The sequence below is a fragment of the Astatotilapia calliptera genome, chromosome 7, assembly GCF_900246225.1.
Source record: "Astatotilapia calliptera chromosome 7, fAstCal1.2, whole genome shotgun sequence".
Classification (NCBI taxonomy): domain Eukaryota; kingdom Metazoa; phylum Chordata; class Actinopteri; order Cichliformes; family Cichlidae; genus Astatotilapia; species Astatotilapia calliptera.
Window position 1 is genome coordinate 7,853,190 of NC_039308.1, and position 63,365 is coordinate 7,916,554.

Here is a 63,365-nt window from a genome sequence, read left to right on the forward strand (position 1 = left end):
TAGACTGAATTGAATTAAATTGAATTATTTTCTATTACCCATGGTATTTCTTGAAGAAAACAAACCATAAAAAAGGACCTAAAAGTAACTTAAAATGTTTTGGTGACTTGCATTTATGCAATGCAGCCAGGGGGCTAAAAATTAAAAATTAAACTGTCTTCTGTAACCCAGCAGTATAAATCCAGCTCAAGATGACACAGACAGAAGGTACAGAGCATGAACTAATCGAAGATTAAATGGAGGAGTTTATCAAAAACAGACCTGTGTGGTAGCCGTTATCTGAAGTGTAGAAGATGTAGGTGTTGTTTAGCTCCTTTATACTGTCAAGTTTCTTCACTAGCTTCTCCACCATGTCATCCACAGATAACAGGGTCTGCCACCTGCCAGAGACATCAGAAGTTTTTGGATGTACATGCTAGGTGGAGAAATATTTGGATGTTGATATGATTTTCATAATTTTGGATCTATACACAAACAAAATGGATTTTAAAGAAATCAATAAAGATGCAGTTAAAGTGCAGACATAGGCTTTAATATGTCAGACTGAACACAAATACTGATTTTACCACTGAGGAACTGCAGATAACTGCAATTACTCCTATGATTCAGGGATTTTGTTTTCTAAATTGTTTAGACTGGTTTAATATCTCCAGTTGTTTGCAAGTGTGGAATTTTGCTTTCCTGAACCCATTGGAACAAATTTTATTCATAACTTTTAGTCATTTGCAATTTTTTTTCAAGCAATTAAAATTAATTGTTTATTTGTTATGTAATTTCAGACCAAAAAGGACCAAACAATGAGTACCCATTCTAATTTCTTCTATTTTACTTCAGTTTCAAGAAAGGCTTTGTCCTTCCTAAGTCAATTTCTAATATTTCTTATCTATGGGGAAAAAAAAAAAAAAAAAAAAAAAGCTCTGGTGTTGACCTCAACAACCCCAATGAAGACAAATAGGGAGGATGATCACAGGATCCTTTCCATATTTTTAAAAATACAATATCATAAAATTCAAAAGCATCATGCAGAAAACTCTGAGGTAGTTGAATAAATAATTGATTAAAAAAAACAAAAAAAAAAAAAAAAAAACTTTGTAAATCAGAGGATGCAGCAAAGAGTGATTTCCAGAATTCTAACAGCTAAAATATATTAATGCTTTATCCCTGCTGGCTCATGAGGTTAAAACTACAATTCGATTCAATTCTGTGTCAAATTACAACAACGCTTGCCTCAAGGTGCTTTATATTGTAAGGTACAGACTCTACAATAATGCAAAGGAAACAGAGAGAAAACCCTAACAATCAGATGATCCTCTATGAACAAGCACTTTGGCAACAGTGGAAAGGAAAAACTCCCTTTTAACAGGAAGAAACCTCTGGCAGAACAAGGCTGCGGTGAGGGGAGGAGGAAGACAGAAGAAAATAAACAAAAACAAAACTAGTTTTACCATTTTTTTTTTACATTTTCTTGTTTGACAGTGGTGACACTATTCTGACTTTGTCTTCTACGAACTATGCGCTTTCATGCAAAAAGAGACGTACGCTTAACAATTGTACCTTTTCCTGTATGCATTATCCAGGAAAGTGATTGAGCTGTTTGGCATCGGATTAGGAGGTTGGCGCAGCAGCCAGTGTTTATCCTAAAGCATTCACAAAAATAAAAGATTCATTAGAAACAAAATTAAAAACCACCATCATCATCAACTTTATTTATAAAGCACTTTAAAACAACCACAGCTGACACAAAGTGCTGTACATTGGAACTGTAAAATAAAATTACATGATATAAATAAAACACAAATAAAAGAAGAGTGAAATCATTAATTAAATAACTACTTCAATTAAAAGAGAAACTAAGTCTCACTGAGTTTAAAAGCCAAGGAATAAAAGTGGGTTTTAAGACGTGATTTAAAAGTGGACAGTGAAGGGGCCTCTCTAACATGCATGGGCAAATTATTCCATAATTTTGGAGCCACAATAGAGAAGGCCCCGTCCCCTCTGAGCTTCCTCCTGGATCTCGGTACCTCCAGGAGCAGCTGGTCAGCTGACCTGAGAGACCGACAGGGTATGTGGGGATGAAGAAGCTCAGAGAGGTAAGGCGGGGCAAGACTGTGAAAGCATTTAAAAACAAACATAAGAATTTTAAAATTAACTCTAAAAGACACAGGCAGCCAGTGCAGAGAGGCCAGCACGGGGGTTATATGCTCTCTTTTTCGAGTTCCTGTTAGGAGTCGTGCAGCCGCATTTTGAACCAGCTGCAGACGTGAGAGCAACGACTGACTGACCCCCACATAAAGTGAGTTACAGTAGTCCAGGCGGGAAGAAATAAAAGCATGGATCACTGTTTCAAGGTGCTGCCTCGAAAAAAAAGATTTTACTCTTGCCAGTCGCCTTAAATGATTAAAACTGGACTTCACCAGACACATAGCATAACATTCTTGAAAAGGCATACCTTCCCTGGCTTGTTAAAGCTGCCATCTCGAGGGGCCTGGACATCCTTGAACTCTTTCTGGTACTGAGGCGCTGCAGTCCAGGGGGAGTGACAAGCTGGAGGGGACAGCATCAGGAAGAACGGATGTTGAGGGCTCCTGTCATCCAGGAAGTGAAGAGACCGGTTCAGCTGGATTGACAAACAGGCACAGACTTATTACATGACTGCTGCAAAACTTACATTTCTTTAAAAGCTTAGCTTAGGCAAAAACAAGCAGACTTGTAAAGAAATGAACACCAACTGTATAAATGTATGATGTAAGCTACAAAAGTGCCATCTGAAAGTCATTATCACCCAGGGATGTAAAAATACAGTTGGTCAAAAGCCACAGTGGACCGTTCTAGGCTGTTACTCTCTTTTTCCCCAATTTGAAATGTAATTTTGATTTTAGTTTTTGGTTTTTGCCATCTAAGTTTAAGATTTATAGATCAGTTAGTATGAGAGCCCATATATACACATAAACTACTGCTTTCTTTGGCCAGTGGGACAGCAGCTGCACAACAGAACCAACTTCGAGTCAAAATGAAAGTGAAATATTAACCAGCAAGGGTTTGCAAAAATTCAAATGACTCTAAGGGTGCAAATTACTTATTTTGTTAACCATATAAAATATGGACAAACTGTAAAATTCAAGGATAACAGTCAATTTCAATGACATCTTTTCCTGTTAATTAAGTTTCATTTACGTTTTCCCTTTTGTGCCATAAAAGAAAACTGTTTTCAAGACTTCCATCTCATCATCTTTAAACAGAAGCACAAAACTGATGTAACACATCAACAAAAGCTGAATGTCAAATATCACTCACATGTCAGCTTACTAGCCAGTGGGGCAGCGGTGGTTAGCAAGGCTAAAAAAAAAATGCTCCCTCCCTGTTTTACAGAATAGAATTTTATAAAGAAAAAAAAGACACCAAGCCTATCTATGTGGGAGTATTTTTATAATAAGAGCTATTTATGTTCGGTCACAGACATGAAACTTGATTGGAAAACAGAAGTTCTCATGCTGAATCTCAGCTTTTCCCTGTTGTGTGGATGAATGTGTCAGCAAATCACTGACATTTCGAACCTGCCTTGATGGCTTACAGACATTAAAACTAGGACTACTATCATCTTTCTTCATGAAATGAAGCCACACCTTGGACCAATTCTTTCTCTCCACCGTTATTCTTTGTTGCAAGCAATCATGACAACAGCACATGTGACAAAGATCATTCAGCTCTCATAAACTAAATCTAGAGTAAGATAAACAAATTCTTTGAGTCACCTGATAAGCAGCAAGTGCGTGAAATTTAAACCTTAAATATAAACACAAAGAAACCAAACATTTTCACCAAAACTTGAATGTAATGTAATGCGTCCCACAGAAACTAAATAGCCCTTTCTAATATTAGCTTCTTTCTTGCAACCCTTTTATCGCCAGCTACTGCATTAGCTGATGATTAACCTGTCACAATGCTGACTGGCAGAAAAACACCACATTTTATGTTTCTATGCCAGCAGCTGACTGACTGCAGAGGTGAACAACCATACCCTCTTTTGTAAATTCACCCTCAAATGTCCCAAAACACACAATATTTCCCACATACTGTTACTGCCACATTTCCACAGTGTGGCAGTAATAAATAGAAAGCATATCCATGTGCATGCACAAGCATGTGTGTTCACCATATAATAAATAAAATAAAAAAAAAAAACCCCACACAGGCACCAGCCACCAATGACTTCAACAAACCGCACAGAGGCATACCTGCTCATTTTTGCAAAGTATCAGTAATAAAATATTAGAATTTCAGCCACCAAAACGTCTTGGATAGTCTTTACCAGACAGCAGTTCATATTATTTTCAGATAATTTAATTAAAAATGAGGTCCAGTTTAGTGACATGAATCAGTATATGTGAAGCTGAGCTGATGGCTGGCAGCTATAGCCAACAAGTTGTTAAAGCAACCATGACCCTACTGCCAATACTTAGAAGTTCCACCAAAATTCACCACCATATAATTGTTGTAAAGTAGGGAGCTATCCACACTTCCTTAAACTATTCCATAAGTACATTATGACACTAATTAAAATGCAATCAGCTTCATGTTCAGCACAGCAAAGCCAGCTGAAGTATGAGGCAACAGATTCAATTCAATTCAATTTTATTTATATAGCGCCAAATCACAACAAAAGTCGCCTCAAGGCGAGATCAAGGCAGATCTCAGTCTGCTCCATGTCCTCCAGCTCAAAGATAATCTCTGGACAAAACAAGGTCTCCAATGACAAGAGACTCAAGACGGCTGAATGATATCAAGTAATATCACACATGATGTCAAGGACAGCACCTAGCTGGAAAGCATTGAATGCTCAAAATAAGAGTCAGGTAAATCAACCACCAAAGATAAATGAACCACATAAACCACGTAATGAACTCCCTCCACTTCAAATCTGAGGGTCTGATTACTACTCACTATGAGGTCTGTGAGGTAGTCGTCCTCATAACTGTCACCGTGCTTTTCTTCTTTCCCATTGGCTGACAGAGTGTAGTTGTAGTACTGAGAGTTTCCCACCTGTAAGTGCAGCAAAAGGTGTCATGACAGAAGTACTTAGGAGAAATTGTGCATGTACATGTTACTTGTGACTCACCAGTGCATGCCACTGGTCCCAGCCAGGTGGAATATGGCCAACACTTCCTGCTGCTTTGCTACCATACTGAAAGTAGAAGGTACAGTTAGCTCAGTCGGCTTCAAGAGAAATGATGTAACAAGCATCTTCAGGGCTTCATACTGACAGTCCTGCAGAATACTGTTTTGTAATGAGTCAGCGATCACTGCTGAGTCACCTTGTGGGATGTGTGTATCTCCATTAGCTGTATCTGCTGACTGTGATATGTCACAGTCTCTGCCAAATACGTGAGTGAATAAAATGAAAACACAACACAAACACTGTTGGGCTCCCAACAATATTTCAACATTTAGAACAGAAAAAATCAGTCATAAGCACGGTATATTCATTGTACTGCCTGTGTGTTTTGAAGTTTGGAAGCATTTGGACGTGTATAATGCTTATAAAAGTATATACATGTACAAACCTGGTTAAGATATTTCCCAGAAAAGAATGTCTGGTATTTCAGTTTGTTGAGGTAGGTGGGGAAGGCCTCTGCCTCGGGGCCTTTCTGCCACTGAAGGCTGGAGCAGTTCCCGTTGAGGGAGTTGTTTCTCACCTCGTGATTGTGAGGGTATCGACCTGTCAAAATACTGCTCCTGCTGGGGCAGCACAGTGGCGTGACTGTGAACTTCGCAGGAGGAAGAAGTGAGAACAGGGAGAAAGGGGGAGGGAGAGAAGCGTGACAGCAGAAAGGAGGATATGAGACTCATTTATTGTGTAATCACTGGTGCAAACAGTGCTTCAAGAACATTTGAGTTTTGCTTTCATACACACATCTTGTGCCATATCTTTGATTATTGTCTTGCAATGTATGTGGTTTTGCAGATTTGATGTATCTGATTCATTATTATCATAATATCTTCGTTACCATGGGCAACATATCAGAATATTATATATTGTATTTGTCTGTGATTCCCACCAATTGCTCTGACACTTCAAGAAAAGAATTTTTCTTTCTTAGTCAAACTGCTCACATCTGAAAAATGACAGGATTCCCCAAGTAGACACTTGTAAAAGGAAGTCATAATAAGTACGTTTTGGAACCAGTGGTTTAATTTTCACCAACATATATTGTTTCATAAACTTGTAATGTGATTTATTGTGTGACACTTCAATCTACAAGTAATTACAACTGTCGGAAAATATAACGTAATAAAATAAATGTCTCCCTGTGAAATGTAGTCTAGTAAAAGCATATGTACTGCATAAGATACTCACAGAATTCACAAATGTTGCTCCTTCGTCTCCTATATAGGCTTTTGCCTTCTTCATTGGTGTCTGTGCAATAGAAACAGACAAAGTGACTCACACCATAATGACAGTACTGGAGAAGTAATAGATGCTACAAGCACAAACTCAAAACATTATGACAGTATTAGCTATTGTCGAAACATCTACTAGAAAGGCACATAAAGTAATCTCTTTTAGCTAAACACTTGATCAGCTGACCATTTTTCTGTGAATGGATCTTTGTGGATTATTCAAATATCTGGTGGTTCCAAACATCTGGTAAAGAATTTCACAGGACCTAATAAGAACAGGTACCAGCTTTTGAAAATACATTAAGTGCATTCCAGATTTCTCCTTTTTTTTAAAAAAAAAAAATGCTTTCAATTCTGAGCAAAATATTGCAAACATAAATGTGCTTATACTGGAGAGCCCTTTAAGGTTGCACGTCACTTATAAGCAAAAATACACACAGGAACAGATGTAGGACTTGAAACAGGAATAGAGTTAACTGAGCAATTGTTTCAGAACCCATCTGCTTTCCAAGCATGTTAGAAGCTGAACTTAACATTTAGGTTAAAAACACTTGTCGTAACTTCCAGAGTTTCAAATAGATTAATTCCAAAACCAAGTAGGTCCTAACAAAATTTCATAAAAAAAATGCTATTATTTCATGTAGAAAACATCCGCATGTTGTGTAGAATAGATATCAACTGAAGGTCCTAGGCCCTCGGGCCTGGCTGTAGTTTCGTGTAATACAAACTTGTACCACAAGATACTGTAGCCATAATTTAACGCTGCAACTCATAAAAACACGTTGTTTTTTTCCAATGACGCCTGACAAATGAAAAAAAAAAAAAAAAGTATGAAGAGCGTGGGTGGCACACTCGTGCACTGTCGCCTCACACCAGCCCAGCAAGCACCTTTGATGAAACTTTTAGTTAACACATATGTACAAACTAATCACAAAAATGACCTTTAAGTTCAGTCTCAGATCAATACTGTGACCGCACATTTGTATCTTTAATAAATTCGCATATATTGCATTTTTAATTGTTAGTTTTATTTGCTCAATTTTATTATTTTTTATATATCCAGCCTGTCTTTCTCAAAAGTCATAAACTTCCCACAATTCTTGTAATTCTTTCATCATCTGACAGTTCAGCTATTCAACTAACTGATTAACAGGTTCAAAGCACCGAGGAGGTTAAATCTGAGAGCTAGCCCGCAAAACAGAAAGAAAATAGAGCGTGTGTTTGTCTAAACTCAGTATCAGGTGACCATAAACAGGACGTTTCAAACAGTATGAGCACTGCATGACCTCACTACAGAAACTGTCAAGTCTCTGAGGAACCGACACGAATGACAGGCTGTATATTTCTAGAGTGAATTCACTCACCATCCCACCTATCTGAACATCCTGGTCGTCGACAAGCACGAGGATAATGTTGCTCGGTTTGTCGCTTTCTGCACACCTGACGCCGCAGGTGAGCAGCGCAGACAGCAGCGTGACCAGGGACAAGGCAGCGGAGTGTCCGCCGCCTCTCTGTGGGCTTCTGGTCGCACCAGCTCTGATCCTCAGGTCTGCCATTGAGACACCACAGCGCCGGGCCTGGTGCTACACGAAGCCACCGCTGCCGTTCAGCAGCTTTGCTTTCCTGCACAGGGGAGGCTTGCTGGAAAATGAGCGTGATCCGGCTGGACCGGACACACTGGTAGTTTTAAAGTTTGAGGAAGTGGATTAAGAGTCTGCGATCATATGATCACACTGAGTGGGAGGAGAGAGGACTGAGAACACCGTGTACAGCACGGCTTCAGAGTGCGTTTATTACTTTAGTTTGCATTTATTTAAGTTTAATAGTGACATTAAGTCACCAAGCATAACAAAACCAATCCTGAAATATTACGAGATAAAATATCCTTTACTAATCCCGCATCTTGAAAATATTTTGATGCTAACATGTTTGCACCGTTAAGCTATTTAAGTATTAAGGATTTCTATTCAAAAATCTAAATTATTTTTATTATCTTTGCCATGGCAGGGACGCCATCTCCCTTAAACAAAACAGCAGAGTGATCCATGTTTAGCAGACATAACAACAGGATGAGGATCCAGGTGTGCAACTGGCCTCCCTCCTGAACTTTTTTAGGTGGATTATGAAACTAAAACATACAACAAAGACAGTCCAGAAATATGAATAAAATGAGTGCTATGCTTTCAGAACTAACAGCTAACAGTTGTAACAACTAACCTAAACCTAAACACTGGTATTCGTATCTATGTGCAAAATCACGCTGTCACATTAAAATCCCATAAAATGGTGACATGATCAAATAAACTCATATAGTAACTCAATCTACGTTCCTCTGTTTTTGTTTTTTGTTTTTTTACTTATGAAAAGAGATTTCTCTACTGATTGCTCTATGTATCTAATCAATCAAATCTTTGCGCTTCCTTTTGCTGTAGCCTGAGCTACAACTGATAAACGAAATGATTCAGCAGCTAATTGTCGTTTTTATTTCTTTTGGTTGGTTTTACTTTTTTGTTTTCACACTGGATTGAGCAAATACAACAATAGTATCACAAAATAATAAAAAAAATATCAGTAGATATAGTTTAATCCAAATAAAACACAATTCTGAAGTTTGTAGAAGGTACTAGAGGGAAGGGAGAAAATAATATTGATAAATTGATGCATATTTTTCATTTTCGAGACTTAGGCCACTCTATCTCAAATAATCAAATAAGTCTTTTAGAGCATTTTCAGTTAAACCTTCTCTAATTTCATACGAACTATATAAATGTACGTTATTTTGAAGTATTGTGAAATTTAAATGAACTGTGAAAATTCATTTAATAGAGAAATTCAACCCACTATTTTGTTACTGCAATTTTTTTTATTAGTGTGTGCTCAATTATGGGACAGGACTGCTTGATTTATTTATTTATTTATTTTCATATTCTGACTAGCCAGTATATGTCCAAAATTACAGATTCAGATTCATTCTGATAGTAATAAAGACCAGTGAAATTTTCAGACTTTTATTTTCAGACTTTTACCCTAGATTTCTTAGGACTATGGAGGCACAACAAAACAAAACAGTTTAGTTTATTTAGCAGTCATTAAAATGGATTCAGAAGTTGCAAATTGTTGAAGACTCACTTCATAAATCATATCAAACTGATGTCTCCTATATAAACAGCCTTTATGCGTTAAAAGCGCCGGTAAGTATCAACAATGCTGTACCTGTACTTACTTGATACTGGACTGATACCAAATTTTTTAGTATCGTACACCACTAAGGTTTATGGATGTAGTATCTGTTCTATATAGAACAGATAGGGTGAGATGGATACACACTGCGTAACCAAGTAATAATAATAATAATAATAATAATAATAATAATAATAATAATTGACGTGGAGGTCTTATAAATAAAATAAAACCTTCCGATCATTTCCAGTCGGAATTATTTTGGTAGTGCACAGGAGGAGTGACGAGACACCGGTGCAGCAGCTACACAGCTGCATCCGGTCGCAGTCATTCACGTTTGTTACTGAAATTGGGGATCTTTCCCCACAAACCTACCTCACAGCTTAAACCTCACCCAGTGAGTCAGGTTCATTCATGTAGGTTACAGTGTCGTATGTTTAGAAATTGTAATTTTATCAAAAATAGTTAAAGAAAAAGACAAGCTAGGAGAACAAACGTCATGAACTTGTGACTAAAGTGAACCGGACCTGGTGTCAAACTACCCAGTGAGTTCTATTAAATAGTTTTGTTGTGTACCATGGTGCCACTAAAACGAAGAAAAACTCTCCCCTCGGATGCTGGGAATACTGTGAGTGACAGCAGTGGACATAAGGTACCAAACAAGTTCTCTCAAGTTGTTTTGTTCCTGTTGGAAAGAAAAATGGGAGCCAGCCGAAGATTTTTCCTCTCTCAACTCGGACGAAATAAAGGCTTTCAGGTGGCGGACGTGTTCAGGTGAGAAGTGTCACAAATCCACTGATACAAATGTCACGGGAAAGCAAGTATAACTTGGAAAATGTAGGTTTCGCGGAAGCCTAAAATGAAATGTATTAAGGTAACTCTGTCTTCAAACCCTCCTTCACAGAATCCAAAGTGTATGAGTCATTCTACTTTTAATCTGCTGTTTCTCCACAGTGAAAGCGTCACACATGTTATTTCTGAGAATAACTGTGGCACTGAGGTCAGGACGTGGCTAGAGTCTCAGGGAAGGGGTCAGAGCCTTAGAGTTCACCTCCTGGACGTCAGCTGGTACACAGAGAGCATGCGTGCTGGTCATCCTGTGGAGATAACACATAGACATAAACTACAGGTACATTTTCATTTTACACATCCATGATATCAAAACCGAAAATCTGAGGCTTTGTTTTGTAGTAATAGGTGTTTTCACTGAATGTAAATATGTACTAAATAAATACAAGCAGTTTATAGTAATAGTAACCTATAGAGCAACTCTCTGATGATAAAGTGACAAATCACATATCATGCGTAAAATGCTTTTACTTGCCATTAGGGAGTAATTGCACACTGACACCATCAGTCTTTATACAGCTTTATTTGTCTATTGACACTAAATTGCCAAAAATGACTTTTTGTTTCATTGATCTGTGATCAGTAACTATGAGGTCTATTAAGTTTTTCATCATTAGCTGAGTGAACTCCTAGAAGATGGTAAGTTATAATTAGAATTTAGAAAGGCTCACATCTATTTTTTATGTCAGGACAAAAAGCAGTGAGATGGTAAAATTACTTTCAGTGAAGGCCTTGCATAGTTCACATTCGACTGCTAAACAACATACTGCATCAGTTACAGCAGCATGGCTATGAACTGATCTGCCTGCAGTCAAGACCTTTCACCGGTTGAAAACATTTTCACATGAAACGAATCTAAAACCTGAGACTGTTGAGTCGGTAGAATCCTATGTCACACAACAATACAACAACACTCCTCTTACAAAAGTCCATCGGCTGGTCTTTTGCTGGAAGAGGTTAACACAGCCCTGTCCAAATTTTTTTTGACATATGTTGCTGCCATCAAATTCAAAATGAGCAGAAACTGGTACATCTAGTGACCACTCCTGACAAAGCTACTTTTAATAAACCGCATTCATTAAAAAGGCTTCCATCTGCATTGAAGTTTACTATTACACTTATTTGTTAAAAAATAACTGTAGCGAGTTTCCCGTCTCAGACTGACAGATGTGTTTTTTCTTGTCCTCCACTTATGCCTATCATCTGGCATTCTCTTTTACTCATTCACTAACTCGAGGCAACTACTGTTGTGATGCTAAATAAAACTGAATTGAATTGAAGGAAAATTGAATCAACTGTTTCTTGCTTTTCTTGCTTTCTTTGTCACTCCTGGGGACTTCCCTGGTTTCCTCCTCAGAAACTGTTGTAAGTTTCCTCAGTCAGAAATTGCAATGCTTTCTGGTTTAGCAGTGCAGGCAGGTAATTGCGTTTCCCAACAGAGTACAAGCCTCTTAACTTTGTATGTCTCTGATGCACTCACTCATTTTTGTTTCTTCCACGTATGATGGTAAGAAGAAATTGGGCAAGTGTGCATGTTTGAGAAACTCTGTAGGCCTCAGCCAGGGGAGGCTCAGGTCAAGGTGAGAATTTCCAAAGTTGTGAGTGTTCTGGGAGCGCAATGGGAACAATAGCTCGGAACCACAAAGAATTTTTACTCTCAGACCACAGTGAATAATGGAGCAAGAAAATGGTCTGTCAGAAAACCCTATACTTGGTTAAATGTCCCTCACCAATTTGGTTTGATAATTTGGTTTATTAGCCAATGAGTTTTTGGTATAATCCTAAAATGTATTTTTGGTAAGAGTTTGACATTTTAGGCTTGGTTTAAACATGAAGCTGGCTTTTCCTGACATGAAGCCTAGCACATACCACAGATTTGAGGTTCGGCTTTTGCAAAAGTTTAACATCACCCTGCTGTAATCATTCCTGCTCTATCCATTCCAAAGCTAGCTTTAAGTTAACCAACATGTATTTTAAACCAAATAGGCATTGGTTTCAGGTTATACTGAAGACTTTAAGTCCTTATGTTTGTCTTCCAGGAGCAGCAGATCAGTGAAGCAGAGGTTGCTTTGTTCTCAGTATCCAGCTATGCCTGTCAGAGACGAACCACTCTGGACAACCATAACAGCAACTTGACTGTAAGCCCTCTACCCCCCACCCCAAGCAAACACAGAAGTCTGATTTTAGGTGCCATGTTAGCTAACACATATGTCAGAACTGCATTTTCTGCCTCAGGATGCCTTGTCGCTTTTAGCTGAAAACGCTGAGCTCAATAATGAGGACGGACGAGGCGTTGCCTTTCGACGAGCTGCTGCCTTGATGAAGGCGCTCCCCACACAGGTGATAAGCATGTCACAGCTCAGGGGTCTGCCTTGTCTTGGAGAACACTCGCTTAGAGTTATAAAAGTAAGTGAAAATTTTTAGCATTCCATGTTCACCCCCTAACAAGATGTAGTTTAAATTCATTTAAATTCTCTGGTCTTGCAGGATGTTTTGGAGAATGGAGTGTCAAGTGAGGTTGAATCCACCAAGCAGTCAAAGCGGTACAAAGCACTAAAGGTATCTCAGGCATTTTAAAATCTGCTGCAGGTGTGTCCCCTTGTTCAAAAGCAGCTGTTAAAAATCTAAAGGGAATAGGTCCAACTTAGCTATCACTAGGAAATAAAATTATTCTTCTCCTTTCTAACTTAATACTTTTTAACTCAAGCTCCCAAATGGTTGTTTCTGTTCATTCGGACTCATCCAATTGACTCAAAAAGTCAACCTTACAAACAATACATTTGCACAGTACCTGAAACTAGCACCACTGGCAAACAATGGGCTCTCTTGATAATTATTATTCAAACTGTCATGACCATGACAGGTCATGACAGTTTGAATAACCCTTAGCCCCCCTCCTCGATTCAGAGATGGTTCTTCCCTTTTCACGTAAATGGCCTCCTTGACTCCCCGCTCAAACCAGCATTCCTCCCTGTCCAAGATGTGTACATCCTCATCATTGAAACAATGTCCACTGGTCTGTAGGTGTGAATAGACTGCAGAGTCCTGGCCTGACGAGTTAGCTCTTCTGTTTGTGTCATCTGCTTAGCCAGAAGTTGTTTGGTTTCTCAGAATCATGGCAAACCTTTCTGGCACTTAACAGTGTAGACTATTTTACTCTGTTTGTGTCGGGGGACCCAATCCTTGGGGTGGACCAGTTTCTGGCGCAGGCAGGAGCTTTCTTTAGACAACATTCCAGCTTTGACAAATGTCCAGCTGGGCTAACCACATTTAATCAGGGCTTTCTTGGTATGATGTTCTTCTGCTTCCCTGGCCGCTTGTCTGTGGTGATGGCGTTCGCTCTGTGTTTTAGCGTCCTGTAATAATAATACTAATACTAATAATACTACTAATAATAACATCATCAACTGGAGCACCTCGTTGGTGCTCCAGTTGATGATGAGAGTCAAAGCTTAAATACTGATCTGTTTGCGTTGGTTTATGATACACATCAACTTTTAAATGTCCCCCATTACTGATGGAAATCTTACAGTCTAAGAAGGCTAACCTGTCATTTTTCATATCCTACCCGGTGATCTGCCTACCAATGGGTTGAGGATTGAGACCAGAAAATTTGAGATGTTACAAGTGACCGAGTTGATCATACAGACAATTGATCTTAAATGTATATCCTGTTTAGTATCTTCAGTAAACCATACAGACTGCATAGCTTGCCCTTGGCAACCTGTGGTATGATGTCTGGTCAAAAGCATTCTCTTGTTCTAACCGCTTCAGACAGTCTATCACCCTCTTCCTGTAACCACTTCCTGGGTCTTGTTTCAGAGGCTCATAAGTTTCTTATGATAGTCTTTCTGGTTCAGCAAAACCATGCATGCACCCTTTTCTACTGGAAGGATGATAATGCTGTTGTCATAACTAAGCAATATAAGTGCCTTCATCCCTGCCATGCTGATGTTGGATGCTGGGGGCTTTGCTTGCTGAGACAGGCATCGGCAGTTGCTTTGCTGCAAACCTGTTTGTTTGGGGGTTTTTTTTTCTTGCTTTACCGGAGTAGCTTTGAATAATTCAGATTTCTCACTTATCATTGAATGTTTTATACTTGATTCTCTGCCAAAAAAACCCCAGTTTTATCTCCTGTAGACCAACTTTCTTCTTATTGGCTGTCCCTCACAAAGAAGGTTTGAACAGCAGGAGGATGGGGCTTCAGCAGTGCTCATAGCCAGAGCTGTGTGCTTGAGATGACAATATTATGGAATTTGTTACTGTAATTGTATGCTTTTATGACAGAAAAGGAAAAGCTTAATAGACCCCACTTTGAAGGAAAATATAGTTATTTCATTTTCTAATGAAACGATATCAACTGTTTTACTGCTTTCACTGTACAGTTTTGCTTAATGTACACAAATCATGAATTTGGCTTGTAATCGCAAGCAAAAATCTATCTAATGACTAACATTCTTAGTTTTATTTATGCAACCTGTAACACAACATGTTATCCACTATTTAAAGATTTTGTATCAAGCAACTCAAATCTAGGAAATACTGATTTGCTCTAAACTTTCCTGCTCTTATCACTGTTCTATGATCAGGAGTTAGCAATGACATGACACACACCATAAGTATGTCCTGAAACCATGTAAACTTTGAATCTCTTACGTGCAAGATGGTGACAGAGCCTTCTGTTGTTCTTTGGAGGGGCTGTAAATAAGAATAACGTTTACTATAAAACTGTGTTTAGCTCATCAGTGTGCTATGGGTCATGTGCAAACACATAGGTGGAGGGCGATTTAGGCCCTGCGCCAAAGTGGTACAAATGTACTGTTGTCCTTAATGTTTTTAAATAAATGTATTTCAGATTTTGACTGGTATCTTTGGAGTTGGAGCCAAAACTGCTGACCGATGGATTAGAGAGGGAATATACAACCTTGAGCAGTTACGACATTCAGGACAAACACTTAATCGAGCACAAAAATCAGGTTTGTTAGCTTTGTTTTTCTTGGCATTCTTGAATGAAGATGATTTTCTTACTATAATGATCAGAGCAGGCGTATGTATGCTGTCTCCTCTTTAACTGGTGTCCAAGTTAAAGCATGTCAGGTGAGTTCTTGTGTCTTTGTGTGTCTGTCTCTCTTTTGAATGGGCCTTAAAAAAGTCATCACATGTCTTTTCAAAATAAAAAAACTATTTAGCCTCATTGGAGGGTTTGCAAGCATGTGCGGCCTGTCTTAAGGTCAAGCCAGAATTTCTCAATCTGACTTGAGTCCAGACTTTGACTAGGACACTCCTTTTTTAAAATTTTTTTATCCAGCTGCATAACCCAACTGACCTTGAGCTGCAGGGCATGACACTATGTGTGGCTAGACATTCTTCCGAGGGTTGACCGAGTGGTGGAGGCAGCAATATGTTGTTCTGAAAGCTGACAGTCCAGTCTTTTTATTCTTTCTTTCACATCTGTGATCTAATGTGTCACAAATACAGTACAGCCAACTAAATAAAAACTCAAACTAGAAAGACTTTACTGAGAAACAAATAACACCTGAAATATGATCCTAATCTAAATAGAAACAACTCTGCAGTGGGCTAAACTACTGTAACGACGGCCCCTGATGTAAGCCACTATGGTCCACTCTCCATCGTGACTCGGCACACGACTAAATAACCAGTGGCTCCTCCCACTCCTTGAATTAAATAGCAATTAAGAATTAAACAAATTAATAACGATGCTCAATCTGTCATTCAAATATAATGATGATAAGTTAACAGTGAGAACATTAACACAAATATATTTAGAAAATTCCCCAACTCTGTAAACGTTCAACATCAACAGATTCTTTAACCTCATGAAACCCCACCCCCACTTCACACTACACCTGGCACATTCCCTCCCAGGAACTTTACCATAAAAGGAGGCCAAAAAGAGCCAGACTTGTTTGGAAGTTCCTGTCTGGCCAGCTGGAGGCTTGGTGCAATCTGGAGGAGAGGTGAGAAACAAATTAAACATTAATCTTAAAACAAAAAGCAATTCTTTGCATGATTTAAAAAAAAAAAAAAAAAAATCTGGTAGCAATTTACACAATAGTTGGATTGAAGGCACTGCAGCATGCTTAGAGTTCACAGACTTGCTGTCATAATTATCTTTAAGGGTTTTCTGGTAGAGAGCAGAATTCATGTTCCATCAATTTTGGTCAGTCCAGGTCCTGGAGAAGCAAAGCAGCCCCATACCGTCACACTATCACCTCCATGTTTGACTGATCTTTTTATGAAAACCCCCAAACAGTTCAGCTCATCAGTCCACATAATATTGCCTTAAAAGTCTTGGGGATCATCAAAATTGACAAAATGAGATGGGTCTAATATTAAAGATTTTTGACAGTCGCAATCACCTGTTAATGATAAATATGAAAAAAAGATATCTGAGAAAGTGTGGAAGTTGGGAAATACTTTTTAATGACATTGTGTAGCATTAAAAAAAATAATGTGTTCACTTGGTTGCTTGGTAATTCGCCTTTCCTCGTGTCCTATATAAAATAAAATTGTTAAAAAATAATAAATACACTCTCATCATCAAGGTCTTGAGCACTACGATGACCTCAACGAGCCGGTCACTAAAGCAGAAGCAGATGCCATCGGGGAGATTGTGCAGAAAGCTGTCGATTCTGTGCTAACAGGATCACAAGTTGCTCTGACCGGAGGATTCAGGAGGTGAAAGCACAAATATTCGCACACAGTACATCTGATAGCACATTCAAAATCTTCACAGCCTAAAATATCTCAATGAGCTCTATATTGTCAAAATTATTGTTTATACATGCGGTTTAAAGAAAATTTTACATGAGCAACAAGTAAACACTTCTTGAACCAAATCAAATTTTAAACTTGCCCTCTGCAATTTAATAGAAATATGAACTGTGGTATTTTCACAGAGGGAAGCTGACGGGCCACGATGTTGACTTTCTGATAACGCACCCAGAGGAAGGCAAAGAGGTGGGACTGATGCCTAAAGTGGTCGCCTGGTTGGAATCACAGGTAACTTTTGAGACAATTGATATTTATTAAATCCTTTGAAACAAATCAACACAGTTTCCTCTGGGGTTAAACTATTCTGATTCAGATTTTTACTTCTCAGTGGTAAAGGGCTGTTGGGATATTGTTGTCACCCTGGTGTGCAGGCGGCGTACACACCCAAGTCTGAATGTGATAACTTGATAATGAGACATATGAGTATCAAATTGATGTTAAAGGTGCATCTGCTAAATATCTGGGACATGTTAGAATCCTGGTGACCTTGAACCCAAGGTCAGAGGTCAGCTGTTTCCAGTGAATGACAGGCTTGAGCCTTAGTGGTTTCTGGATTGCTCCTAATCATCCTAAACAGTTTCCTCCCATCTCAGGGTGACAGTTTGGCTCTTTTCCAGATCTTGGAAAAGTGGTGACACGCCTGAAAATTTGTACTTGCATACAGTTGTTTGAACTGATGACCTTGGAATCTGCCATTATTCAGAAATGGCTCTAAAAGACCTTCACAATCTGTGGAAATCTACACTCTCCATTCAGAGTTTATATTACTTTCAGGTTGTTCTCACTGTTTTCAGTCCAATGAATACTGTTAAACAAGAACTTTTTTATGCTTCCAAAGAGAAAGTATCAGTTGTAGTTAAGTCATGAAAAGAAATTGTATAACCTTCAGCACCACTTATTTAAAGCTTTAAGTGACTGTATGTGTGTATATATTGAGTCTGTATATGTAATTTTTGTCCCTCTGGATTTTAGAAAATTCAAAATGCATTTAAACTTGTGCATCCAATGCATGCTATGCAATCATTCACCCTGGAAAAAGAATATTTCAAAGCAGTAATTGAAAGCTCTAAATTGCAGTGAATTCAGGTCCATGATGAGTTCATATAAACTTTCCTCACAACTCTATATGACATATGTTTCTGATCTGAACTGGTTGTTGTCTATTCAGGGATTTCTGTTGTACCAGAAAACTACCAGAAACTCATACCTGGAGTCGAAGGATGGCCCTGCTCGGCCTGCCTCCAACATGGACCGCTTTGAAAGGTGTTTCTCCATCTTTAAACTGACCAAAGGGAAGGAACAAGAAAGCACGCAGCCAGAGGAGCAAAATGATCTGAAAACCAAGGATGTTCTCAGACCTCACATGCAGGCGGACACAGATCAACAATTATGTGAGCTCAGTAAGAATTACCAGATGGAAGCTGCATCACACAAAATATGGAGAGCTGTGAGGGTGGACCTGGTGGTCTCTCCGATCAGTCAATTTGCTTTTGCTGTGCTGGGCTGGACCGGATCCAAGGTGATCGCTCACGCCTGACCTTTGTCCTCTTTCAAAAATCTATTGCCTCCTTCTTTTTCCCTGCTTTTCTATGTTATATTGTTTAATGTTCCTTCTGTCTGTGCAGTTGTTTGAGAGGGAGCTGCGACGTTGGGCTGGGCACGAGAAGAACATGTCTCTGAGCAGTCACGCCCTATTTGATAATACACAGGTAAATCGAAAAAAGAAAAATAAAGCCTTTTTTTTGTAGTGTTAGCGATTAGAGAGTCTATTTTTAAGATATACTTTATTAGTTTTGCTCACTGTTGAAGCCGGGAGCAGAAGTGCTCTTGAGGTACTGTTGAGGCAAGGCAGTACTCTGAGCACTAAGAAACACATTTGGATTTCAGCAGGAAGTTTGTCCCATGCTCTTTACACAGAAATCACTCCACAAACTGTTAGAAGCAACAGATATTTTGCTTCTAACAGGAAAGTCTTTTAAGTTAAAAGTGGCTGCGTGAGTGATTGGGTCTGTTGTGGAGGGCCACAACAATAAGTGGGACTCAGTTCTGTTCAGTATTAATTTTCTCTTTTCTCTTAAACGCATTAACCCTTCACTACACTTCCAGTTTCTCATGTGAACCCTTGAGAAAAGAATAGCGCCCCCCCCCCCCTTTTTTTCCCATGCCAACTACTTCTACTTCTTCCTTTAAGTGCATATTATACCTGCCATATTTCAGCTTAATTAAATGAAGATGGCGTGATGGAATCATACTTGTTTTCCTTTTGTACAGAATAAATATCTGAGAGCTACATCAGAGGAGGAGATATTTGCTTATCTTGGTCTGGAGTACATCCCTCCATCAGAGAGAAATGCTTGAAGTGGCCTGATCAGCTGCTACACTGCATGCAAGCAAGAGCTGGAGGGCAGAATAAATGCGTCTGTTGGAAGGGCGGCCTCATGGCATGGAGTTGCTGTGTAACTACTAAAGAAATATTATATGATTGAACTCAACGATGACACCCACTCAGCTGACTGAAATCTTCTTATTACATGAATACAGAATTTTATTTATTAATGAAATCCACTGACCAGAACTGAGCCTGTTTAGTTTTTTTAATAAATGTGAAATTTATAACTGAAAGAGTGAAAACAAACCTTGCTTCCAGTCACAGTGTAATTTCAGAAATTTTACAGACTTCCTATTTACATATAATTTATGAATTTTTGGGCCACAAAACGCACACAAACAACTGATATGCGATAAGGAACATATGATTATAGAATTTTATAGATTTTATGAGTGCAGGAGCCATCAAGTGGCTTTATAGTTATTTCAACCATGTGCAGTGGTACAGTACACAGTGAAACGAGACAGTGCGCCTCCAACACTATGCTGCTACATATAACTTATAAGGCACAATCAACACAGGACTACATAACGTGCAACACCAGATACAACACATTGCAGACACAACAGTGCAATAGAAAGGTGCAACAATGACAGTAGGTTGTGCAAAAAAACCTTGATGTATGAAAGTCTGTGTGTACATGACACTGTACAGATAAATGCTTGAGGTAGTGACATGTATAAACGTATGTGTGTGTGTGTGTGTGTGTGTGTGTGTGTGTGTGTGTCAGTCCAGTCACTGATTTTTTTAGGAGTCTGACGGCTTGGGGGAGGAAACTTTTTTGCAGTCTGGCAGTGAGGGCCCAAATGCTCCGGTACCTCTTGCCACATGGCAGCAGGGTGAAGAAGCTTTTACAACAGGGCAATAGGGGCCTAATCAATGCTAACAGCTGATCTTATTGGCTACCTCCCTGGACTTTTTGGGGGGGGGGGCAATAACAATAATAATAATAACGATATGCAATAATGCTGCATTTTATCACACAGCTTGTATTTTTGTGCCGCTCACATAAACCTTACTCAGAGGATTGAAAACTGTTATGTTTTATGTAAAGACAAAATGGCTGTTAGGTTTATTTCACCACATCCACACCTGTGTCACGATGACCTACATTCAGCAGCATCCTTATCACCTTATCTGTACATATAGCTGAAAAGAAACCTACTCAGCTGTTCTGAGAATATACAGTGTGAGATCTCGCATGTGAATTAAACATTTGCGTTGGAGTGTTTCCATATCAGTTCTTCTTCTGTTCAACCACACTAAAGATGTGCAATACATTGTGCACTACTGATAGATATAAAAGGTTCAGGAAGACCTGCTTGTTTTTATTTTCTGATATATACTGTTGCAGTAATGCTTCTCATGATAAATATGTCTTGATGCATTTTCAATCATTCAGGTAAAGAAATTCCAACTCTGTTCGAAACGTTTGATTAGCACTGTTGCCTCACAGCAAAAAGGTCCTGACGTGCGCTTAGTGGGGTTTGGTTAATTGGTGATTCTAAATCACCCATAGGCGCGAAAGGTTGCCTGTTTCTCTGTGCGACATACTTGTGGTCTGTCCAGGTTGTACCCTGCCTCTCACACTATGGGAAGCTGTTCCAGATGTCACTGACAACGGTTATCTCCAGTATTGTAATCTCAGAAACATATCTCTAACTGTGAGCAGGAAAGTCCCACCCACCTGCTGTTTGAAACCACATGTTTGTGAGGAATCATAAGAAGGTTGGCTTAAAGAGGAGCTAACAGAGCTCTTTCTGGATAGTGGATGAGATGGGAGTGGAGAAGGGTTTGACAGCAGGCTTTGTTTCTATTTCTACTTTTTGAAACTCCCGGAACGACAATTAAGCCTGTATTTTTTAGAGGCCTGCAATAAAAAAAATACGTTGTTTTAAATCTAAGAACCAGATTTTCAGCATCACACTGAGGCAGGATGTTTCTCATTAAAAAAAAAAAATTCCACTTAAAGAAGGAAATCCTGGGTATTTGTTTAATGAGCATGCTGAAAGTCATATCCCGGTCAAAAGTTACTCCAAACTTTCTCAGTGTTCTTGCAAACCAAGGTAATGTCACCCACAGTAAGTGTGTTGTGGAACCTCTTTACACAGGTACTCTGTAACCTACACCCTAACCCAGGGGTGGGCAACTCCAGGCCTCGAGGGCCAGTGTCCTGCGGGTTTTAGATATCACCGTGGGTCAACACAACTGAATCAAATGATTAGTTCATTACCAGGCCTCTGCAGAACTACAAGAAATGCTGTGGAGGTAATTTAGCCATTTGAATCATCTGTTATTTTGGATAACACCGGCCCTCGAGGCCTGGAGTTCCCCACCCCTGCCTTAACCTGATATGGACCTCCCTTGTATTGTAACTGCACTTTTCATCATTTCCTGCTAGTTTTTCACAAAACCTTTGGAACGGATTAGCGAGAGTATACAATAATCACCATCTCAATATAAAGATTTGTCTCAAAATAAGGACTCACAGATATCAGCAAATTCCTGGAGAGAGACTGCTGAAACTATTGGAATGAATGTGAATGTGTGTTATAAAAAAGCCAACAAAGGATGTGGCCAAGGGGGGGAAACGGTCCCAATATTTGTTTCTATAAAAACGTATAAAACATCTGGATGTAACCACAAGGTAATTGACGCATAAGAATTCACAAGAAACGATGATACACAAGGATACAGGTGAGGTTCATTCAAATTCAAAACAGAAAATGAACCACGAGAGGTCACACAAATAAAACTATGCTTTAAAATATACAAAAAACAAAGATTCAAAAGCAAAAGAAAGAACCAGCTGAATGTAAAATGTATGTTAACACAAAATCTAAACAATATACTTTGGAAAGAAAAATTCAACATTCATTATATTAACTAAAATGAGACAAAACCCACTGCAACACTATGGAGCAATTTATGTGAAGACTTTCTGCAAAAATCCAAATAATGTGACTTTTATGTAGACCGGGGTGGAATAAAAATGATCAATACTTCAGTGAAATTACTCATTTATAATAATAGCACCACCCACTGTACTTGCTACAGTGGGTAGCTAAATAAGGACTTTGACTGAACCTCCTGAGTTTGAGAACTCAGTTTATCCTTTGTCCCTAAATGTTATTTTGATGGGTGATTAATATACATATGGACACTATCACTAATACTAATACTATAATACTATACAAGGGTCCTTGCATCATGTCTTGATAACTCTAATGAGAAACTCTAATGTTCTCGATCTTATCTGTTGTTCTAGCGTTATTCCTCAACATTAAGAACACTGATATAACTGGCTTCTTCAGTGAAGTTGACAGTCTTCCTGATGATAGACAGGAATAGATAAATGATTCTCCATCACAGGGTTTTACTACTAGAATGGAATAAACAGTCTGCTGGATGCTTTTGCACCTTTGAAAACTTCTCACTGTTTTACTTCAGAATTGCACCAACATAAAGAAAAGGAAATCACCCTTTTCTCTAAACAGCATCCTTCAACTACCTGACATTTTTTCCACCTCTGTTTTACTGCCCTGAGCAGTGTAACAATTTTAGGGTTTTAATAATATTCACTGTGTGATGAACGATCTGGATTTATTAAGAAATCTAAACCTTCTGCTGCATGTAACCCTGACCCACTTTCATGTGGTTAAGTTCTGCTTATTCTCTCTCGCTCCTTTAATAATTAACATTATACAGTCTTCTCTAATCTCTGGCTTTGTCTTTCTAGAAAAACAAACAGTTGCAGTACAAATTTACAAATTCACTCTCACCTTACATCATCCCCGTCAGTCGTTTTTGCATTTGAACAACTTGAGTCTCTTTTTTTTTTCACAGTACACAGTATTATTATTTCAGTGCTAATTTAAAAACTCACATCCATCCATCCATTCGCTTCCGCTTATCCTTTTCAGGGTCGCGGGGGGCGCTGGAGCCTATCCCAGCTGTCATAGGGCGAGAGGCGGGGTACACCCTGGACAGGTCGCCAGTCTGTCGCAGGGCCAACAGGCAGGGACAGACAACCATTCACACTCACATTCACTCGCACATTCACACCTAGTGGCAATTTGGTTTATCCAATTAACCTATCCCCACAAGCTGCATGTCTTTGGACGGTGGGAGGAAGCTGGAGTACCCGGAGGGAACCCACGCAAACACGGGGAGAACATGCAAACTCCACACAGAAAGACCCCGGCCTGATGGTGGAATTGAACTCAGGACCTTCTTGCTGTGCCGCAACAGTGCTAACCACCGTGCCACCGTGCTGCCAAAAAAAAAAAACCTCACATATTTGGACAATTTATATTCTTCTACCACAAAAACATACAAGTGTTCACTGAAGTAAATACACAGCGTAGTAGTGGATTTTTTAAAAATGTGTTTATTTTATATTTATATATAAAATAAACACACATTTGTATATTTTATCTTTATTTTGATTTGCCGCTAACTGCCTTGCTTTTATTTGTGGTTTTTGTAGTAGGGAGAACTAAAAAAAAATGCAATTTTTTTTTTAAAGTGCAGTTAACAAATGTAGTGCTCTCTACTATGTGAACCCATGACCTGAATTTTTAGGTTTTTAATTTCAAGTCAATTAAATTAAATCCGAAAAAAAAATCAAGTGATCTCCTAAGAGCAAGCACCAGGCAACAATGGAAAGGAAAAATTCCCTTTTAACAGGAAGAAACCTACGACAGAACCAGGCTCAGGAAGGGGCAGTCTTCTGCCATGACTGGTTGGGGGGTGAGGGGCAAAATAAAATTGAACATAAAGGAAAGCACAGCATATTTAAGACAGGTGGAAAACTGGAAACATTATTACTGCTTTTAAAAGGTAACTGGTCCACATCCACAATTACAGTAGGGCTGAAGTAGATAATAAGCATGATCCCACAGAGAACAGCAGGACATTCACTTCAGCCGAAAAGCTTTGAGATGGCCCAGCAAGCTGCAGGAACAACAATGGCCGCTGTGGCAAGACCTAAACCTACTTTAAGTAGGTATTTGTGACCATGACACCATGAACCACGGGCCTCAGCCTCCTCAGTATTGACATTTTTTTCAACTGTTATTTTATGCATGGTCTGATTTGGGCATTTAATTTGTTGTAAGGGGTGCTTACAAGATGAGTGCCTTGAGTGCCTTAAAAGGTGCCATTAAATAAAATGCATTATTATTATTATTAGTAGTAGTAGTAGTAGTGGTAGTATCAGTAGTAGTAGTAGTAGTACTTATGTTGGACTTGTGGCAGATTGGAAGCCACACTGACTCACTACACCATCTTGTGGTTCTAAACAGAATTATAAGGATATTGCCCGTTCTACTACAACTTCAGTCTCTGCACCTCTCTGCAACACTGCAATACATATGATCTGATGGGCCCTAGTTTACTTTTCTTTTCTTTTTTTTGGTCTTTTAAAATGTATTTCCTGGGTGGCTGTAATTCAGGAGGTAGAGAAGGCCAACTAGTATTTGATGTTCTAGCATAAGGGTATGAATGTTAGAAAGCGCTGGGACACAGAAAAAAAAGGTAAAAAATGTTTGTATATAAGAGATGTTGTGTAAAGTTCTTTGACTGCTTGAGCAGAGAAGCGTTATATAAAAACCAGTCCGTTCATCATTTATTGCCTCAACGTTCCTTTCTTCCTTTCGTGGAACAGAGAAGTATTCATATATGTGCCCACATACCTGTATACTTAAATTTGTTGCTACTTTCTAATTGTTACATAGAGATTTTTTTTTAATCCAACCCTTTTATGAGCTACAGAGGTGTGTGTGTGTGTGTGTGTGTGTGTGTGTGTGTGTGTGTGTGTGTGTGTGTGTGTGTGTGTGTGTGTGTGTGTGTGTGTGTGTGTGTGTGTGAGTGAGTGAAAGAGGCAGCAACAAAAAAAGCGAATATGTGGCATTTCCTTCACAGCCTCATTAACCTCTAAATACCATTTTAACATCAAAGGCCGTGTCATTGCTCACACCTCTATCTCTCTCAAGTCCACTCTCTCCACATGTGCACACTTCTCCAGGAACGGATATTTTATGCAAAAAAAATAAATTTTAAAACAAGGGACCCATGAGAAGTATGATATACAAACACAGTTCTTTACAGCTTTGCTACTGCAAGCAAGAAAAGGCAGAAAGAGAGATGGGGAGGAGCAGGTTTAGTTTATGTTCCCATAAATCCTCGTTAACATGTGACTGCTGACACCGTATGTGTGAACCAAAAGGAGATATGACTTTGTCCTGCACTGAGGAGACTACAAGTCTGGGCTGCTGTGAGAACAGATGAGTTCATGCATTTGTGAATGTAAATGAATGAAACTGTGGATGTAGGAACAGCAGGAGTTGTGACTAGGAAAAAGCTAGAACAACAGTTCTGTTTCAGACTCTTTCTCAGTTACGAATCTATTTGTCTGTGAATTTTTTTAAAAAGCATCCTTTAAATATCCAATTTAACACAATTTGTGATAAAGTCACTGAAACAATTACTAAAACGTATTAATTGTTACTGTTACTACAACAAATTACTAAAACCATGAAAGTATTCCAACACATCAATTATTAGTTGCAGATTTAAATGATCTTTTTAATAGTGACTCATTAAAAGTGATCATTTCTCATTATGTAAACATTGTTTCCACTAGTAAAATTACTTATTTAATCAAGATAAAGAAATGGTCAGCTGTTCATATTATTAGTTATGCTTTTGTACTATAAGCTTAATTTTGGGCGATCAGCAAGACAATGTTAGAACTATGTAAACCACTGTTAGTTGTAGTTTGTTCTATCTATATATTTATCTTTTTTCTAACTTTTCTATGAGTGACGGTGATATCACAGCAGCATAAGCCACCTAATGATAGGCTTTATGATTTTAGGCATTATGACAAAGAATTTGTAACAGCAGCTGTCTCTGGATTAAATTGTTGTACACACATGGAATCCTCATCCTAGTTGGGATTTAGATAATAACATGTACAGGGAAAAATTGGGAATGAGGGGTGAAAGTTCTCTTTTAAAGAAAAAAATGCATTTATTTAGTTACTCACGTTTCTTCACTTTGTCACACAAGTATTTCACATGTAGCAGAAATGCCCAGTGAATTAACAGTGGACCTCATGAGAATGTGGCTGATCTGAAACAATACTGTCTCAGACAGTGTTTAAAGTTCCCGCGGAACACTGCACTCCTCTGATCTGCAGTTATGGGAAGCACTTCTAAAACATTTCCACCTGTGCTGCTGGTCTATAATGAGACCTTATCACAGACTTGAAAAATATTATTTTGTGTATTTTTGGCTTAAACCTATGACAGTCACTTTTGTTGTTTGTTTCACCACTCAGTACGGAGTTTATTTCAAAGGGCTCACATTGTTCTCTTTTACATTTCATGGTTGCAGGGATGTTCCCCACTAGCATTGCATAAAAGTCTCAAGTGTGCTTCATCGGAACACTGGCTCCAGCTCATAGATTTTTGGGAGAAATGAAAACTTGTCAGCCACGCTGCCCTGCATCCCCCGTTTGATAAGAAAAGTTGCAGTGCCTGCTCATCCACCAGGACCAGTCCTGCTGGTCCCTTCAAAGCTCCCAGAGCCTTTGATGGGGTTGATAGGGATCAATGGAACAGGGAAGGACACTTTAGTTGACTGTGCTACAGACAGGGCGGGGAACAACTGGAGACTGGCAGAAATAGAGTTCAGTGATTATTAGGTGTCATCACAGCCTTGAAGAATCCATTTACTACAAGAGGCAGAAATATAATGAGCCATTTTCTGCTGCACTCTATCTGTTATAAAGAACAATCAGTTATGGCTTATCAGTAATTTCCAAGAAACTATCAAAATTATTATTCAGTAAGTATGCTGTGTGTGCATAAAGCTCTTTATTCTCTGTTGTGATGCCTATGATCTTTACACCTGTGTTGTAGTTTTTGATTTGAAGTTTGAATCTTCAAAGCCTTGGTCCTGAAGATGAGTTTACTGGAGATTTGGCCGGGGATGATGAAGACTCATATATTTATTATAGAGATCTGAACAACAGCTCTGTTGGGACATGAGTCTCCCTCTGGTACTGCGGGGGAGGAGAGGATGGGAGTGGGAAGGTGGGTCGAGGTGTGTTTGTTTCCATAACAGAGCAGCAAACAGGCCCATTAGAGATGAAAGGGTCTGAATGGAGTCAATCAAAGACAGGGCCAGCAGGAGACTGTTCCCCAGCAGACATCAGTGGTCTGAGACTGGGGCCAGCAAGGATAACCAAGTCCTTCATCGTGGATAAGGAACACTGACAGACAATAAAACTTACTATCTGTTTCAGTTTGTTTAACATTTTATTCAGGTAGTGATGCTCCTTACAAACATGCTGCCACCTGTGTTTCAGGACAAAAAGCATGAACAGGTAAACAGAGACTGATGAGATCATGTAAAACCCCATGGAGCCAAAGTAAAAGAAGAAATAAGTAAAACTCTATTTACCATATTTATGACAAATACTTTGCCATAAATATCAAAAAGTTACATTTAAAACAAAAATGCTAAAAGACTGAAACAAAATGTTACCCAAGAGTTCTTTCCTTTTTTTCCCTCTGAGTCTATGGATCTCAAGCTCAAGCAGAGGCTTCCAGAGACTCGGGGCCACTGTTTGCTAAGGTACTTTCTCCTTTAGGTTTCAGACTCTTAGTGTGAAATATGAATACTCAGTCGGAAACCTTGTAAAATCCTGCCAGAGAAAAGAATTGTTTGCTCAGATATGACAAGAAACATTTCAAACACCCAGTCTCTGACCAATCACACCCAGTGATTGGTCAGCATCGTCAAAGACAGATGTTGAGTCCAACATCAGCAGAACAGAATATTTTCCTGCATCACTTCATATTAAGATGGACTGGAGACTCCAAGAAGGGCTGTTTCATAGAACGAGATCTGTGAAGGTCAGAGCGAAAATGATCAAGAATCCAAAGGTTATTTACTGTAAAAGTTTTCCAAATCATATATGCAGATATATATGTTGTTCCTTTTTTCTTTTGATTAGTCGGGAAAGAGTAGGAAAGAAGAGAGTTGATTTTGTATTGTTGTGTCATTTTTTAATTGGGTAGATAATAATCTTGTTAAAATAAGCTGGGACCTGACTCAACACCAGTGAAGTTTTGATTAAAGTGAGCAAACAGAGACCAGTGGTCTTAAAGTTCAGAGAGCAGGAAGATGCTTTCATTGAATAAACTAATGTTACCTGTTAAAGAAACAAGTAGGGAAAAAACAGGCCCAGCTGAAGTTTGAACAGATAATAAAGATGAGTGACTTCACTGAAATATTAGAACACCCTTGTGGCCCTTAGAAATGCATATTGCAAAGTTGCATCTTGTCTGCAGATTGTTGCTAAAAAATTGAATGGGTTTAATCAGAATTTTGGCATTTATAGATTTAGCTTGGTATCATGTCAGATTTTCACATTATGATCATCATTGCCTAAAAAAGGGCAACACAGTGGTGGTGTGGACAATTCTGTCAGCTCACAGCAAGAAAGTCCTTTGTTCAAATCTGCGACGTGGTCATGACCTCTGTGTGGAGTGTGCATGTTCTCCCCATCTTTGTGAACACTCCAGCTTCCTCCCACAGTCCAAAGACTTGTACTTTGTGGGGTTAGTCTAACTGGTGATTTTAAATTGGTTGTCTGCATTAGCCCTGTGACATACCGGAAAATTAGAAAAACATAACAGCAATAATGTGACCATTCATTCGGAGGGGTCGCCAACAGTGGATCATCTGCCTCCATCCCACCCTATCCCACTGTCACATCAGCCCTCTGCATGGCCTCCTCCACTACATCCATGAACCTTCACTGATGTCTTCCTCCCCCCCACCCCCCCCCCTCCTTCCTGGCAGCTCCACATTTATCTTTTCTTCACTATATACCCTACCCGTCCCCTGCACATCTGCCAAACATCTCAGCCTTGTGACTCCAAACCACACAACCGGAGCTGTCCCTCTAATCTTTTTCTAATTTCTAATCTGACCAAAAACAACAACAACAAACCAAAACATAAAACATACAAACATTAAGCCAAAACTAAAGACGGCTGTAAACAGGACACAGTCTGATGTGTTCCTGCTACTTTACTGACCTTAAAGTGCTCACAGTTCTCTCCCATTGACTGCATAGTTAATATCTCATAAGTAACTATGTAGTCAGACAGGTGTGTCTGTCATTGTTCTGACAGTCCTATGAATCATGTAATGAGTTTCTAAGTGCTGGAGTCACAGAAACACAGACTGTTGACATGTCTCGCTGTCTCTGCTTGCAGCTGTGTTTTCATCCCGTCTCCTAGCCTCTCATCTGCTTCTGGTCTGTCTGCCTCAGCAGGCCTCACATCAAAGAAGTCAAGCACTGCGTCCTGTGACAGATCAGGAGGGAGGTGACGAGGTGGAGCAAGCTGACACTGATACCCGGTCATATAGCATCCAGACAGACAGACGGGCAGCAGTGGAGAAAACAAATGACCAGCTCCCCTTTGAACTCCTAACAATACCAATCAGCCAGCTACAGTTTTTCTGTTGTTGCTGTTGTTGTTGTTGTTGTTGTTGTAATTTCCCCAAAAGATTTTTTCTCAAAACCTCTTCACAAAAACAACACACACAGTTTTAATCTCAGGATTGATGGTGCGTCGGAGAAATATTAATGTGATAAATACAAAACACTGTATGTTTTGACTTTATGGGGTCATGTTACATATTTAAATGCATACAACTGTTCTGTCCTTAAACATTTATAGTTCTACATGTGTACACAATAACAAATATTATTTATTTTGCTTCATATGTAGCAAAACTAAACAAATTTACACTGCAGAGAAAATCAGCGCACAGATACATGTAACAAAAGAAATATATGTAACTGTAAAACAGTGTTTAGCTGAACTGACAATAAATAAATGCACCTCAATCTGGCTTTTCGGTTCTGACATATGACTGGATTGTTCTTTGAACTAAGTTTGAAATGATGTAATGAGCTTCATGTTCTCAGAACCATGTGCATAGTCCCATTTTTTGTGAGTACTATAACATTTTTTTCCCATTAATGATTTTTTAATTTTTACACTGCACCTTCACAGGGTGTCTCCTCCCTCTTGCCCTGTGGCAGCCTAGATAGACTCCAGCTCTCTCTTGGCCACACATTTTTCAGCTTCAAAAATTTAATGTCTGATGATTAAGGAACAAAAAGTAAATCTTTATAATATAGTAAATTACTCTTTGGACAGTGATACTCTTTGAAGTTGAAGGCCATAGATGGAGCTTTAACAGTGATTAGTTTTTAAATGATGTGATCAGGCTCATAAAGAGTTGATCCTGTGCTTTTAATGTAAAATAACATGCACATTTAAAGTCCTTTAAAAAAAAAAAAACCTGACTATATAATCAACCATTAAACAATAATCAGACTTACTCAGACCTCTATAAGCAAGAAGCACTTGGGATATGAAAGTAAAAGTGCTTAATGCAGGGAGGTAGTTCCAATTGATCTCTATATTACTGCAAATTAAATAATCAATGTGAATTAATCAGACTGACCAATTTTACTATTGTTTGACACTAGAACCAATTGTTTGTTAACCTTTGTATAATATGGGTTTTGGCTCTTTTTTTTAAATGAGTAAAACTTAAAGAATGTAAGGGAGGTTATGGCAGAGTGCGACCATGACAGCTTTAACAGGTATTTACATTATCGCGTGTGCAAATTTAAGACGACATTTTTAATTATAACCATTATTATTAATCCGAATATGAAAACTACGATACATATAAAGGATTAAAAAACACAGTATCACTTAAAAAAAAAGTAATGTAGAAGTATTTGAGTACATGGAACACCGGCATTACTTTACAGCACTGCAAAATACAACAGTACATTATACTGTTGCAGTAGTGTCGGAAGAATTACTCACATTATTCAGATAAGTAAAAGTGCACATGGAAATCGTTTTACTACTAATAAAAGTCCTCCATTCGAATACCTTTACACGACCACAGTCATTACAGAGAAGTTAAAGAGTTAAAGTGAAGGCATATTCGTGCTTGTTAGCGCCACTGACAGCACCATTACCCGAGTATGACTTTATTGGGTTTGAAAAGCCTCCAGAAGATATTAACAGGCTTTAAGGTGTTAGTTCTCTTTTGTTTCATGTTGGGTGTGTTGGTATCAAAGCATTGAGAGCCTTTGAAGTGTTCCAGTTTCAGTAGGTAATGAACTATTAGCACCGGCTCTCCCCTCCACTGCGCGCACAGACGGAGGGTCAGCTTGAGCGCACAGCCTCGAATCCATTCTGTGATCACCACCAGAGCTCACTGTCATTATCTTATCAATGGGAGTGCTACGTTATCGACTAAAACCTCTAAACAACACAAAATACTTAACATTTACACATAAAACATTCCCCCGCCCCCGACACACACCTCTTCCTCTCAGTCAGTCTCGGGGTCTATCAGGGCGGCGGGGCTGATGTTAACAGCCACTTCACAGCTGGGATCATAATTTTCAACTCATTATCAGCCACCTTAACTGATCCCCACATAGTTTGATGTGATTTAAGGAGGTACAAAAGAGATGACCAACCAGTTTCTATCAGCAGGGGTGGAAAGTTACACTCTGCGTATCTGCATATTATGCTTTGTCAAATACGTGCATTTCCTCAAATATTTGCAAGTATTTTCTTGTTTGGTGACTTTACAAGACATTTCAGTGGGATATATCCCCAACTTTTAGCTACTCTCTTTTTATATGAGAGCTTATTTTTCACTCATCATTTGACAGTTGAAAGAGCGAATATTTTTAAATTAAACTTTTAAAATGGTCTAAAAACATTACAACATCAGTTCTTTATCAACTACAGATAAGTCATGATGAAATAAGCTATAAAAGGATCACTGTTAGTGCGCTGTGTGAACACTCTTTTATCTTGGGATCATCCCAGAAAAAGCCATTGTCCCCGTTTTCAGTCACTCACAGCTCATTGTCATGATTATTAACCTGAAACCTGAAAAGCTTCTTTTTAAACAAAGAAGTTAAATTGTTGGTGCTTCATCTGAAATTACTGGACACGATGAGCAGTTTAGCATACAACCTTTGAGGAGATTAAAGGCCATGAACGTTTCTTCGAAAAGAAAGAAAGAAAGAAAGAAAGAAAGAAAGAAAGAAAGAAAGAAAGAAAGAAAGAAAGAAAGATTACAAAATTATTAGCAAAAACGGGATATTAATAATGCTCAAATATTTTGTTACATTTGGCAATTGTATTCTTCTTGTTTTTATTCAGCTTTGATCCAATTTTCTTGTTTTTTTTGTTCTTTTATCTTTTGATAAGTTGTTAGGCAGTCATTTCTTTCACTACGTTTATATGTGTAAGGAAGGTGCTCTGCAAATGGTAAATGCAGGAATGGGTAATATTTGGAGATACAAGCATATGTATACAATTGTTTGAATTTTAATCCAGCCTACATCCTTTATTTTTAGACTGAGATTGGCTGAGACAGACTGTTTTACACAATAAATCAAGATATTCAGAAAGCAGAAAATCCTTCAATTGTTACACTGCACACCATTGCCAAATGTGTCAAATTTACAGCTGCTAAGTCTTTGGATTTGCCTTGTTGCAAAAATATTGTTTTATGTCTGTCAAATTATGCTGTTTTGGGAATTCAGCTAAAGAAATGGGAACAAATGGTGTATTTTTGTGAGAAGCTGCCAGTAACAAAGTGCCTAAAGACAAAGTTGTCTATTGCAAAGTTGTCTTTTATATGTAGACAGAACACTGGTTCATCCCTTGAAGTAGGTGTCTTTTTAATGTTTGAAAGCCTAGGTAATCTTTGATCAAGACCACTGTAAAGATTTACAACAATATCTTGCTTCTTGGGGAAAAATATAAAGAAATGAGGACTGACACTAGTATTTTAAAGTTCTTCACTCACCCCAAGTGGAAAAAAACGACTCCCTAAAAAACTGCAGAAGGTTAATTTTTTAATAGGGTGGATATGGTTGTGGAAGAGATGGAGACAGTTTGGGGCAAAGTGACTGTATTATCTATGTGAAGAGTGGGAAAGAGGGTGGGTAGGGGGTCCTTTCCAGACTCACTGGAGCCTTGTTGTAACAGCCTCATTGAGACTGAATGGGACGTCTTAATTACTCAAGTTGTGAAAACTAAAGGAGGGCTGGACTGCAGGGAGGGGAGGATGTGTGCTTTGATCTTCGGGTTGAGGGAGGTTGATATGAGGTGGGATGTCTTCTATAAATACAAGCAGGTTGTAGATGAGGTAGTCATAATTCTCCAAGCTTCAGGACAAACGGATTCCTCCTCAGCAGCCATGAATGGACATTTTTCTATTGAGTGGATGGCCCAGAGCAGCCAGCAAGAAGGATCAGAGACCAGCACCATAACTGTCTCCGGACCTACAGCCTGTGGGACGCTTTCTGAGAGTCTGCCTGGTTTTTATTGCAGGCAGAAGTCAGAGAATATCCCTAAGCAGAAAAAGCAAGAAAACAGGAGTCAGGCCCTTGAAGCATACAGCCAGAGTATTCTCCAGCAACAAACCGCTCCCAATAGCCAAGGTAAGAGTTCATAATGAGCCAAAATCCCAGACTCCAATTTCAATGTAAAGTCTATTTAAAAGTGAATTACAGAAAAAAGTGCATTTACATTAAAACAGCTATTAGTTCTGTGTAAATGTGCATTTTGAATTTTTTTCCTAAACATAACTTCACATTTAACTACATTTCAGCTGAATGCAAATATGAACATCTCAGAGAACATCGATCATTTTTTTAAATTTTTTTTTAAATTTTAATTTTTTACGTTTTCATTGCATATTAGCGTTCCTGGGTACACAGTTACTTTAGTTGTCTTAATTATTTGATCTTTTTTTTTTTTAAAATCTTATTTACTTTAGTAGAAAAAAACCATTTATGCAGCTTTATTGTTATTAGAGTACTTTTTACCTAACTAATATTCGTGTATTAATTAGAAGAATATAAGTTGATCAGTGATGCAATGCAGATGTGTTTCGTAACCTATAAATAAACTGCAATAAAAACTTGGACATTTTTACAGCTGAATTTCCATCCAGTTAACAGTATGTGGTTAAATACTCTGAAATTAATAAAGTGCTTTGTAAACTACTCAAGTAAAATACCAGAATATGTCTAAATCGACGTAATGTGAAGAACAGATTTTAAGTTTCTTTCTTTCTCACTTTCTGTTTCCAGTGACTGAGGTTGGTTTCAGCAGTGGGACAGAGGAGGAGACCTCAGGATATGAGAGCGAAGGTGGACAGTCTCTCTCCCCTTCAGCTCAAGCCGTCTCAAAATCACCTCCATCTCCTCTAGTGGGTCGCAGGCCCCGGACAGCTTTCACAGCAGAGCAGATCAGTAGCCTGGAGAAGGCTTTCAGCATAAGTGCTTATCTGGGGACGCAATCTAAGGCAGAACTCCGCAAAAAACTCCACCTGTCTGATAAACAGGTAACCACCCCCAGTATCAATACTTGACATCATGAATTCATGAACCTGGTCCTGCTGGATATTCAATTTATGATAAATCTATAATAATCAGAAACAGCAGCAAATTTCAAAAAGAAACTGCCAAGAGATCAGTTCTCATGAGCACCTATTTGATAGCAGCTACTGACCTTCAAAACCATGTACTACTTTTAGCAGTTAAAAAAATAATTAGTACTCTAAAATAATCATGCTCTACTGTTCACTAACAGAAAATTAGCATTACTTATGTTTTATTTCATTATGTCTTGTATTTTAAAAATGTTTCTTATATCTTAAATTTTCTGTTTTCATCACAGATCAGAAACTGGTTCCAGAACAGACGGATGAAGGTAAAGAGAACCATGCAGGATGCTCTGGCTCAGGCATGCCAGGCTAATGTCTGCCAGGCCAGTGTTGCCCCACAGTTCATTCATTACCCTGAGCTACAGGCATACAGGCCAGGGCCATACCCAAGATACCACTCAGCAGCAGCAGTAGCACCTGAGGGCCCGGCTGCCACCTCCTACATCTATCCACGCAGTCATGTGCAGTTCAGTTCCCCTCTGCCCAGCGTCGCCACTCTGCCCATGGACTCTTTCTACCAGTACAGCAGCCTCTCAGGAGTCATGGTGCCCTCTGCCACATCTCACCTCAGAGAGTCCTACCCAACTTATCCTCCATATTACTGAAAATCACATGCAGACATTCTTCTGTAATGTAATCTCAGCTGTGATATTTTAGACAAAGGGAGAAGTTTTTGATTTGATTTTTGAATAAAATAAAATGCGTTATTAGAAACATGGCAAAAATACTGCTTTGAAGCTTGAATCAAGAATCAAACAGGGCAGTGTGCAATAACGTCTGTTTGTAATTCATGTATAGTTTGAATGTAATTAAATGTCATTTTTTAAATTTCTGTTGTTATGTCACTGTTGGATTTATGTCAGTGTAAATATTATTCAAATAAATAATAATGATTAGATTCTTATCAGATTATCTGATCTTTTTTTCTCATCTAACAGTCAAACATTTAATTCAGTTTAATTTTGTGTATACAAAGCCACTTCACACCAACCATTTCATTTTCATTCAGTTTTATTTAAATAGGATGGCATGCAGTGGCTAGATTAAAATAAAAGACTCAAAGCAGACCTAAGTAACGAGGAGGACTTTCATTATAAGCACCAACAGTGACCTTCGAGGCACTTTATATTGTAGGGTAACATCCTATAATATTAGAACTATTTGATGACCAACAGTGACTTGGGGACAATAGGAAAGACATCCTGGCTGTTTCTCCCTGGTTAATCTTTGAGGTTCTTTCCTATGGATCTCAGCTGATTATTAAGTGGTATCTATTTGTGTGCGTGTTCCCCCTATTTTTACCCTCTGCCTTCGAGGGAACATTCTCTGCTCTGTGGGTTAAGTTCCTGATAACTCCAGGTTTGTGTTTCATTGTGTAGTGGGAGTTAAAGAATATGCACATGTCTTTTGTGAGTTTGTTTTGAATTGTATACAAAATGTATAGCAGGCAAGAGCAATATGTTAAGAGTTGTAAAATACTGAGCCCTTTGGAGTTTTTGCTCTTTTTAAGTATTGATTTCTGAGCAGACCATGGCTAAAATAGTCCTAGCCTATAGCCTATAACTATTTTATAGCCTATAGATATTTTAAGAGAGGATTCAGGGTCACTTGATGCAGCCTTAACTATATGCTTTGGCAAAATTTAAAGACACCACCAGAATTCCTACCCAGACTGTCAGAGTATGGCCACTACTGTACCCAAAATGGCAGACCTCCCACCCGACTGAGATTACTGAAGCCCTCCTTCTTTTCCACAGAAGTGGACTGTTTTGAGTCATTCATAAGAAAAACATTCTTTTCGCGTGCCTGACAGCACGATATTCCCTTGGATCCCTTATGCTTTTGGATTTTTTTGCCAAAAGTATTGATTTCTGAGCATTGTGTTTAAGCAATTAGCTGACAGAAAGATAAGTTAATAGATGTGCTACGCTGCATGTTTATACAGCAGACAACAGCACATTATATGTCATTTATTTCTTGTTAAAGAACCTCAGACACCTATACAGAAACAAGATCAGATGCATTTATTTTCGCAAAGGGTTTAACATTCTAATGATGCTCCCTGGTGGCCGCGTTTTTAAAAACAAACCGGCAGAAACCTATCGTCCTTGACATCTTGATTGCTATCTTGCTATAATCCTTTTCTGACAGGCTCCACTGGCACAACTGTGATTTTATAAGTAAAGAATGAGGTGACATAAAAACAAACAAACAAACTATGGTTTACTTATTTCAAATGCTTAAGACTGCCACGATTTGGATGACTGAGACCCAGTTACAACAGGGATGTCAAACACATTTTACATAATGGGCCACATACAGCCAACTTTGATCGTGTCGTGAAATGATATGACAAATATGTAAGGTTGCAGAAAAAGTTATGATAGTGCTTGCACAGGCCGTCCCGTGATTATAAAATATGAAGTTCATTTATTGAGAATTCACCAAAAAACAAACTGTTATTTACAACAACAAACATCTCTTAATCAATAACTTTGGCAAAGTATGAATGGCAATGCGGTGAACAGTTTTTATCTATAGAAAACGCCGTAAAACTTACGAAAATACAGTTAAAAGTTTCAAAATCTTTGCATCCGTTACCATTTTCTAAAGCTTTCCAGTGGGGTGGATTAGAGTCTTTATTTAGGATTTATACTGACATCTTCTGGCAGGTCCGGGAAATGCAATAACAATGGAGTAAATGAAACATTCAGACGTGACAAGCTGCTGTAGAGTAGAATTCACCATTATTATTTTCTTCTTATTCTCCATCTTCTCTCTGTTTTCTTTTCTTTTCACTCTCACCTCCCTCCTCTTAATTCTCCCCTTCATATTCTTTTCTCTTGTTCCCCAGCCTTCCGTTTATTCCTCTTCACCCCTTGTTTCTTCTTTCTTCCCCCCTTGTTTTCCAAAGTCATTCTTTGCTATTTTATTTTGTTGGTGTACATAAGTAAGAATGTGGATGTTGAACAGTTGTAATGAGGTATTGTTCATTTTATGTAAAATTGTGCACACAAAACATGTAATCTACTTATCAAGGGTAGTGTATTTTCACAGACTTGTTAAACAACATGAGATCCATCTCAACAAAGAACGATTATTATTATGTGGTGTACTGTACTAGTTTATCTAGCTATTTTTCACATATATAAATAGGTTGGAAATGTCCATTTCGAAATTTAACTAAAATGCAAAAGTATAATTGTGAAAAAAAACCACCCAGATTTCATCATGTTCTAACCAAGACGATTTCACAATCGGGATTAAAAAAGTTTTACAAGACGTAAACGGAACTTCAGTCTGAACCAATAGCTAGAGAAAAATATTACAGGTGGGCACGGCTTACAATACCGGCGGACCAATAGGAATGCCGTAATCGTGTGAACTAGTGAAACAGGCAGTTAGTTGGACCAATCACAACGTCCCCCGAAGGGCACCCATGATGCACGGGAAGGAGGCCCGCGCTGGCTGAGTGCACGCAGAAAGCAGCTACGCAGGAGAGAGGGGCAGAAGCCGAATGGTGGAGCTGAAGATGGCGGATGGCGACAGCGGGAGTGAGCGCGGAGGTAGTAGCGGGGGAGGAGGTGGAGGTGGCTTCCAACACTTCCAGAGGGACCAGGAAACCCAAGAACTGGCGTCAAAGCGTCTGGACATCCAGAACAAGCGCTTCTATCTGGACGTCAAGCAGAACAACAAGGGCAGGTTCATTAAAATCGCCGAGGTCGGGGCTGGGGGCTCTAAAAGTCGCCTGACCCTCTCGCTGTCAGTTGCGGCGGAGTTCCGTGACTATCTCGGGGATTTCATCGAGCACTACGCCCAGCTGGGCCCTAGCAGTCCGGAGCAAATAGCACAAGCTACCGCGGGTGAAGACGGTGGGCCGAGGCGGGCTCTTAAGAGCGAGTTTCTTGTCCGGGAAAATCGCAAGTACTACCTGGACTTGAAAGAGAACCAGCGGGGGAGGTTCCTCCGGATACGGCAAACCGTAAACCGCGGACCTAGCTTTGGAGTGGGGGGCCCAGTGGGCGGCATGCTGGCCGGCCAGACCATAGCCCTTCCGGCACAGGGGTTAATAGAGTTTAGAGACGCCCTTGCTAAGCTCATAGATGATTACGGGGGAGACAACGAGGAGATGACCGGGGGCATGGCCGCCGGGGGCTACGGCGAGCTTCCCGAGGGCACCTCCATCATGGTGGACTCTAAACGGTTCTTTTTCGACGTTGGGTCCAACAAATACGGCGTGTTCCTGCGCGTGAGCGAGGTTAAGCCGAGCTACAGGAACTCTATCACCATCCCGTTCAAAGCCTGGAGCAAATTTGGAGGAGCTTTCTGCAGATATGCAGAGGAGATGAAGGAGATCCAGGAGAGGCAGAGGGATAAAATGTACGAGAAGAGAGACGAGTCCGAGGGGGACGATGTGGATGACGACTGAGAAAAGAAAAAGCTATCAGCCAAGTTACATGATGGCAGATCTACACTATAGGGTTATTTTGCGAAAAAACAAAAACAAAACAAAAAAGAAGCAGAAATGACAGATAAAGTGCATGACAAATCGTGCTGTAATAGCCTACTAAAGTATTGTGGAGTTTTAAAAAAAGAAGTACATGTGCAGGGAATTTTTGGTGTATTATCCTAAAGTTTGTTGGGCTTGAGGTTGAAGTGGTGGTTTGAATTTCTGAAAGTGAAAATGTATGGATGAGATGTATCTCATTGGCTGAAAAAAAAAGTGAGTTATGCTTTATTGTTGGAAAAAATAAGAGGAGCAAGTTGGTTTTTCATAACTAGAGGTGAAGCCATTGAATGCTTTCCTATGTGCAACATAGTTTCTATTTAAAGAGTGAAGACCTGTTCAAGATGTTTTCCCTTCTTGGTTAAAGGAGAGAGCTAGCATCCATCCTGTTCCAGTCCAGGACTCTCCTCTGTGGGAAGTTTGCGGGATTTTTGCAAGTCAGACAGGAAAAGCTGAGAGCAATGCAGAGACAGAACTGCTGTCACAATATGGATTTTATTTGTTAGATATGTCAGCAGCTGGAGAGCTGTCAAACAACCGCACAACTGCTGCTGCAGCATCTGCAGGCTGTTAATCGAAAAGATTACCCAAAATGACCGGGGGGGGGGGTTGTTACTAAGAGGATTATCTGTAAGCCCAAACAAAAAGGGCCTGGTGGACTAAATTAAATGCTTTGACTCCAGTAGTCAGTTACAGTGCAGAACAGCTGGGTTTTATGTTATACATATAATCTTAGCAAAGCGTACTTCTTATTGTTTTGAAGAAGATTCACTCTGTGAGGAAGGGTGGTGACTCTTCTCACACCAGAGCATCCTTGGTGTTTGAGAACAACCGCTTGGAACTGGGGAGCAGATGCCACCGGAGGAAACACAGATATTGTTTTATGGGACTTTTCAGACGATCATTTGCTAACAGGGGTCCAAATGTCTTGCAGTTGGAGGAGGAGTGCTGCATTACATGTAGCGACAAGTTTTCTCATCAGCCTCGTGTTCAGAACTGGACAGCTGGCCTATTCAGCCACAGGCCATTCTCTGACAGCACCTTCCAACACATTATGAAGACCCTGGACAGAAACACATTGATGGATGTTTTCTTTTGTTTTTCCTTTTTTTGTTTCTTTCCCCCCCCCAAAAAGAGCTATATTGAAATGAGATTCTACTTGTAGGAAAGATATTACCAAACAAACCAGCAAAAGATATTTTCAGATACTTATTAAGGAAAACATATTTCAATCCTAAAAATAAAAAGTTAATTTCTTAAAAGAGAATTGTGACTCGATCTCAAGGTAATTTTTTCATGTTCTTAGAGTGAAAGTATAACACTTCATTTATTAAACAATTTGAAATGAAAGACTCGATGTTGTGACTGTACTTGAAATCAGGTTATTCATTTTGCAGACTAATTGGGTGAATTGTTTATTTTCTTGGTTAAATATGTACAAGAACAGTCTGAGACTGCATACATCTTCCTGCAACATTTTACCTTTTCAAGTTATGTAAGTGTTATATTATTATATAATTATATAAAGATGTCCCAGACCAGCGTAAGAGTCCATGCGCAGCAGATGTCCATCTAGAGACCAGGCCACCAGGCTATGACTACACTATGCAGTTTCTCTTCCAGTGCCACACCGGTCTACCCACTCAGCTAGTTCTGCTGGATATTTTTTGTATATGGCAAAAAATGCCCACTTTTGCCTGATGTCACAATGGTGAAGAATCTTTCCACAAATCCAGGTCTGATTCATCCCCCAAAATGAATCATTTTAATACTAGTAAAACATTAAATTTCCCTGTCTTTTTATTTAGTTATTTATAATTTTAAGTAATTCTAAATCAAATAAGATTTTGCTTTATTATTTAGAATGCAATTTCTGGTCAATACTGTCAATATTCAAAATAATGAAAACGTGATTTAAAACAGAAAAATGCCAAAATAAAACCTTTTGGCTGATATATTGACCTTAAAGAGTATAATTCATTCCAGCAATATGACCTAATGCAGATGTGATATTGCTAGTGATTTATCAGTCCAGCAAGATACAGTTTGCATTCATTTAAGAGGTTCATGTGACTATTAAAGTGATGACACCTATTAGTTCTTTACTTATTAGGACTTAGTTCACATGTGCAGGTAATGTTTACTCTCATTATTTACTGGCATTTATTATATTATTATTAAACAGAAGTATCTATTTTAAAAAAGAAACAGCTCTGTAAATATCTGATTAATGTTCTGTCGATGAGTTTCACTTTTAAACTGTACTACTTGGCACCACTTTGAGCTTCATTTCATACATTTGGTTTCATTTGGTTAAAACCACATTTGACATTTAAGAGTACTTTTGAAATCCATATTTACTTTGGCGAACTTAAAACCTTTACTTCAGTCCCTTAAGTTACAAACTAACATACAACATGAACAATGTAATTATACAACTAGTTCCCATTTGCTATTTTACAGACATAAACCTTTGTAGGAGTTGGATGACCTACTACTCATTGGCATTTAGGTTTGATCACTGATGAATAATTCATCAAAAATATCTTCTGGTTCAAGCTGCTGATGTGACACTTTGGTTTCCTTTGTCATAAATGCAAAGGGTTAAAACATTTAGCACTTCTGACTGGTTAAAACACAGTCACTGAAGCTTTCTTTTTTAAACAAACCATATCAACTATTTTGTTCTTGGATGTTCAAAACTTAAACTTTGCTGCCTTTCAGACAAGAAAGAAAAGAGTTTAAGACAAACAGAAATGAAAAAATAAACATATTTCATCATTTAATTTAAATTAAATTTAAGGTACCGTATTTGCACTTATATAGCATTTCTAGTCTTACTGACCATTCAAAGCTCTTTAGACTTCAAGTCACATTTTTGACTATACAGCACTTTATCTAACTCACATCCATGGCTAATTCAAAGTCATCAGTTAATCTAACATATTTCTTTTGACTGTGGCAAAAACATGCATGATAGGTTAATGTAATTAGTATGTCCACATATTGGAAATGTGTATTAATGAGAAATGACACAGGTGAAAATGTCGTGATCCTTTATTTATTCAGGCAAAAGAGGGCAGCAGAAGTTACAACATATAACAAGTAGAAAACAAGCACATAATTCTGTAAAGACAAGTGAACACAAACATGTGAATAAGATGCAATATAGATCATTACAAGCATGACATTAAAAACAGTCACACTGACCAAAAGAGATATTCTCTTGCTCTTTTAAAAGGGATTTAAAAAATTGCATAAATCAAGTGTTCCCAAGGTTGGAGAGAGAAAAAAAATCTAAAAATCTAAATCTAAAAAAGAAACTTAGTTTAACCCCAAAATGATAGCTAGACACCTGTAAAATGTGACTATTTCAATTTCAGCCCCTTGAAGGGTTTTGAGTTTAGGATGTGTAGATAGGTGTCAATAGCACCTTTAGAAAATGATTTACTTTAAAAATTGGTGACATTTTCAATACTGATTGTACTTGCACTATGTGACTAAGTAATTGCACCCTTGTTAAATCACAAATGCACTATTTTGAAACTACTATCACTAAGGGTATCCACAGTAGGTTGCTACTGTTTCATTTGACAGTAATATGCCAGATGCCCTTCCAGACAGACAAAATCACTTAAATACAACCTGTCAGCTAAAAGATCTTAAAAAGTAACACATCATGCTGTGATATAAAAAAAAAAACCCTCAAGAACAGATGAGAAAAGCTTTCTACAGCCTTGGGAATCCAACAAATCCAGGGAGAGAGCCAATGTTCCCTCTAATTTTTCATGTGTCTGAGCGAACACACAAACTCCCTGAGCGATCCCTTGGACCACTGTGAGCGACATCAGACGTGTGCACTGTGGTGATGCCAGCATCGAATCCATCCAAGTTACATGGTTTATTAAAATCAAATCAAATCACAGCAGTTACATTTATGTTAGACTACCTTTATTTAACTACTTTAGCCCACGTACAATGAAAATGTAAAAAAAAAATCTAGTCATTGACATGTTAAGACTATTGGAAGTAAAAATAACTTGAACTCCAATTTCGAAAACACAACTTTCTTTCTTTTTTCTTTCTCTCTGACTTGTATGAGTCTGAGTCTGTGGTCTGGGAGAGAGTCCTGTAACTCTGTCTGCAAAATACAGTATATAATGACCAATGTTGGGCAATTAATTATATACCGGTAGTTACTTCTTCAAAAAAGTTACTGAGTTTAGCAAACAACAACGTTTTTTGCAGCTTTTTTTTTTAAATGCAGCCAATGCATTTTTAAATAAACATTTCAAACTATTTACAGAACAATCAGCTGTTCTCCATCAAATCTGATGCCACACAAATTATTTGTGCCACTCCAAAAAAAATGAGATGAAGGAGAACAACAGCCTGATACCTGCAGGCCTGACAACAGGAGATGTATCACTGCTGTAACACCTGTAACATTCAGCAGTCGCCTCATTGTTCTGACACACACAACAAAACTATTGACTACGCTACACACTAACTACACAAGATTTGACAACTCTGGTTTTACGTGGCCTATCAACACAATTTAAAAACTGGTATAAAGTCCACACTTTTCCCGTCAATTGTTCCGTCTGTCCTGCTCACATCTCCAGTGGTTGTACACGTTGTCATTAACGTGGCTTCACTCCACATCAGCCACGCCGCTTTGCTCGCTAAAACACCGGTGTCGGCACATAAGGACGCTGTCATAGCCTGTCAACCACGTTGATTAGCTGCGTATATATGAATGTGAATCGCATCATTGGCTGGACTATGGGATAAGGTGGCATCGTTCTAATCCCATACGGGAGCAGCCTAAACAGAAATTGTTAAAGTATTAATTTTAATTTCAATTCAGGTTAGATTTTTTTTTTGTGCACAACGCAGATTTTCTGTGCGCAGAGACCGCGCCAGCAGTGCGCAATTGCGCACGTGCGCAGCTTAGAGGGAACATTGGTGAGAGCCATTATCCACAACCTTCCAGGCCTATAAAAGTACTCCAAAAACACATTAGTTCATCCAGGAGGTTAAAAACAAAACCAGAACAACATCCATAATACTGCTGAACTCATTCAATTTAAGGTCAGTATTTGTGATTCAATAATAAGAAAGAGACTGGGCAAAAATGGCATCCATAGAAGAGTTCAAAGACAAAAGGTGCAACTGACAGAAAAGAACATCTTACATTTCACAAAAACATCTTTATGATCCTGAAGACTTTTGGAAAAATACTCTGTGTCTGAACTTTTTTGAAGGTTGGATTCAGGGCATGGACCTGGACCTGGGTTATGTAGCAGGACAATTATCAAATGTATTACCTCCTCCCAAAAATGGGAGCACCCAGAAATGAGAGTTGGAAGCAGAGGTGCAGTCCTACAAGCCTCTCTGCAGCTTCTCTACTCCTATTGTCCCCCTAAAACCCAGTGTCCATAGAGACCAATAAAAAAAATCAGCATAAATGATTTAAGCATAAAGAACAATACATCTTCAACAGCAGTAAAGATTGGATTGTAAAACATTAAGTATCTCTCTTCTTTGTTAGTAAATTATATAATAATTGATCAACATATTGATATATTCTGCCTTACAGAGATCTGGGTTGAGCAAGATCATTATATTAATTTAATTGAAGCAACACTTCCAAGTCCAATAATGTAAATATGTAAGAAAAATTGTGTATGTTTCTGTTCTGTGTCCTGTGTACTGTTTGTTTGTATATGTGTCTTTTTGGCTGCTGTTACAACCAAATTTCCCCTTGTGGGACAATTAAAGGATTATTCTATTCTATTCTATTCTATTCTATTCTAAGTCTGCTGGGGGCTTCCCATAATGCACTTAGCATTTCTCCTCCAATCACTTTTCTTCACTGTCCATGTATTTATATATTACTTTGCATTTAACTATTAACTATTATAAATCTATGGCTCTCTTCCACAGTGTATCTTTTATCCTGTCTGTTTTACCTCACTCCTAACTCCTCATGGCAGATGGCTGCCCTTCCCTAAGCCTGGTTCTGCTGGAGGTTCTTCCTGTAGAGTTTTTCCACTTCGATGTTGCCAAGTGCGTGTCTTTATTAATCACTGTGTAAATCATAAGATTATTGTGTTGTGTAGAAGTATACAGCTGAATTTGTTGTCAGATGTAAATATTTTATTGATATGTGTGTATATAACAGCACCCCCCCCCCCCCCCCCTAATTTTTGTTTCTGAGAAAAATGAGAGCCACATATAAGGATATTCATTTGAAATTTCGATAGAACAGTTGCAGTTTGATAGAACCCCAGTTGGACGCCAGGTCCTAGGAGGTTAAGCATCTGGGAATTTACCCAGATTTCTTTCTTTATTTAGACAGAGATCTTGACAGCACAAAGTTACGCCGATGGTACATAATTTAGTTTTTGGACTAGCCTTTGGCACTAAAATGCCTATGGAGTTCTTAACTGAAACCTGCAAAATGATTGGCAGTTGGGGAATGGGCCGCATGTGTTTTACAGTTGCTCTCCTCCTCCACACATATGGCTCTAAAGAGTGTTCAAAGGTAGCAGAACTTGTGTTTAAATGCACAACTAAACAAAGTCAAGATGTGCTTTTTGGTCATGTTCAATCCGCAGCAGCATCCCTTAGTTTTCCTTTTTTTAAAATTGATTAATACAATGTGTGGGCGTATACAGCTGAATTTGTTTCCTGGTGTGAAGATAAGAAAAGGAGAGACTTACAAGTAATCTGACTCCATCACCTCCTCCTCTTCAGGGATCTGTTCTCCTGTTGTCGTTTGCTGTTTCTTCAATGAGAAAATTTGGCAGCTGTTAGCCGCCTATGCGCATGCAGAGAGGGTATGCTGACAGGGCATGCTGGCTATTTTAATGTTGGAGGCCTTTACAGAGTTGGCATTCCAGGTCTAGGAGTCAGCTGTGCTATTAGGATTTCAGTGTCTGGGGATGGAGGCATACAATAGTTTGATTGTGATGAGCTCTGCTCACATGTGGTACACACAAGGTTCTCCTGCTGAAACATGCTGAGCTATGTGCAAGCAGGGATTGTTACTAGACAAATTGCCTTCTTCTCTTTGGTAATCCTTGTGTCTCAGCAACAGAGATAGTTAGATGGTCAATTTGAACAAAATGGCTCTTAGTGCCTCAGCACATAAGTATTAAAAAATGTAAATGTCATATAAGTGTTACCAGATCTGACAAACAAGAAGTTACCTAATCTTGGATTCAGTTATTCTTGCTTAATCACACTGTAATGGCATGTAATGCTACAGTGACACCAGGGAAAACAGTGTTTGAAGGATACAGCATGACCAAAATTATTGTCACAGTGTATAATGAACTTGGAAGTTTGTTGCCTTTGAAGTGGCTTCTTTGAAAATGGGAATCAGGTCAGTGATCACATCTTCAAAATGAATTTGGTACATCAATATTAAATCTCAAACCTATTCAATTGCAGACTGATATCAGTCTGTTTAAGATTTTAGTTGTGTGCAGTCTGGGCCATTACATCATGTTATGTGTCTCTCTTCATTCATTTGGCCAGTATTTATACTACATTTGATAATCACTGCAAACATACCTTTGTGGAGAGTTTAAATCAGCTCACTTTAGAACAGGCACCCCTTAAGTTGTTTTGTTTTTTTCAAATTTATCTTTCATTTAAGAAGTCTTGTGAGTCTATTATTAAAGCGCTTTTCCATATTCAGATGCTAGAGGGCATTGTGGGTTGGTGGTATAGAGTAGTGTTTCAGGGCAGAGAAAAACCTTTCTGTTGTGAGGTTATCTGTTGCAAACTCAGTGTGTATACCTCTTCTAGTCTTAAACACTGCACCACATATTGATGACACAGGAGACCAGTTGCCCTCTGACTGCAGACTGAAAGAGCCAACCCCTTTATGATGCTGTTCCCTGTTTCTGTTGGTCTGTCACAAGTCAGGGATTCATTTCCAAACTGTAAAGTCAAACACTGCAGACTTTCTACATCCCCTCTTCCACATTATACTGTATGCTCCCAGTCCTACTATTTTGGTAAAGCGGACACATTATAAGAGTTCCACTATACAGGGAGTGCAGAATTATTAGGCAAATGAGTATTTTGTCCACATCATCCTCTTCATGCATGTTGCCTTACTCCAAGCTGTATAGGCTCGAAAGCCTACTACCAATTAAGCATATTAGGTGATGTGCATCTCTGTAATGAGAAGGGGTGTGGTCTAATGACATCAACACCCTATATCAGGTGTGCATAATTATTAGGCAACGTCCTTTCCTTTGGCAAAATGGGTCAAAAGAAGGACTTGACAGGCTCAGAAAAGTCAAAAATAGTGAGATATCTTGCAGAGGGATGCAGCAGTCTCAAAATTGCAAAGCTTCTGAAGCGTGATCATCAAACAATCAAGCGTTTCATTCAAAATAGTCAACAGGGTCGCAAGAAGCGTGTGGAAAAACCAAGGCGCCAAATAACTGCCCATGAACTGAGAAAAGTCAAGCGTGCAGCTGCCAAGATGCCACTTGCCACCAGTTTGGCCATATTTCAGAGCTGCAACATCACTGGAGTGCCCAAAAGCACAAGGTGTGCAATACTCAGAGACATGGCCAAGGTAAGAAAGGCTGAAAGACGACCACCACTGAACAAGACACACAAGCTGAAACGTCAAGACTGGGCCAAGAAATATCTCAAGACTGATTTTTCTAAGGTTTTATGGACTGATGAAATGAGAGTGAGTCTTGATGGGCCAGATGGATGGGCCCGTGGCTGGATTGGTAAAGGGCAGAGAGCTCCAGTCCGACTCAGACGCCAGCAAGGTGGAGGTGCAGTACTGGTTTGGGCTGGTATCATCAAAGATGAGCTTGTGGGGCCTTTTCGGGTTGAGGATGGAGTCAAGCTCAACTCCCAGTCCTACTGCCAGTTTCTGGAAGACACCTTCTTCAAGCAGTGGTACAGGAAGAAGTCTGCATCCCTCAAGAAAAACATGATTTTCATGCAGGACAATGCTCCATCACACGCGTCCAAGTACTCCACAGCGTGGCTGGCAAGAAAGGGTATAAAAGAAGAAAAACTAATGACATGGCCTCCTTATTCACCTGATCTGAACCCCATTGAGAACCTGTGGTCCATCATCAAATGTGAGATTTACAAGGAGGGAAAACAGTACACCTCTCTGAACAGTGTCTGGGAGGCTGTGGTTGCTGCTGCACGCAATGTTGATGGTGAACAGATCCAAACACTGACAGAATCCATGGATGGCAGGCTTTTGAGTGTCCTTGCAAAGAAAGGTGGCTATATTGGTCGCTGATTTGTTTTTGTTTTGTTTTTGAATGTCAGAAATGTATATTTGTGAATGTGGAGATGTTATATTGGTTTCACTGGTAAAAATAAATAATTGAAATGGGTATATATTTGTTTTTTGTTAAGTTGCCTAATAATTATGCACAGTAATAGTCACCTGCACACACAGATATCCCCCTAAATTAGCTAAAACTAAAAACAAACTAAAAACTACTTCCAAAAACATTCAGCTTTGATATTAATGAGTTTTTTGGGTTCATTGAGAACATGGTTGTTGTTCAATAATAAAATTATTCCTCAAAAATACAACTTGCCTAATAATTCTGCACTCCCTGTAGAAACAATTAAAATACAGTGTAATTAGTACTTTTAGCAATTTGATAGATGCCTTTTATTATATTTTTTAACATCAGCATGCTGAAGGACTTGTTTAGAAGGGAGTGCTAATTTATATGCTAATTATGTTTTTCTTTTTGGCCAAGTTGGTGAAAACACTTTATTATCCTCTAATAGATTTTTTAAATGCTTGGTGATCATAGTACCCAAAACTAGCTGCATCAGGTAGTACTTCTGAGAGGATCAGAAGTCCCAGGTATACTGGTATTGTTGGTTGCAGCTGTAGGGGTGACTCTTTCTGAAGCCTCAAGCTGACTGTTTCCTCTCAGATGTAAAAGGCTGATGATTTACAAAACAGGCACTGTGTCGTTCAAATAGATGAGGCTCATCATAAAATAAGAGATACTTTACTCTCTGAGCATTGTTTCTAGTGTCCATTCATTCATTTAGTTTACTCTGGTCTTAATAAAGAGCTTAAGAAGAGATATTGTTAGAACTTAGAAATAGGAGGAGCAATTCAGACGTTAAGTTTTTAATACGTATCGCTGGACAGAAAAAAGTGACAAACCTATTCGTCTTCAAAACAGGTTTGACTGACAGGTTAAAAACTTTGAACACAAGATCCTGAAACTTTACATACATGGCTGTTACATACTGGGATGAGTAGCTTTTGATGTTGGCAGTGTGAGAGCTGAAAATCCCAAAGTCATCCTGTTTTCATCACTGACTGGTTTTAATCACGTGATGGCTTCATGTTACCATGTGCTCTGACTAATGATCGCATAATGTTATGCTTACTCATTTCCTTTAACCCGACAGTCCTGCAATCCTCTTGTCACCGAGCGCCTCTTTAAGTGATTAAAGCAAAATGAGGATACTTGACGAAACACGATCTAGTCATAGCACATCACCGCTATTCCACCCTCATCTCCACCACCTCATCTATTTTTAACATTTCATTGTCAGTCCTCACAGCTTAAGAATGAAAACTGAAGGCATTTCTCTTTTCAGCCTGCAGATGGCGCTGCAGTCCTTCACTACATCTCATCCTGTTTTTCTGTTTTCCAGCTGCTAAGAAGGCTACAAAGGCTCACAGACCTTTGAAAAAACAGCTGTCCTCGCCAAACTTTCAACGCAAAGAAAAATCTGAGAAAGTGAGTCAGCAGTTTCATGAATATTTCACTGCGGCTCCTTAGTGGAGTCAAACACGGCAGAGTTCAACCCAAATATCTGACACATCTTATCTGTAACCTACAACAGGATGAATTGTTTTTAGCTGGGTCTTATAAATAACTGAAATGCCCTAAATATGGATACAGAACTGACGTTGTAGCATTTTGGTGCATATCTGATATTAGTAGACATCCTACAGGAAAAAGCTGGATTTATTATTGATACTCCACAATATCTTATTGTGTGTCCATAAAAAGATCTCACACACTGACTTACACTTCCTTTTAGATATTCTGTCATAATTGTTGCTTATCTTTTTTACTTCAATTTTACAACATTCATTATTTTGTCTTCAGAATGTGTTTTTTTCCTCCCTCCGTCACAGACCAGGGACAACACGCCTTTCACGTGAGTAGATCTACATGTTTATCCTACTTACAAATTTGCTAAGCAGTAGCTGTGCATTGAAGTTTAATTCTTTAAAATGTAGCTGGAGCTAATATAAGGGTTCAGCACTTTGTATTTTTCTGTATCTTTCTGAGTTAACTTCAATAATTACTTCCTCCAAACCATCAACGTGTCTTTTAGACCCCATTCCTACAAAACTGCTCAAAGAATTCCTGCCATTAATTAATTCTTCGATCTTAAATATGATCAACCTATCTCTAATAATCGGCTATGTACCACAGGCCTTCAAGCTGGCTGTAGTTAAACCTTTACTCAAAAAGCCATCTCTAGACCCAGCAGTCTTAGCTAATTATAGGCCAATCTCCAACCTTCTTTTCATATCAAAAATCCTTGAAAGAGTAGTTGTCAAACAGCTAACAGATCATCTGCAGAGGAATGGTTTATTTGAAGAGTTTCAGTCAGGTTTCAGAGCTCATCACAGCACAGAAACAGCTTTAGTGAAGGTTACAAATGATCTTCTTATGGCCTCTGACAGTGGACTCATCTCTGTGCTTGTCCTGCTAGACCTTAGTGCAGCATTCGATACTGTCGACCATAATATCCTATTAGAGCGATTAGAACATGCTGTAGGTATTACAGGTACTGCACTGCAGTGGTTTGTATCATATCTATCTAATAGACTACAATTTGTTCATGTAAATGGAGAGTCCTCTTCACACACTGAGGTTAATTATGGAGTTCCACAGGGTTCAGTGCTAGGACCAATTCTGTTTACATTATACATGCTTCCCTTAGGCAGTATCATTAGAAGACATAGCATACATTTTCACTGCTATGCTGATGACACCCAGTTCTATCTATCTATGAAGCCAGATAACACACACCAATTAGTTAAACTGCATGAATGTCTTAAAGACATAAAGACCTGGATGGCCACTAACTTTCTGCTTCTTAATTCATATAAAACTGAGGTTATTGTACTCGGCCCTGAACATCTTAGAAATATGGTATCTAACCAGATTCGTACTCTGGATGGCATTACCTTGGCCTCCAGTAACGCTGTGAGGAACCTTGGAGTCATTTTTGACCAGGACATGTCCTTCAACGCACATATTAAACAAATATATAAGACTGCTTTCTTCCATTTGCGCAACATCTCTAAAATTAGAAATATCCTGTCTCAGAGTGACGCTGAAAAACTAGTTCATACCTTTATTACTTCCAGGCTGGACTACTGTAATTCATTATTATCAGGATGTCCAAAAAACTCACTGAAAAGCCTTCAGCTAATCCAAAATGCTGCAGCAAGAGTCCTGACAGGGACTAGAAAGAGAGAGCATATTTCTCCTGTTTTGGCTTCCCTTCATTGGCTTCCTGTTAAATCCAGAATTGAATTCAAAATCCTGCTCCTCATATACAAGGTCTTAAATAATCAGGCCCCATCTTATCTTAATGACCTTGTAGTACCATATCACCCTATTAGAGCACTTCGCTCTCGCACTGCAGGCCTACTTGTTGTTCCTAGAGTATTTAAAAGTAGAATGGGAGGGAGAGCCTTCAGTTTTCAGGCCCCTCTTCTGTGGAACCAGCTTCCAGTTTGGATTCGGGAGACAGACACTATCTCTACTTTCAAGATTAGGCTTAAAACTTTCCTTTTTGCTAAAGCATATAGTTAGGGCTGGACCAGGTGACCCTGAATCCTCCCTTAGTTATGCTGCAATAGACATAGGCTGCCGGAGGATTCCCATGATGCATTGACTTTTTCCTTTCCAGTCACCTTTCTCACTCACTATGTATTAACAGACCTCTCTGCATTGAATCATATCTGTTATTAACCTCTGTCTCTCTTCCACAGCATGTCTTTTATCCTGTCTTCCTTCTCTCACCCCAACCGGTCGCAGCAGATGGCCCCGCCCCTCCCTGAGCCTGGTTCTGCCGGAGGTTTCTTCCTGTTAAAAGGGAGTTTTTCCTTCCCACTGTCGCCAAAGTGCTTGCTCATAGGGGGTCATATGATTGTTGGGTTTTTCTCTGTATCTATGAAGCGCCTTGAGACGACTTTTGTTGTGATTTGGCGCTATATAAATAAAATTGAATAAAATTGAATTGAATTGAATTCATAGACTGTATAGAAAAGATGGATGAAGCCACCATGTTCTCAGTAACTTGTTGTTGAAGTCCTGTTGTGAGGGGTGTGTCATTGCCTTTACAGTCTTGGTGTTTTAAAACTGGCCGTGGCTCCGACTGAAACAGAATTCATGTTGCCACATCTGTGTTTGTTTGCATATTTGGCTAGAAGGAATGAAGCATTATGGGTATTCAAGCTATCCAGACTTCACTTCAATTAAAAATTTCTTTGTCTAGCATTACTCGGATCTTGTCTGTGGCAGAAGAGCCACAGAGAACGATAGTAGCCCATAGACCAGCTGGTGCCCTCTGGTGACGGTAAACAGTTATAACAGGTAAACCAGTCCTGGGTAGAAACCAGTGGATCCGCTGAGCTCAGCTTTTAGGGTTTGTCATTAGGTGGTAGTTAGGGCCATATCATACCGTTCACAGTAATACTGGTATAATGTTGGGCAACGATAAGAAAATGAAATATCGCGATAGAATATGGGTAAAACGCGCATGCGCAGTGCCTTTGTTTTCATACGCACATGGCGGAAAAAGCTTGGCGGTGACGGAGAATGAGAAGGGCGAAAGCGGATCGTTGAATGAAACGAATGAACCAGAATTGGTTTGTAAAAATTCTGCAACTTCAGTGTGGAACTGGTTTAGCTTTCGTCCGTCAGATACACAACAAAGCACTATTTTTGGTAGCGCATGCTAGCGGGCCGTCGTTATTATTGTGTTTTTTGGAAAATACGGCACACTTAAAATCAATCCTTTGATTTTTCTGAAAATCCACAGTGCCCCATTATAATCCTGTATGCCTTATGTATAAATTCTGGTTGTGTTTACTGACCTCGAAACGATTTTATCTAGTACACGGAGCTCAAAAATCTAATAAAGTTGTTGAGTTGTAAAGTATTTTGCCTAGTGTCAGTTATATCGTCAGTTATATTGTTATCGCAAATTTTCAAATGTATATCGTGATAAATATTTTTGGTCATATCGCCCTGCTCTAGTGGTAGTACTTGGTACCAGGTAATGTTTTTGTAGTTTCTTAGCTGAGTTTCCAAGTGATCCAAATCAATTTGAATACAGACATCAACAGATTGCATGCCACCGATTGGCCAGTCAGTGGCTTCAGACTCCTTCACAAAAATCAAAACTGACATTTTTGAAATCCGGCAGTGAGGGAAATAGTGACACAAAACCCACCTCCGACCTTCAGCCCAACCAGTCTGGTTTTAACATTAGAACTTTCTTTTTTGATAAGGCTTATGGTCAGGGCTGGATCAAGTGACCCAGAATCCTACCTTAGTTACCATGCAATAGGCTTAGGCTCTTGGGGTTTCCCACGATGCACTGTTTCTACTTTACTCACCTCTTTGCACTCTCTGTGTTTATACACCCCTCTGCATTTAATTCTTAGTTATTATCAATCTAAGCTGTCCTCCACAGTTTCTTTTCTCCTGCCTCATGCCCAGCCGGTGGTGGCAGATGGCCGCCCCTCCCTGAGCCTGGTTCTACCGGAGGTTTCTTCCTGTTAAAAGGGAATTTTTTTCTTCCCACTGTCACCAGGTGCTTACTTGAAGGGGGTCATTTGATTGTTGGAGTTTTCTCTGTATTATTGTAGGAACTATGCCTTACAATATAAAGTGTCCTGAGGCCACTGTTGTTGGGACCTGGTACTATATAAATAAAGTTTAATTTTAAGTTGATATAGTGACTGTTCTGAGACACAGTCCCAGTCAGTAATCATTTTGCCATCTTTATGTGGAAGTTAGCAGGATCTGACTTTTGGTAGCAAGAATGTCAACAGCAACTAGTCAGAGGTGTGTTGCGGTGTTTTGTTTTGAAATGTTTCTCCTTCAGTCTGCGTTTGCGCCATGTTCACTGCATGTGGGAAGGCGCTCTGTGTCCTGATTGGTTTTCGTCACAGGCACAAGTTATTTTGACTTAGGAGTTCCAGGTAAGGTGTGGAGAATCAGGTCAGGACATTGTCCTTGGCTGTCTTTTCTCACACTTACAGTGGGGCAAAAAGGTATTTAGTCAGCCACCGATTGTGCAAGTTCCCCCACCTAAAATGATGACAGAGGTCAGTAATTTGCACCAGAGGTACACTTCAACTGTGAGAGACAGAATGTGAAAAAAAACAAAAACAAAAAAAACCCATGAATTCACATGGTAGGATTTGTAAAGAATTTATTCGTAAATCAGGGTGGAAAATAAGTATTTGGTCAATAACAAAAATACAACTCAATACTTTGTAACATAACCTTTGTTGGCAATAACAGAGGTCAAACGTTTACTATAGGTCTTTACCAGGTTTGCACACACAGTAGCTGGTATTTTGGCCCATTCCTCCATGCAGATCTTCTCGAGAGCAGTGATGTTTTGGGGCTGTCGCCGAGCAACACGGACTTTCAACTCCCGCCACAGATTTTCTATGGGGTTGAGGTCTGGAGACTGGCTAGGCCACTCCAGGACTTTCAAATGCTTCTTACGGAGCCACTCCTTTGTTGCCCGGGCGGTGTGTTTTGGATCATTGTCATGTTGGAAGACCCAGCCTCATTTCATCTTCAAAGTTCTCACTGATGGAAGGAGGTTTTGGCTCAAAATCTCACGATACATGGCCCCATTCATTCTGTCCTTAACACGGATCAGTCGTCCTGTCCCCTCGGCAGAAAAACAGCCCCACAGCATGATGTTTCCACCCCCATGCTTCACAGTAGGTATGGTGTTCTTGGGATGCAACTCAGTATTCTTCTTCCTCCAAACATGACGAGTTGAGTTTATACCAAAAAGTTCTACTTTGGTTTCATCTGACCACATGACATTCTCCCAATCCTCTGCTGTATCATCCATGTGCTCTCTGGCAAACTTCAGACGGGCCTGGACATGCACTGGCTTCAGCAGCGGAACATGTCTGGCACTGCGGGATTTGATTCCCTGCCGTTGTAGTGTGTTACTGATGGTGACCTTTGTTACTTTGGTCCCAGCTCTCTGCAGGTCATTCACCAGGTCCCCCCGTGTGGTTCTGGGATCTTTGCTCACCGTTCTCATGATCATTTTGACCCCACGGGATGAGATCTTGCGTGAAGCCCCAGATCGAGGGAGATTATCAGTGGTCTTGTATGTCTTCCATTTTCTGATGATTGCTCCCACAGTTGATTTTTTTCACACCAAGCTGCTTGCCTATTGTAGATTCACTCTTCTCAGTCTGGTGCAGGTCTACAATACTTTTCCTGGTGTCCTTCGAAAGCTCTTTGGTCTTGGCCATGGCGGCGTTTGGAGTCTGAATGTTTGAGGCTGTGGACAGGTGTCTTTTATACAGATGACGAGTTCAAACAGGTGCCATTCATACAGGTAACGAGTGGGGGACAGAAAAGCTTCTTACAGAAGACGTTACAGGTCTGTGAGGGCCAGAGATTTTCCTTGTTTGAGGTGACCAAATACTTATTTTCCACCCTGATTTACGAATAAATTCTTTACAAATCCTACCATGTGAATTCATGGATTTTTTTTTCACATTCTGTCTCTCACAGTTGAAGTGTACCTCTGGTGCAAATTACTGACCTCTGTCATCATTTTAAGTGGGGGAACTTGCACAATCGGTGGCTGACTAAATACTTTTTTGCCCCACTGTAACTGGAGATAGTCCCCTTAAGCTGGGTACTCACCCTGGGAAATACTCTGTGGTTAAGGGGAAGCTGCTCCTTTTCAGTGCCTGTTTGTTCCAGGTGGGGCTGAAAGTGTACGGCACGAACCTGATATAACAACATATTCATACTCTGAATGAATTTCTCTGCTGTAAATCTGGATCAATAGCATTGATTTAAAAAAACGTATAATCTATTTCTCGTGTTTGCTGTTTGAAGTTAACTGGTGCTCGCTCTGTTGGTGTTTGTGTGTGTTGTAGAGTAAGCGTCCAGAAGAGTAAGTGGGACAGCTCTCGCTCTATGCGCTACAACCAGGATGCTCAGCGAGAGGAAGGTAAAGGAGGACTCATTGATGCTTTTCTATTTTAAGCCACTGAGTCAGACTACGTTCTTTCAGTCTTGCATTAACAACTTTTTTTGCATGTTAACCAGACCAGCGCCGCATGGTGGAGATCATTGGCTACCTGACAAAGATGAGGTTTGGAGACCAGGAACAGAGTAAATCCAAGGATACTAAAGAGGTGGCTGTTTATTTACTGTACACCTAAAATGAGATTGATTGTCAGGGTGCAGGAAATGTGACTTTGACCAGGATTTATGGTCTTTCTTCACATCATGTGGTCAAGATTGGTGCTGAGCTGTCAGACCTGCTGTCCTTGTTTTTGCAGCTGCCTCATGTTGGATTGTTTTTCTTCCGGACTCTGTGTGTGTGTGTGTGTGTGTGTGTGTGTGTGTGTGTGTGTGTGTGTGTGTGTGTGTGTGTGTGTGTGTGTGTATGTGTAGATAGATAGAGTGATTTACATATATAAGTACATATCTATTTATTGTACCTGCATAGTCTATATTTCTTCTATTTTTGCAAAGCATTATTGCTGTTAGGTATGCTGCATGTGTTCATTTGTTCCTGCCTTGTGTACTCTGCTGCAGTAACAATTTGAATTTCCCAACTTATCTGAACTGTATCTAAACCCAGCTGATATCTGGCTAAATTTTCTGGTGAGCATCCAAATCACACTGGACTGAAGTTTACACTGTATAATGCCTGATTTCTTGTAAATATTTAACGAAATATATATTGATAAAATGCTTAACAGGCCACAGTGAACAATGGAAAATAAAATTTAAATAAATAAATTAATAACACTCAAAAATATCTTTTTTTAGAGATGTCTTAACCTGGTTAAGCTGTACCATCCAGATGAAGTCGTGAGCCAAAGATCCTTTAAGTTTCATCTAATGAACTTACCTTTTCCTACATATGAAAAATGATGTGGTGTGAAGTAAATCGGGTTTGTATATATGTAGCCTCAGATGAGCATGAAACTTCATTTTTGACCTGCTTAATAGCAGTCTCAAATATTAAAGTCTATTAAATCACTTAACCAATGCAGCAGCTGAAATATGACACCAAAGGCCACTCTTAATACAGACAGAAGTCAGGTAGTCAAAAATCTCTTATTCTGCTTTTTGTATTCTGAACTCTGAATCTTGAGTGGACAGCCAACAATCCTACAAATAGACTAGAGGATGTGCCTGAAATGTTTGTTAAAACAAATAACTGGACCTTACTTGTTAAGCTCAATGTTCTGACTGTCACATGGAGTCTTTCAGGTTGTTTTACGTTTACTAGCACAAATGAATGTTTTTTCCCCTAATGAATATACATTTTAGGTCTAAAGTGTCTAAAATCTGCAGTTTTGGAATTTTTCATGTGGGATGACAAAATTAAAAAACAAAGAAAAAAAAACACTCCAAAAAAACAGGTGATACATGTGATGAAGGATTGACATAATTTGATTCATAAGACTTTATTTGATATTCACATATTCCCCTGCCACAGACAGAAGCATCAAAAATGTGCGCTGGGAGCGTCATGGCATGGATTTCTACAGCCAAGCAAATCTATATGTATGTGGCCAAGAACCTTAGTCCATGTAGGGTATCTTAGCACAGTTTACTTGTGTCAGCTAGTGGGAGGGCAGAGAGGGCAGCCTTTAAATTGTTTTATTGTAGAGTGACAGGAACTGCCTATGAGCTTCTAATCAGGCAGAAATATTGATGAACATGAGCTATTTATTTTTCCTTTCCAGGTGCAGTGTGATTCTTCCCAAAGATGGGCACATTTTGAATGTAAAAAATATAAGGAGAGCAACCGAGAATATAAATGCAAAAAATGTGAGGAAAACATGTAACAACTTCTAATAAAAACAGCTGTCTTTCCCCCTCCATTTCTCCTTGTATTCTGTGTCAACATTAGATGAATGTGTGCGGGAGGCATGTTTTTAAGTGTGATTTGGCCATCTGAACGTCCTACCTATAGATATGTACGATGGAGGCATAAACCATATCTCCTGTAGTTTACAAGCAGAAAGCTGATTGTTAGCTACTTACTTAAAGAATTAAATCTTTCTTCATGTTGCACTGACAGACCTTCTCCAGGATGGGAAAAATATGCTCTCTCTTTCAGAGGCAACATGGCTTTCTGATTTTGTGGAAACTTGTGGTCACTTTGAGAGGACTTTCTGTGTTGTCCATCTCCCTTTTCTGTCTGTGTGCAAGTAAACCAAGATAACAGAAAATTACCCACAGTCATTTTTGACCATTTTGTCCCAATCGGCCCATGAAAGAAATGAGGCTGGATGCAGCAAACAAATATTATTACTATCCAAAATTATTTTCCAAAATTATGTGGTGTGTGCTCTTAACCTTTAACCACAGGGATCATCCATAATCTCACAGCTGTGTACATGATTTAAATATTGCTAATCAAATTACAGTTGAACTTTGCACAAAAACATTTCGTAATTTTATATGTAAAAAGAAATGCAAAATACTTTTTTATTTGAAAAGTATTTGTCAGATGGAATCAGCAATATGGCATAGTGGGAAGCAATCACCAGAAAATAATTCAATTTCAAAGGCACATCTCACTGAAACAGTTAAATTTCGTGCATGTAAAATTAACACCGTGCATGCTTAAAATTTAAGGACACAAAACAGGCATCACACGTGGGTGTCTGCGTGGCAAGCACTGCAGCAGTTTAATGCTCTTGTGTGTAACTTTGCTTTCAAAGCTGAAATCAGTTTAATTTCTGACAGTATGGAAGGCAGAAAAAAACAAAGAGGAAGACTGGCAGTGTAATTACAACAAATGACTTCATAGAAATCCTCAAAAGTGGCAGATTCAGACAAACAAAAACATTCTCCACATTTTAGCAATTCAAGATAAACTGGATCAATTTTAAACATTAAATTTGTACTCTACATCAGGACATGCATGTCATCACCTTTCTGTGGTCCTTCTTTGCTGAAGAATTTAAAAGTATTATTCATTCTATAGCTAAATAAATATCTATTATTATCAAAAATTATTTGCTATTTGCTGACAATGACAAGTGATGGAGGATTTTTTTTCCTAATCATTTCTTTAGGAAAAGAAGCAATCAAACACTTCAGTACAAACAAAACTGTATTACTGAAAAATTTGCACAAAATATCAAAATGGAATGGTAAACAGGCTGGCTCAAATGTGCTTTTCTACTCCGAGTGCTCTACATAACTTGCCTCATTCACACAAGCACTTTTTTTCTAACATTCACAGAAATTCATATTTCCATGGATTCATCAAAGAGCAGCTTGGGGTTAATATCTTGCCCAAGGATACAGGGAGTGCAGAATTATTAGGCAAATGAGTATTTTGTCCACATCATCCTCTTCATGCATGTTGCCTTACTCCAAGCTACCAATTAAGCATATTAGGTGATGTGCATCTCTGTAATGAGAAGGGGTGTGGTCTAATGACATCAACACCCTATATCAGCTGTGCATAATTATTAGGCAACGTCCTTTCCTTTGGCAAAATAGGTCAAAAGAAGGACTTGACAGGCTCAGAAAAGTCAAAAATAGTGAGATATCTTGCAGAGGGATGCAGCAGTCTCAAAATTGCAAAGCTTCTGAAGCGTGATCATCGAACAATCAAGCGTTTCATTCAAAATAGTCAACAGGGTCGCAAGAAGCGTGTGGAAAAACCAAGGCGCAAAATAACTGCCCATGAACTGAGAAAAGTCAAGCGTGCAGCTGCCAAGATGCCACTTGCCACCAGTTCGGCCATATTTCAGAGCTGCAACATCACTGGAGTGCCCAAAAGCACAAGGTGTGCAATACTCAGAGACATGGCCAAGGTAAGAAAGGCTGAAAGACGACCACCACTGAACAAGACACACAAGCTGAAACGTCAAGACTGGGCCAAGAAATATCTCAAGACTGATTTTTCTAAGGTTTTATGGACTGACGAAATGAGAGTGAGTCTTGATGGGCCAGATGGATGGGCCCGTGGCTGGATTGGTAAAGGGCAGAGAGCTCCAGTCCCACTCAGACGCCAGCAAGGTGGAGGTGGAGTACTGGTTTGGGCTGGTATCATCAAAGATGAGCTTGTGGGGCCTTTTCGGGTTGAGGATGGAGTCAAGCTCAACTCCCAGTCCTACTGCCAGTTTCTGGAAGACACCTTCTTCAAGCAGTGGTACAGGAAGAAGTCTGCATCCTTCAAGAAAAACATGATTTTCATGCAGGACAATGCTCCATCACACGCGTCCAAGTACTCCACAGCGTGGCTGGCAAGAAAGGGTATAAAAGAAGAAAAACTAATGACATGGCCTCCTTGTTCACCTGATCTGAACCCCATTGAGAACCTGTGGTCCATCATCAAATGTGAGATTTACAAGGAGGGAAAACAGTACACCTCTCTGAACAGTGTCTGGGAGGCTGTGGTTGCTGCTGCATGCAATGTTGATGGTGAACAGATCAAAACACTGACAGAATCCATGGATGGCAGGCTTTTGAGTGTCCTTGCAAAGAAAGGTGGCTATATTGGTCGCTGATTTGTTTTGTTTGTTTTGAATGTCAGAAATGTATATTTGTGAATGTGGAGATGTTATATTGGTTTCACTGGTAAAAATAAACAATTGAAATGGGTATATATTTGTTTTTTGTTAAGTTGCCTAATAATTATGCACAGTAATAGTCACCTGCACACACAGATATCCCCCTAAAATAGCTAAAACTAAAAACTACTTCCAAAAACATTCAGCTTTGATATTAATGAGTTTTTTGGGTTCATTGAGAACATGGTTGTTGTTCAATAATAAAATTATTCCTCAAAAATACAACTTGCCTAATAATTCTGCACTCCCTGTATGTGTAATGCAGACTAGAGTCGAACCCTCAGCCTTATAATTGGTAGATGCTAGCTGTGTTTCCATACAAAGCCCAGATTGTAACTGATCTCAAAGGAGTGAAAGCTCAACCTAAATCATCAGTAGAAAAGCTGCTGACACACCCATATAACATAGAGAACCACAGCCTTCAATGAGTATGAAATGAGCACAGCTTTCAGCAACAATTGCCAACTGTGGCCACAAGATGGAGGCAATATAAAGGATGGAGGTGAACAGATGAGGAGCTGAAAGGAGAGATCAATTTACTTTGGTACATTTCAATTTATGTATATCTTTAGGTTTGTCTTGATGGAATGCCATTGCCTTGGTGGGTGGCTGTAGGTTCGGAGGTTATCTACCAATCGGAAGGTTGTTTGATCACTTGCTGCTCCGGTCTGAAGAAAGCAGAAAAAAGTGCTTGTATGAATGGGTGAATGAGGCAAGATGTAAGAGCGCTTTGAGTGCTCTGGTAGAATACCTCCGCTCTATTTATGAGTCTAAAAAACTCACAATGAGGCATAAAAAAAAAGGCAAATGAAGAAGGTTGGTGTGCAAAGTATCTGGCAGAGTAGCATATAAAGGCTCAAGCAGCTTACATAGCATATGAGATTTTACTTATACAATCTGAGAGTTATCAGCTATAGATATATATAATGTCAAAAGTCTTCCATAACATTAGAAAAAAATGTGTCCAGGGGTTTGGAAGTATCTATGCAGTAATGCATACAGAAAATTTACTTAAAAATCAGAATGGTGTCAACTTCTTTAGGACTCCATTTCCACAGAGATGCAGGCAACTGCACACAGCAATAAGTGGGTTATCAAAATGATCCCTTACCTTTTACTACAATTTGGATTTGCATGTCACTGCTCTGTCCTTGGATTAGGAAAGGAGTCTCCTCCAAAATATAATCAAAAAAGATCCAGAGTCCTGTTTGCAGGGTTTTCTGTGGTAGTATTAAGGATTTTATGTCCATATGTTGAACTTACCAACCCAGAGAGTGTGTCTCAGGACAATTACTGAAGTTCATTTACCTTTTTTGGTGATCACAGTTTCAAGCAACCCTTGCTGTGTGGAGAAACTGATGGCGTGCATTGCTCAGGTGTAATTTTGGTCCATTCTTCCAGACAACCAGTATTCAAATCCTGAAGGTTCAGTTGGCCCCTTCTATAAACTCTGAGCTGTAGAGAGCACAAAAGGGGCCAACTCAGCAACAGAAGTGGTTGGTTTTGCATAGTGCTTTTAGCAGTTCTAGTACTTTTAATTCCTTTCTCTGAAACCAATTGAGACTTTCTTTGGCTGTGTGTTTTGAGATTGTTGTTCTACCATGATCTTTGCCACTTTCAAAAAAGCTTCCTGTGCATGCAAATGTCTAAAAATATTTGTGAATTTCTCTCTCTGTCAAAGCATCCAAATCATCCAGATCCACAAATAGAGGATGCGTTAAAGCGCC

General features: G+C 39.2%; 4 protein-coding genes and 1 long non-coding RNA gene across 6 annotated transcripts in view; 4 read left to right on the top strand and 1 right to left on the bottom strand.

The window, feature by feature from the left end:
• Window positions 1–8,143, bottom strand: part of gnsb (glucosamine (N-acetyl)-6-sulfatase (Sanfilippo disease IIID), b) — a 12,668-nt gene extending 4,525 nt beyond the window's left edge. Inside the window, exons 1-8 of the mRNA XM_026172813.1 lie at window positions 7,764–8,143; window positions 6,356–6,415; window positions 5,562–5,765; window positions 5,117–5,182; window positions 4,942–5,040; window positions 2,450–2,617; window positions 1,555–1,637; window positions 262–380 (exon numbers count right to left, since the gene is read on the bottom strand). Coding sequence (XP_026028598.1) covers window positions 262–380; window positions 1,555–1,637; window positions 2,450–2,617; window positions 4,942–5,040; window positions 5,117–5,182; window positions 5,562–5,765; window positions 6,356–6,415; window positions 7,764–7,955 — 991 coding nt within the window. The 5' untranslated portion in view covers window positions 7,956–8,143. The remainder of the gene's footprint in view (window positions 1–261; window positions 381–1,554; window positions 1,638–2,449; window positions 2,618–4,941; window positions 5,041–5,116; window positions 5,183–5,561; window positions 5,766–6,355; window positions 6,416–7,763) is intronic.
• A 1,675-nt stretch (window positions 8,144–9,818) lies between these two features.
• On the top strand, window positions 9,819–20,559 carry polm (polymerase (DNA directed), mu). 2 transcript variants are annotated; one of them, XM_026172815.1, is made up of 12 exons: window positions 9,820–10,124; window positions 10,276–10,353; window positions 10,534–10,708; window positions 12,468–12,566; window positions 12,664–12,834; window positions 12,916–12,987; window positions 15,284–15,404; window positions 16,998–17,130; window positions 17,352–17,454; window positions 18,395–18,745; window positions 18,852–18,935; window positions 19,498–20,559. In XM_026172815.1, the coding sequence occupies exons 2-12, from the start codon at window positions 10,280–10,282 to the stop codon at window positions 19,582–19,584; spliced, it is 1,470 nt and encodes a 489-aa protein (XP_026028600.1). In that variant the 5' UTR covers window positions 9,820–10,124; window positions 10,276–10,279; the 3' UTR covers window positions 19,585–20,559. The 2 variants fall into 2 exon arrangements, with proteins under 2 accessions (XP_026028599.1, XP_026028600.1); XM_026172814.1 differs by having other exon boundaries at window positions 9,819–10,353.
• A 13,138-nt stretch (window positions 20,560–33,697) lies between these two features.
• On the top strand, window positions 33,698–35,820 carry ved (ventrally expressed dharma/bozozok antagonist). Its single transcript, XM_026174151.1, has 3 exons — window positions 33,698–34,205; window positions 34,860–35,113; window positions 35,449–35,820. The coding sequence occupies exons 1-3, from the start codon at window positions 33,830–33,832 to the stop codon at window positions 35,818–35,820; spliced, it is 1,002 nt and encodes a 333-aa protein (XP_026029936.1). The 5' UTR covers window positions 33,698–33,829.
• Window positions 35,821–38,499: 2,679 nt separating this feature from the next.
• purbb (purine-rich element binding protein Bb) lies at window positions 38,500–41,074 on the top strand. Its single transcript, XM_026172816.1, has one exon. The coding sequence runs from the start codon at window positions 38,733–38,735 to the stop codon at window positions 39,642–39,644; it is 912 nt and encodes a 303-aa protein (XP_026028601.1). The 5' UTR covers window positions 38,500–38,732; the 3' UTR covers window positions 39,645–41,074.
• A 9,829-nt stretch (window positions 41,075–50,903) lies between these two features.
• On the top strand, window positions 50,904–57,401 carry LOC113027439 (uncharacterized). Its single transcript, XR_003273053.1, has 4 exons — window positions 50,904–50,933; window positions 56,959–57,032; window positions 57,131–57,219; window positions 57,367–57,401. It is a non-coding gene; the product is annotated as an uncharacterized LOC113027439 (long non-coding RNA).
• The last annotated feature ends 5,964 nt before the right edge of the window (window positions 57,402–63,365 follow it).

What these genes read in the sequence shown, in the direction of transcription:
- purbb (XM_026172816.1), top strand. Translation starts at nt 38,733, where the DNA reads ATGGTGGAGCTGAAGATGGCGGATGGCGACAGCGGGAGTGAGCGCGGA.
- ved (XM_026174151.1), top strand. Translation starts at nt 33,830, where the DNA reads ATGTGTGCTTTGATCTTCGGGTTGAGGGAGGTTGATATGAGGTGGGAT. An exon ending in AACCGCTCCCAATAGCCAAG is followed by an intron (nt 34,206 to 34,859) that starts GTAAGAGTTCAT and finishes TTCTGTTTCCAG; the next exon opens with TGACTGAGGTTGGTTTCAGC. An exon ending in TCCACCTGTCTGATAAACAG is followed by an intron (nt 35,114 to 35,448) that starts GTAACCACCCCC and finishes TTTTCATCACAG; the next exon opens with ATCAGAAACTGGTTCCAGAA.
- polm (XM_026172814.1), top strand. Translation starts at nt 10,157, where the DNA reads ATGGTGCCACTAAAACGAAGAAAAACTCTCCCCTCGGATGCTGGGAAT. An exon ending in TAATCGAGCACAAAAATCAG is followed by an intron (nt 15,405 to 16,997) that starts GTTTGTTAGCTT and finishes CTCATCATCAAG; the next exon opens with GTCTTGAGCACTACGATGAC. An exon ending in TGGGCTGGACCGGATCCAAG is followed by an intron (nt 18,746 to 18,851) that starts GTGATCGCTCAC and finishes CTGTCTGTGCAG; the next exon opens with TTGTTTGAGAGGGAGCTGCG.